Here is a 72,089-nt window from a genome sequence, read left to right on the forward strand (position 1 = left end):
CAGGCCCAAACTGAAAATAATCTAAATGTTTACCAATAGAAAACTGACCAACAATTTGAACTCCTTACATATGTGAATGAATTCACAGATGTGTTATTGAAAGAACCCAGACACAAAAGAAAACTAACTGTATGATTTCCTTTACGTGAAACTCAAAAATAGGCAAAGCTAACTGTAATGATAAGAGTTACCACATCTTAATCCTGGTGATAGTTACATGATATTTTACATCTGTAAAAATATCCAAATTGTATAATTAATATAGTACACTTTACATGCTTTAGCAAGATAATACATTTTACTAGATAGTGTAAAACTGTCCTTCAAAACACTGTACAAATACACAGCCCTGTCTAAAGAAGTGGATTCCTAGGTGGCTAAGTGGTGAGAATCTGCCTGTCAATGCAGGAGACAAGGGTTTGATTCCTTTCCTTCCTCTTCCTTCACCTTCTCCTCCTTCTTCCTTTTACTCTTCTCTGCAATATTAGGCTATTCTTTGACATTTCTTCTCTCAGATGAACTTTGGAATCAATTTTTCAAGTCAAGTCTTCCTATCCAGAATGTAACATACTTCTCTATTCATGACATATATTATGTCTTTCATAAAATTCTAGAGTTGACTCCAGAGAGGTGTTGGATTTTTCTTTTTAACTTTATCCTGAGCTATTTTTTAAACTTTTTCTTTAATGGGAGCATTTTCATGGCATTTTGAAAATGAACTTTGCTTGTATACAAGAAAAAGATCTCTTTCTCAATTTGTACCACAGATTTACTTATTTGGTCTAAAATTCGCAGTTGATTTTTTTTGAAGTTTCTAGGTAGACCATATGTTACCAGTATATAGAGATAAAAATTCCCTCACTTTGTAATATTTGATGCTATTCCTTTTTTCTATTTTATTGTATTTCCTAACATAGATAAATAATATTAACTACTAAAGACAATAGTGTTCCTATCTTAGATTCTTAGATTTTAATAGAATGTTTCTATATTTGAGAGAAATATATATATAAATATTATTAATATTTATGTAAGTATATGATTCCATTTATTCTTATTTTACTAGAAGTTTTCATCACAGTTGTTTAAAAATGTGCATCTGTACATTTCTATTCTAAAATTATTTTGGAGGTGACTGTTAAAATTTAGGTATAGTTGATGTACATTGTTATATAAGTTACAGGTGCAGAATATAGTGATTAACACGCTTTGAAGATTAAACTCCATGCATGTGTGTGTGCATTTTAGGTCGTTTCTGTTGTGTCCAATTCTTTGCGACTCTATGGCTAGGATCCCCTATGAGATTCTCCAGGCAAGAATACTGGAATGGGTCACTCTGCCCTCCTTCAGGGGATCTTCCTGATTCAGGGATCAAACCAAGTCTCTCATGTCTCCTGCACTGGCAGGTGGGTTCTTTACCACTAGCACTACCTGGGAAGCCCTAAACTCCATGTATAGTTATCATAAAATATTGGCTATATTTCCCATGTTGCACAATATATCATTGGAGCTTATTTTATACCTAATACTTTGTATCTCTTACTCCCTTCCCCTATAATGCCCCTCCCACATCCCTTCTCCTTAATGGTAACCACTAGTTTGTTCTCTGTATCTATGAATCTGATTCTTTGTTATATTCATAGTTTGTTATATTTTTTAGTTTCCACATATAAGTGATATCATACAGTATTTCTCTGTCTGGTTTATTTCACTAAGCATAATGCACTCCAGGTCTATCCATGTTGCTGCAAATGTAAAAATTTCATTCTTTTATGACTGAGTAGTAAGTATTCCACTGTGTGTGTGTGTGTGTGTGTGTGTATGTATATATATATATACATATATATGCCACATCTTCTTTATCCATTCATCTGTTGATGGACACATAGGTTGCTTCCACATCCCCAAGTGAAGTGAAAGTAGCTCAGTCATGTCCGACTCTTTGCAAACCCATGGACTGTAGCCTGCCAGGTTCCTCTGTTAATGGAATTATCCATTCTCCATGGAATGCTGGATTGGGTTGCCATTCACTTCTCCAGGGGATCTTCCTGACCCAGGGATAGAACTCAGGTCTCCTGCATTTCAGGCAGATTCTTTACCATCTGATCTCTGCTATGAACATTGGGGTGTATGTATCATTCAGTTCAGTTCAGTCTCTCAGTCGTGTCCGACTCTTTGCGACCCCATGAATCACAGCATGCCAGGCCACCCTGTCCATCACCAATTCCCGGAGTTCACTCAAACTCATGTCCACAGAGTCGGTGATGCCATCCAGCCATCTCATTCTCTGTCATCCCCTTCTCCTCCAGCCCCCAATCCCTCCCAGCATCAGAGTCTTTTCCAGTGAGTCAACTCGTCGCATGAGGTGGCCAAAGTATTGCAGTTTAGGCGTTAGCATCAGTCCTTCCAATGAACACCCAGGATCAATCTCCCTTAGAATGGACTGGTTGGGTCTCCTTGCAGTCCAAGGGACTCTCAAGAGTCTTCTTCAACATCACAGTTCAAAAGCATCAATTTTTCGGTGATCAACTTTTTTCACAGTCCAACTCTCACATCCATACATGACCACGGGAAAAACCATAGCCTTGACTAGACGGACCTTGGTTGGCAAAGTAATGTCTCTGCTTTTTAATATGCTATCTAGGTTGGTCATAACTTTCCTTCCAAGGAGTAAGCGTCTTTTAATTTCCTGGCTGCAATCAGCATCCACAGTGATTCTGGAGCCCCAAAAAATAAAGTCTGACACTGTTTCCCCATCTATTTCCCATGAAGTGATGGGACCAGATGCCATGATCTTTGTTTTCTGAATGTTGAGCTTCAAGCCAACCTTTTCACTCTCCTCTTTCACTTTCATCAAGAGGCTTTTGAGTTCCTCTTCACTTTCTGCCATAAGGGTAGTATCATCTGCATATCTGAGGTTATTGATATTTCTCCCGGCAATCTTGATTCCAGCTTGTGCTTCTTCTAGCCCAGCATTCCTCATGATGTATTCTGCATATAAGTTAAATAAGCAAGATGACAATATACAACCTTGACATACTCCTTTTCCTATTTGGAACCAGTCTGTTGTTCCATGTACAGTTCTGACTGTTGCTTCCTGACCTGCATACAGGTTTCTCAAGAGGCAGGTCAGGTGGTCTGGGATTCCCATCTCTTTCAGAATGTTCCACAGTTTATTGTGATCCACAGTCAAAGGCTTCGGCATAGTCAATGAAGCAGAAATAGATGTTTTTCTGGAACTCTCTTGCTTTCTCCATGATCCAGCGGTTGTTGGCAATTTGATCTCTGGTGCCTCTGCCTTTTCTAAAACCTGCTTGAACATCTGGGAGTTCACGGTTCACATATTGCTGAAGCCTGGCTTGGAGAATGTTGAGCATGAATTTACTAGCATGTGAGATGAGTGCAATTGTGTGGTAGTTTGAGCATTCTTTGGCATTGCCTTTCTTTGGGAGTGGAATGAAGACTGACCTTTTCCAGTCCTGTGGCCACTGCTGAGTTTTCCAAATTTGCTGGCATATTGAGTGCAGCACTTTCACAGCATCATCTTTCAAGATTTGAAATAGCTCAACTGGAATTCCATCACTTCCACTAGCTTTGTTCGTAGTGATGCTCTCTAAGGCCCACTTGACTTCACATTCCAAGATGTCTGGCTCCAGGTGAGTGATCACGCCATCGTGATTATCTTGGTCGTGAAGATCTTTTTTGTACAGTTCTTCTGTGTATTCTTGCCACCTCTTCTTTACACATTAGTATTTTTAGGTTTTCTTTATAGATATATACCCAGGAGTGGAATTGCTAGGTCATATGGTAGCTCTGTTTTTGGTTTTTTGAGAACCTTCATACTATATCGCACAGTAGCTGTTCCAATTTACATTCTCACCAACAGTGTATGAGGGTTCCTTTTTCTTCACATCCTGGTCAACATTTGTATTTGTGTTCTTTTTGATGATAGCCATTCTTACCAGTGTGAAGTGACATGTCATTATGGTGTTGATTTGCATTTTCTTGATGATAAGCAATGTTGAGCATCTTTTCATATGCCTATTGGCCATCTGAATTTACTCTTTGGAAAAATGTCTATTCAGTTATTTTGTCCATTTTAAAATCAGGTTGTCTTTTTGGTGTTGAGTTGGATGAGCTGCTCATAGAGGTATGTTGGATATTAATCCTTTATTGGTTATTTTTTGCACTTTCTCCCATTCAGTAGATTGTCTTTTTGTTTTGTTGATGGTTTCCTTTGCTGTGTAAAGACTTGTATGTTTACTTAGGTCTCATTTGTTTAATTTTGCTTTAGGAGACAGATCCAAAAAATTGACTTTAGACAAAGGAAAAAATGCATATACTTAGCCAATTTTCCTTATATTTATATGACTGCTGCCATTTAAAAAAACTCTCTATCAGTAATATTATCAAAGTACCTTACTATTTTAAAATCCAGAATTCTTGCATGCTAAGTCACTTCGGTCATGTCTGATTCTTTGCAATCCTATGGACTGTAGCCCACCAGGTTCCTCCGTACATGGGATTCTCTAGGCAAGAATACTGGAGTGGGTGGCCATGCTCTCCTCCAGGGGATCTTCCTGACAAAGGGATTGAACCAGTGTCTCTCATGAATCCTGCATTGGCAGGTGGGTTCTTTACCACTAGTGCCATCTGGGAAGCCCAAGTTTAGAATAAAACTGTATAATTAGTTATAGCTTTTGAATGTTGAGTAGAAAATATAAAGATGTGTAACATATGGTTAATAGTTTGTTTCAACTTACAAAATTTGAATAGAAATTGATTCTTAGTTTTAAAGTCTTAATTGAAGCCTCAGGTGGAATTTTTTACTTTGTATCTGTTTGATTCTCATCCCAGGCAGACATTTTTCCAAAAGAAGAGCATGGTGGTCGAATAATACATAGAACATAGTGCTAATGCCTTCAGTGAAAATCCACTGGTACTATACTATTTTTAATTCTGTAGGATTTTATAATGTACATATTTAATAAACTATGTATATAATATTTTAGGTTCTATTTATAAAATAGCTACTTATAAATAATTCTAAATATTTGAATTTGTCTTTCCTTTGAAAACTTGTGTGTGTTTTCACTGTAAAATATTTATAATGACTTTAAAAATAATCAAAATTACAAAAAAAGAAAGCAATCACCCCATAATATTGATCAAATATTATTTTTCTGATACAGTCTTTTCTGGTATTCTATTCATATACATGTGTTTACATAATTATAATCAGAGTAAGCATGTGATCTTTGTAAGTTGTGCATTTAACCTTATATCACTTATCATCTGGATTTTCCTTAAATGATACATAATTATCAACAATGGCTTCATAAAATTTTAGATGTATTATAATTTGCTCATTTTTCTTTTGTCAGAAATTTAGGCTATTCCTACTATTTTACTATGATTAAGTAATTTAATATTTTTTCCTCTGTGATCTAAATTTTTAAAAATTTTTTGAAAATATAGTTGTGTGTGATGTTAGTTTCAACTGTTCTACATAGTTATTTGACATTTACACACTCTGAAATGTTGATCCTTTCTTTAAAGGCTAGATTACTTAGCAGTGAATTTATTGAATAAAAGAATAATCAATTTTCTTATTTCTTTTGATGTATTTTTACAAATTGTTTCCAGAAGTTTTATGCCAATTTATACTCCAATCCATCCTTCCAGAAGCCTATGAGGGAGGGATTTTCGTGGTGGTCCAGTGGCTAAGACTCCATGCCCGCAATGTAGGGGGTCCCAGGTTTGACCCCTGGTCGGGGACCTAGATCTCAGCTGCTGCAATTAAGATTGAAAATCTTGCATGCCACAAGTAAGACCCAGAGCAGCCAAACAAATAAAATAAATAAATATTTTTTAAAAGAGAGGATTTTACAACATTCTTATCAACACTGAGCATTATCTTGTTATTAAAAGTTTTATTTTGTTATTTCATAAGATGAAATTTTCAGGCATTGGCACAGAAGATAAATATAACCATAAAATCTTAAGACCTGAAAAATAATAACTTTTGTTTGCTTCTCTCATTCAGTGCTGTGTGGTTCTTGTGTAGCAGCAGCTGCCTACATTCCTAGCTTAACCTGAAGAATATGTAATTGTAAACAAAATTGGGTCTGTGTTCCTAGCAGGTCCAGTTTAACAAAAGAAGATATTTCTGAAGAAGACTTGGGAGGAGCCATTCTGAATTCTTGTAGGATAACAGATGAATGAATTAGATGTTCTCAAAAAGTACTATTTAGAACACAGGTAAACTGAATGCTACTTTTATGCAGACTGAGTAATTATAATTAGAGCATTATAAAGAAGGATCAGTTCCTCTGACCAATCCATGCTGAACATTATGCAGTGACCAGTCATAACTAGGGGCTCACCCTGGTTTAGGAATCTGGCCTTGAACTTCTCAAAGAAAATCCAAAAGATTGAAATCATGCAAAGAATAGACCAACAATCTCAGTAATCATCCCAAAATGTTAAATAATAAAAGCAGAAAACATTGAAATGAAGAAAAATTATATAATAAAATCGACTGTTTGTCTCTTTGAAAAGACTAATAACACCGATAAGTTTAGATGAAAATTATGATGAGAAAAAGTGAGAAGTTAAAAAAAAGAGTGAGAAGGAATGACAAAGGGGACATCAAAAAGAACCATACCTAGAAGGGTGGGATGGTATGGGGGGGTGGAAGGGAGGTTCAAGAGGTAGGGGACATATGTATATTTATGGTTGATTAACACTGTTGTATGGCAGAAGCCAACACAACATTGTAAAGCAGTTATCAACCAATTATAAAGAAAAGAACCATAAGAGTGCATTATGAACAAATTAATGTCAGAGCCTTAGAAAATTTAAATGAAACAGACTAATTTCTAGGAAAATAAAACTTACCAAAAATGAGAGAAGAAGACAAACAAAATCAAGGAATTATACATAACTGCTAAAAAAGTTAATATATAATTAAACACTTTCCATAGAGAAAACTTTGAGTTCAAATCATTACCAATGAATTTTTCAAAATATATAAAGAAAGAAATAATGCATCTCACACAAGTTTTTCTAGAAAATAGGGGCAAAAAGAATACTTATCAACTTTTTTATGATACCTATATAACCTTAATAATTAAACCTGATGAGAACTTAAGAAAACTCAAGCCAGATTTTTAAAAATAAACCTAGATTCAAAAATCCTCAATAAAACAACGGGATACCAAATCCTAGAATTTATAAAAACAATAATAAAATATAACCAACTTGGGTTTATTTCTAATAATGAAAGTTTAGAAAATTTTGTCACATCAACAAAATATAGAAGGCACATCATATGTTGATAGACACCAAAAAATCACTTTAATAATCAACATCCATTCATAATAAAAAAATTCCTAGGAAATATGAAATAGAAGGAAACATTCTTAATCCAGGAAAGGGTATTTACAAAACACAAAAACCTGTTGAAAATCCTTTGCTTATATCAGGCAAATTCATTTTTTCCAGGGAAGCTCATTGTTTAGTGCCTGAGTTAAAATTTTCATGGTAGTTAAGAAGCAAATTATATAGATCATGTATCATCATCACAGATACTTAATGAATATTTACTGGACGTGTTTAGCAGTGCTGGGCACATTATGGGAATTTTAAGTTTCTAGAGAAGTGTGAGAACAACTCGTTTAATGCTTCCAGTTTTATTATCTAAATGTTTTATTAGTTTTATAATTTTGGAGTGACACTAGACAGTACTGAGATCAGGAATTAATAGTCTTCTTTGATCAAGCATTCTAGGAAATAATTGAGACAAATGCCCTTAAATATGTGCTTTCTAGGTAGCACTATTGGTAAAGAACCTGTCTTCCAATGCAGGAGACTTAAAAGACTCAGGTTTGGATTGGGAAGATCCCCTGGAGAAGGAAATAGCAACCCACTCCAGTATCTTCCCTGGGAAATCCCATGGACAGAGGAGCCTGGCAGGCTACAGTCCATGTGGTCACAAAGAGTCAGACAAGACTGAAGCAACTTGGCACAGATGAGGGGGCAAGCAGATCCACCTTGGGGTATGAAAGGGATGTTTCTTCAACTGGTTAGAATCAGCTGGTCATTCACATGGACAGTTATGAAACTTAGGGCAAGGTTTAGGCAAAGAGAGTGGCTTTGGGGTTGTGCTTTGATGTAAGAAGAAAAGAGTGGAGGTAGAAAGAGGAGAGATATTGGGAAAGCAACTAATTCACTTGTTGAGACTGGGATTTTTGCTTATAAAACACCAATGAAAAAATGCAGCTTCATTAAAAAAAAAAGTCAGTTCCTCACTCATGCTATCACCAGCAAAATCCACTAACAATGCCCAAGAATTAAAAATAGAATTATGGTAATAAAAAGTCTAACCTTTTTTCCTTTGTGTTTCATCTAGTTTTAAATTGCTCATAGGGTGCCACAGGCTTAAGTCTTTCCCCTGGTACTTCAGGCCAGCATTCTTAGTGCTAAATGGTTGTGCCAACAACACCTCAGCTCCAGCGTTGTGTAAAGAGACACTTTGGATGTAGTTCACTGAAATCCAACATGGCGGCAGAAGGCCGTGTGCAGAGACGTTGCACCAGGGACTGAGATCTGGAGAGTGCCCTGAGCAGCATAGCCTAGGAGACTCAGAAGAACTCCGCCCTGGCTCTGCTGAGGTAAAGCAGCCCCGCCCACTTCGTGTCCCGAGAGCATGTGTTCTAGAGTGTGAGCTCCTACCTTTCCATTCTTTGAAGAAAGAGGAAAATTTTCCTTTGCTTTTGAACCAAACTTGGTCTTGTTCTTTTGGCTCAAGCAACATGGGGCAGAATTCTTGTCAGGGCTCAACTTGGGAGGGTGGGTTTTAATGATGGCCAAATCTGAAATGATCAGCAGTCATATGTGGCCAGTGATTATAGCATCGGACAACACAATATAGAACATTTCCATCATTACGGGTCTAGACAGTACTTGGAACATAGTGGTTACTCAATAATATTAGCTGAATGAAAGAGCTGAATAAACAATATTTGCTTTGCCCACCTCACAAAGTTTTTGAGAATCAAAAGCTCTTTTCAGATGGTGAGGGATCTGGGCATGGTGAAGAACCTTATTTCCCTGATGCCTGCCAAACAACAAATACTTCAGTGGAGAACCTTTTGTTCTATTGTTACACAAAGAATTTTTACTGTTAGCTGTGTACGAATGGTGTTTCCTTGTGTTCCTGCAGTTAAATAAATCTTCCCTTTTGATTATGGGAAACAGGGTAAACTTGACATAACTGTGTGATGTCCTTAGTTCTTCCGTTTTTCTCTTCAACCATTTGACTCTTAAAAACCCCTTTGGGATTGCTCCTAGGAACATTTGGTGAAGTAGTCTAAGGGGAAAAAAGTGTGTGTATGTGTGTGTGTGGTGGTGGTTGTGAGCAGAGCTGGCAGTGAAGGGGTTTGTAATCTACTTGCAGTGGTTTCCCAGGCAACCTCTGTGGATGACAAAAAAAGCTGCTTTCAATAACAGAAGTAAAAGTGACTTGATTTCTTTGTGCTCTGGTTTTAATTTATTGTGTTTTAAAACTTCCTTGCTAATTGATCTATTTATTACTCTCAAAATGAACAGTTACATTATTTGAATCAGTGCCTTATACTTAAATCTGTCTCCTCAGTTTATTAAAATGTTTAAATGTCGTCTCACTTGTCTTAGAATGGTTTCAGAGGGTGGTTGGACAGATATAATTATTGTGGCAAACAGCATTTTGAGTGTTTTGCTTCAGGTTATGTAGCTTATGAAAAGCAAAATAGGGCTAGAATCCAGGGCTTCTGATACTTACTCCTTTACACTCTGCAGCCTAATTTATTTTGAAGGGGGATGAACTCAGAGGTAGGTAGTAGTATAGACACTAACTTGAGCCTATTTTAGTTTTCTGTAATATCCTTTAAACTGGGTTGTGTTTTGCTATTCTTTTATCTTTGCTTAAGTTAGATACAATGAAGAATGGTAGGATAGAATGGATTTTTAAGTCTGACAGGTCTGAGTTCTGATATCTCCTCTACTACTAACTAGATGAATACATTTGGGCAAGTTACTTACATTTTCTGAACTTTGGTTTACTCATTAAAAAGCAAACAATCAAGCAAATTAGCAAATCAGGAACACCAGCTTGCTTACAAGTATACTATGACTTAGTAAGCTTTTTATAAATACAGCATTCTCCCCCTTTTAGAACTGTCAGTGACAGATCTCAGATAAAGTTTAGGCAGTCCATGTGTTCTCAAAAGGCCTACTACTTATTTAAGTATCTACTATGTGCCTTTAAAATGTGCCATGCAAGGCTCATCAGAATGCACAATCCGTGTTCTTGTCCTTTGAGGCTCTTACACAGCCTATCGATTAGTGAACAAATACTGTTGGTGGCTCAGAGGTTAAAGCGTCTGCCTGCAATGCGTGAGACCTGGGTTTAATCCCTGGGTTGGGAAGATCCCCTGGAGAAGGAAATGGCAACCCACTCCAGTATTCTTGCCTGGAGAATCCCATGGATGGCGGAGCCTGGTGGGCTACAGTCCACGGGGTCGTAAAGGGTCGGACAGGACTGAGCGACTTCACTTCATTGTTTGTGGAAAACTTATGTATAGCGGAATGTCAAAAATGACATGAAAAATGGTAAGATGTAGCCTTACACATAAAATGAAATCTTAACCACTGGACCATGAGGGAAGTCCCTCCCATGTCCTATTCTTAATCTTGTCATACGCCTTACTGTAAACTCTCTACAATCTCAATTTCACACACTCTATTTTGCAACCATTACCGTCTATTTTTTTATATTACAAAATAGTTTGGCTGGACATGACCAGTGACCCTATCCTAATAATCTTTTATCTTCCTATTTCTTTCTCTGCTCAAATTCCATGTCTATTCATTATAACTTTTTTGCATGATACTACCTCAACCCATCCAAAATATACATGCCTCAGATTCCATTTTTTTCTTGTCTTTTCAAGGACATTGCCCTAGAAGTTTTCTTCTGTTTCTACTAACTCATCATGTTCTCCTCTTTACTAGATCATTCTTAATAGCGTAAAAATTAGCCATCATTTCTTCAATTAAAAAAAAGCTTTTTGGATTCCAATTTCTCCCAGTTACCCCCACTATCATTTCACGCACCTCTTTCCCTTTATGGAAAAGCCTGTTGAAGGTGTTTGCTATGCTTTATATATCTGTTTCCTCCTTTCACTTCTCTTGCACCTGGGTCGGTCAAGTATCTTTCCCCAGAACTCTGCAGAAACTGCTCTTAAAGTCAGCCAATGACTTCCACATTACTAAGCTAAATGAGCTGCTGCTGCTGCTGCTGCTAAGTCACTTCAGTCGTGTCCGACTCTGTGTGACCCCATAGACGGAAGCCCACCAGGCTCCCCCTTCCCTGGGATTCTCCAGGCAAGAACACTGGAGTGGGTTGCCATTTCCTTCTCCAATGTGTGAAAGTGGAAAGTGAAAAGTGAAAGTGAAGTCGCTCAGTCGTGTCCGACCCTTAGCGACCCCACGGACTGCAGCCTACCAGGCTCCTCCATCCATGGGATTTTCTAGGCAAGAGTACTGGAGTGGCTAGCTAAATGAGCAGATGAGGTTAATTCTCAATCCTTCTCTAACTTGACCTGTTGCAGCATTTAACACAGATAACCATCCACCTTTTCTTAAAACACTTTGCTTCCATAACATCCATTTTCATTATTTCTTGTATATTTCTGTCTACCCTTTAAAAAATTTCAATTAATTCCTTCTCATCCCCTTGACTTCTAAATGTTGGAGTGTTCCAGAGCTCATCTTTGAATCTCTTTATTTCACTTTTGCTATCTTTTCTTTTGTTGATTTTATTTCATTTCATGGCTTTAAGTACCTTGTGTGTGGTAACAACTCCCAAATATATGTCTGCAGACCTGATTTCTCCTCAACTCCAGAAACTTATAACCAGTAGCTTACTTGATATGTCAGGTGGATTGCTATAGACATATCAAAGTTAGCACGTCAAAAACAGTTCCTGATATTTGTCGCTAAACCAGCTCCTCACATTGACTTTTCTTTTCTTTTTTTTTTTTCCGATTTTATTTATTTATTTTTTTCAAGTTGAACAGACTAAATTTCTTTAAACAAACTTACTTATACTCCAGAGTCCTTTAAAAACTTAATAGCATTTATACATTGAAGGTATTTGATTTTCTTGTAACTAGCACTTCAAATGCAACAAGCATTTGAAGCAACAAGCATTTGACCCAACAAGTAAAACTTTCTACAGTTCATAACTTTTATAAATAAAATAAATTAAATGTACAGTGAATAAGTTCTCTGAAATATTTCAATATTTCTGCAGGTTTAGTCGGAGAAGGCAATGGCAAGCCACTCCAGTACTCTTGCCTAGAAAATCCCATGGATGGAGGAGCCTGGTCGGCTGCAGTCTGTGGGGTCGCTAAGGGTCAGACGTGACTGACTGACCTCACTTTCACTTTTCACTTTCACACATTGGAGAAGGAAATGGCAACCCACTCCAGTGTTCTTGCCTGGAGAACCCCAGAGACGGGGGAGCCTGTTGGGCTTCCGTCTATGGGGTCACACAGAGTCGGACACGACTGAAGTGACTTAGCAGCAGCAGCAGCAGCAGGTTTAGTAACATCGTAAAATACATTTCAACTAAAATTCACAAATCTAAAAACCTGTTAGGCATTTTTAGGCATTTTAAGATGGAAATGAAGACCAATGTTACATCGTAATATGCCAATTACAAATAGTACTTCAAATAGCAAATACTACAGTTTGTCCCAAACTTTAAAAACTATTCATGAACTCAACACTGAACTATTGATGGCTATGAGAATTGTTTCCTAGCCTTTTTGAAAATTTCAACCCATTTACGTTTAAGGTAATTATTGATAAGTACGATACCATAGCCATTTTCTTTATTGCTTTGGGTTCAAGTTTATACACTCTTTCTGTGTATCCTGTCTATAGAAGATCCTTTAGCATTTGTTGGAGAGCTGGTTTGGTGATGCTGAATTCCCTCAGCTTTTGCTTGTCTGTAAAGCTTTTGATTTCTCCTTCATATTTGAATGAGATCCTTGCTGGGTATAGTAATCTGGGCTGTAGGGTATTTTCTTTCATCACTTTAAGTATGTCTTGCCACTCCCTTCTGGCCTGAAGAGTTTCTGTTGAAAGATCAGCTGTTATCCTTATGGGAATCCCCTTATGTGTTATTTGCTGCTTTTCCCTTGCTGCTTTTAATATTTGTTCTTTGTGTTTGATCTTTGTTAATTTGATTAATATGTGTCTTGGAGTATTTTGCCTTGGGTTTATCCTGTTGGGGACTCTCTGGGTTTCTTGGACTTGGGTGATTATTTCTTTCCCCATTTTAGGGAAGTTTTCAACTATTATCTCCTCAAGTATTCTCTCATGGTCTTTCTTTTTGTCTTCTTCTTCTGGGACTCCTATGATTCGAATGTTGGAGCATTTAACATTGTCCCAGAGGTCTCTAATATTGTCCTCATTTCTTTTAATTCGTTTTTCTTTTTTCCTCTCTGTTTCATTTATTTCTACAATTCTATCTTCTAGCTCACTTATCCTGTCTTCTGCCTCTGTTATTCTACTGTTTGTTCCCTCCAGAGTGTTTCTGATCTCATCTATTGCATTATTCATTGTATATTGACTCTTTTTTATTTCTTCTAAGTCTTTATTAAATCTTTCTTCCATCTTCTCAATCCTTTTCTCCAGGTTATTTATCTGTAACTCCATTTTGCTTTCAAGATTTTGAATCATTTTCACCATCAAAATTTGAAATTCTTTGTCAGGTAAATTCCCTATATCTTCTTCTTTTGTTTGTGTTGGTGGGCAATTATCTTGTTCCTTTACTTGCTGGGTATTTCTCTGCCTCTTCATCTTGCTTATATTGCTTTGCTTGGGGTGGCCTTTCCCTCTTCTTGCAGTTTGTGGAGTTCTCTTTATTACGTAGTTTCTTCGCTGTGTGTGGGGTTGGACTGGTGACTTGTCCGGGTTCCCTGGTTAGGGAAGCATGTGTCGGTGTTCTGGTGGGTGGAGCTGGATTTCTTCTCTCTCCTTTAGAAGACAATGGGCTGCTTTTCTGGGAGCCTGATGTCTTCTGCCAGTATTCAGAAGTTGTTTTGTGGACTTTACTCCGCGTTCAAATGTTCTTTTGATGAATTTGTTGGGGAGAAAGTGGTCTTGCCATCTTATCCCTCCGCCATCTTGTTCCTTCCTCCCCAGAACACTGGATTCTTATATTCCACTTGGTCGTGGAGTATCTCTTCCCAGCTGCTCCAGCAAGGCGCAGCCGCTGTACCTTACCTTGGACGAGGGGTATCTCCTCAAGGCCGCGCCTCCTGCTTTGAATGTAGATCAGCTCCTCTCGGCCCTCCGGTGCCCAAGCAGCCACCGCCTCCTGAACGTGGTACAGCTCCTCTCGGCCACCGCCCTAACCCTGGGCGCGGGGTAGCTCATCTCAGCCACGATTCTGCACGTGGTCGGTTGCGCCGCAGCCGGGCGTCTCCCGCGTCTGCGCCTGCGCCGCCGGAGCCGGGCGTCTCCCGCGTCTGCCTGACTTTTCCATTAATGGTAATTCTATCTTTTCAGGTGCTCAGGACACAAATTCTGGTGTTACTATTTACTCTGTACTGTCTCCCCTCAACATAGTTTTTCAGCAAATTTTGTTGTCACTATCCTCACAGTATATCCAGAATTCTGCTTCTCATCACTTTCATCACCACTTTTTCAGTCCAGACTTTCTTCCTCTCTCACTTGGATTATTGCAGTAGCTTCTTAAAAGCCTTCTTATCTCTGGCTTGTTCCTTTGTAGTCTAGCCTCTGAATAGCTACTCCAAAGATGCCTTACACCTATTTAAAACAGATGACCTTAAACCTGTTTACCTCTCCAATGGCTTGAAATCTGAAAGCCCATGAGATCTCACCAGTCTCCCAGTTCCAAAGACCTGTCTGCCTACATACTTTGCTAGTTTATTCCATTGTAGATTCTTCCATCAGGAATGACTAAAATTTCACCTAATTAAGACTAGCCATCTCTCCTAAAATTTTCATCCCTTCCCAATATTTCATATACCTCCTTCTTCATTTAACACTAACCACTATTGAACACATGTATTTTTACTTACAGTGTTCATTTCTGCTCAGCTCACTAGAATATAAGCTCCATGAAGTCAGGGATTTGCCTATTTTGTTTCACCTTGTGCTTGGAACAGAGAGTCTGTCACACAGTTGATTATCAGTTGGTACTGAAGATATTATTTAATTGTAAATCAACATAGAACTAATAACCCCTATGCTCTCTTAATTTATGCATCCTATACAGAACTCTCAAAGCTAGAAGGAGCCATAAAGATAATATGGTCCAATATCTCTCACTTTGAGGACACTGGAGAACAGAGAGATAAGAAGACATTCACAATCCTATGGATAAAAATAGAGTCCTGCCAAAGCTTTTTCATTACATGTCTTATAGTAACCTTCATCTTCAACATTTACATTGTCAGGGCTTACTTATAATTTCATGTAAAACTCTAGCTATTTATTTTTCAGTCACTAAGTCATGTCAATCTCTTTGCAAAACCACAGACTGTAGTACACCAGGCTTCCTTGTCCTTCACTATCTCCCAGAGATTGCTCAAACTCATGTCCATTGAATCAATGATGTTATCCAACCATCTCATCCTCTGACACCCCCTTTTCCTCTTGTCCACAGTCTTTACCAGTATCAGGGTCTTTTCCAAAGGGTCGGCTCTTCGCTTCAGGTGGCCAAACTAGCTACTTATGCCATAATCTTAGTTTACTAATTTTTTTTTAAATGTTAAGTTTATTAGTTGCAAGTGAACTCCCCTGAAGTCAGGAAAAGCCATGTGACACATCTCACTTACATAACGCTAAACACATTTCTAGTTTGAGGGATTAAGGTTATACAACTTAATTTTTAAGATCACAAAATTTTAGTATCTTAGTGATTATTATTGTACTGTTTGTAATATTGTGATTTATATACTTTGAATATACCTATTATCTAAGGCTAACATAAAAAATATTCACAAGCACCACTTTCTTAGAACAAAGCAAGATTTTTCTGTTGTTCTTCTTGGTAAGAGAGTTATTGTTTATAATCTTAATGTAAGTAAGTTTTAGTAAAAATTAGGTTTCTCATAAATAGAGCTGTAAATTAGTGTATCTACTGATTCAGAAATAATGGGTTCCTATCACCATGGGATTGAAAAAGAGATTAGATAATCCCTTCCCCAAAATGTGAAAAAAGATTTATACCACATAGCTGACTTGGATGACCTTTCAGTTTTAAGATTCTCTTATTCCAAATGGATGTCAGGTATTATGAAATTTCTATTTTATAAAATTTATGGTGGGAAGTAGACACAAGTACACATATTATACAATTTTTAAATGAATGTAAAAGCTTTGTGAAAAGCGAGTTTTGAAATACCAGTAACAATTGTTAATAAATACTTCTAGGAATATTAGTATAATATATATAAATGTATTTATGTGTATATTATATATGTTTCTTGTCAGCTGTATCTTTTTGGAAATGTTTTCTCCTTTTCTGTAAGTTGTTTTTTCATTTTCTTGATGGTGTTCTTTGAAGCACCAATTTCAAAAATTTCCGTAGGGGACTTCCCTGTTGATACAGTGATTTAAGACTCCATGCTTCCACTGCAGGAGGGTGTGGGTTCAATCCCTGGTCAGGGAACTAAGATCCTGTATGCCTCCCTGTGTGGCAAAAATTCTTTTTCCCCTCAAGTCTAACTTATTTGTCTTTTTATTTTGTTATTTATTCATTTGGCATCACATCTAAGAAACCAGGGTTATGGAAATTTACCCTTAGGAATTCTGAAGTTTAAGCAGTTACATGTAATTCTGTAATTAATTTTGAGATAATTTATACATATTATGTGAGATAAAGGTCTAGCTTCATTCAATGGCATGAGGATATCCAGTTTTTTCCCAGCATCATTTGTTGAAAATACTATTCTTTCCCTATTGAATTATCTTGGTACCTTTGTTGAAAATGATTTGACAAAGATCTTCATAGCCAAGATAGTCAGGATAACGTGATCACTGACGTAGAGCCAGACATCTTGGAATGTGAAGTCAAGTGGGCCTTAGAAAGCATCACTACGAACAAAGCTAGTGGAGGTGATGGAATTCCAGTTGAGCTATTTCAAATCTTGAAAGATGATGCTGTGAAAGTGCTGCACTCAATATGCCAGCAAATTTGGAAAACTCAGCAGTGGCCACAGGACTGGAAAAGGTCAGTTTTTATTCCAATCCTAAAGAAAGGCAATGCCAAAGAATGCTCAAACTACCACAGAACTGCACTCATCTCACACATGAGCAAAGTAATGGTCAAAATTCTCCAAGCCAGGCTTCAGCAATATGTGAACTGTGAACTTCCAGATGTTCAAGTTGGATTTAGAAAAGACAGAGGAACCAGAGATCAAATTGCCAACATCTGCTGGATCATTGAAAAAGCAAGAGAGTTCCAGAAAAATATCTATTTCTACTTTATTGACTATGTCAAAGCCTTTGACTGTGTGGATCACAATAAACTGTGGAAAATTCTGAAAGAGATGGGAATACCAGACCACCTGACCTACCTCTTGAGAAATCTGTATGCAGGTCAGGAAGCAACAATTAGAACTGGACATGGAACAACAGACTGGTTCCAAATGGGAAAAGGAGTATGTCAAGGCTGTATATTGTCACCATGCTTATTTAACTTAAATGCATAGTACAACATGAGAAATGCTGGGCTGGATGAAGCACAAGCTGGAATCAAGATTGCCAGGAGAAATATCAATAACCTCAGATACGCAGATGACACCACCCTTATGGCAGAAAGCGAAGAAGAATTAAAGAACCTCTTGATGAAAGTGAAAGAGGAGAGTGAAAAATTGGTTTAAAGCTCAACATTCAAAAAACAAAGATCATGGCATCCAGGCCCATCACTTCATGGGAAATAGATGGAGAAACAATGGAAACAGTGGCAGATTTTATTTTTCTGGGCTCCAAAATCACTGCAGATGGTGATTGTAGCCATGAAATTAAAACACGCTTACTGTTTGGAAGGAAAGTTGTAACCAACCTAGACAGCGTATTAAAAAGCAGGGACATTACTTTGCCAACAAAGGTCCATCTGGTCAAGGTTATGGTTTTTCCAGTGGTCATGTATGGATGTGAGAGTTGAACTATAAAGAAAGCTGAGTACTGAAGAATTGATGCCTTTGAGCTGTGGTGTTGGAGAAGACTGTTGAGAGTCCCTTGGACTACAAGGAGATCCAATCAGTCCATCCTAAAGGAGATCAGTCCTGAATGTTCTTTGGAAGGACTGATGTTGAAACTCCAATACTTTGGCCACCTGATATGAAGAACTGACTCATTGGAAAGACCCTGATGTTGGGAAAGATTTAGGGCAGGAGAAGATGTTGACAGAGGATGAGTTGGTTGGAAGGCATCAGCAACTCGATGGATAAGAGTTTGAGTAAACCCTGGGAGTTGGTGATCGACAGGTAGTCCTGGTGTGCTGCAGTCTATGAGGTCACAAAGAGTCAGATACGACTGAGTGACTGAACTGACTGATGTTCTATGATTTTAGAATCAGCACATCAATTTATGTTTCAGTTCAGTTCAGTTCAGTCACTCAGTTGTGTCCGACTCTTTGCGACCCCATGAACCACAGCACGCCAGGCCTCTGTGTCCATCACCAACTTCCAGGGTCCACCAAAACCCATGGCCATCAAGTCGGTGATGCCATCCAACCATCTCATCCTCTGTTGTCCCCTTCTTCTCCTGTTCTCAATCTTTCCCAGCATCAGGGTCTTTTCAAGTCAGTCAGATCTTCGCATCAGGTGGCCAAAGTATTGGAGTTTCAGTTTCAACATCAGTCCTTCCAATGAATACTCAGGACTGATCTCCTTTAGGATGGACTGGTTGAATCTCCTTGCAGTCCAAGGGACTCTCAATAGTCTTCTCGAATGCCACAGTTCAAAGGCATCAATTCTTTGGCGTTCAGACTTCTTTGTAGTCCAACTCTCACATCCATACATGACCACTCGGAAAACCATAGCCCTGACTAGATGGACCTTAGTTGGCGAAGTAATGTCTCTGCTTTTCAATATGCTGTCCAGGTTGGTCATAACTTTCCTTCCAAGGAGTAAGCGTCTTTTAATTTCACGGCTGAAATCACCATCTGCGGTGATTTTGGAGCCCAGAAACATAAAGTCTGCCACTGTTTCCACATCTATTTGCCATAAAGTGATGGGATCAGATTCCATGATCTTAGCTTTCTGAATGTTGAGCTTTAAGCCAAATTTTCACTCTCCTCTTTCACTTTCATCAAGAGGCCCTTTAGTTCTTCACTTTCTACCATAAGGGTGATGTCATGTTTAAAGACAGTAAATTGCATTGAATCTGCAGGCCATTTTGGGTAGTAATGCTAACAACAATATTAAACCTTTCAATCCAAGAACATGGGATGTTTTTCCATTTAAGAATTCTTTAATTTCTTTCAACTGTGTGTTAACAGTTTCAGGATACAAGTCTTGAAGCATTTTCTTAAGTTTATTTCTAAATATTTTATTCTTTGATACTATTGTAAATGGACTTGCTATCTTAATTTTATTTTCAAATTGTTAATTGCTGGTACATAGAAATACAACTAATTTTTGTGTATTGATTTTGTATCCTGAAAGTTTGCTGAACTTACTAATTCCAGTACATTTTTTAAAAGATAATTCCTTAGAATTTTATACATACAAATTATGCCACCTGTAAAGTTTTCTTTCTTTTCCAATTGTATACATCTTATTTTCTTTGCCTAATTGCAAACTTCCAGTAAAATGTTGGATTGTAGTGGGAAGAGCCCACATCCTGTTCCTGATATTGGGGAGAAAATTCAATCTTTCCTCATAAAGTAGAATGTTAACTGTGGGTCTTTTAGAGATACTTTTTATCACGATGAAGAAGTTCCCTTCTATATGTGATATTTTTCATTTTTAAAATGAATGTTGAATATTTTCAAATGTGTTTGCATCACCTGAGATGATCATGTGACTTTATCTGCTGCTCTATGAATATGGTGAATTATACTGATTAATTTGTGGATATTAAGCCAACTTTGAATTTCTAGGAGAAATCCCACTTGGTCATGGTGTAGTTTTTTTTATACATTGCTGAATTTGGTTTGTTAGTGTTTTATTAAGGATTTTCATGTAAATTCTCAAGTGATATTGGTCTGTGGTTTTCTTTTCTTGTGATGTTTTTGTCTGATACTGTTATCAAGGTAAATCTTCCCTCATAGAATGAGTTGGGAAGTATTTCCTCTCGATCCACTTTTGGGAAAATTCTGCAAGTAATTGGTACTAATTCATCTTTAAATGTTTTGTACAATTCATGAGGGAAGCTGTGTGAGCCTGGATATTTCTTTGGGGAAAATTTTAAATTACTAATACAGTCTATTTATTTCTTATTGGTATATTCAGATTTTCTATTTGTTTTTCCGTCAATTTTTACTTTTATCATTTTTCCAGAAATGTGTCTATTCCATCTAGGTTGTTTAATTTGTTGGCATGGAGTTGTTCATACTATTCCCTTATGTGTTATTAAAATTTACCCTTTTATTATTACAAACTGTCTTTGTCTCTAGTAACAATTTTTGTCTTTTTAAGTCTATTTTATCTGATGTTAGTATAGCCATTTCAGTTCTCTTTTGGTTACCTTTTCCATTCTTTAAAAGAAAAATCTATTTGTGCCTTTGAATCAAAAGTGTTTGCTTGTACACAAGCTATCAGTAGATCATAAAAAACAAAATACATCTTGCCAATCTCTGCCTTATGATTGGAGTGCTTAATCCATTTTTATTTAATTGCTGATATGATTTTTGCATGACATTTTGCTATTTATTTTCTATATCTTTTGGTTTTTCTGTTTCTTTCTTCTTCCACGTTTGTGTGTTTTTTATAAATGTTTCTAGTGCATATTTCAATATTTAACACATTTTAAAAGTTAGCATATTAGTGGTTGCCCTGGTGATTACAATTAACATCTTTAAAATTTAAAAGCCCTGGATATTTATTAGGGTTCTAACTTTTTTTGAAACATATGTCTCATGATATGTGTCAATAAAAAATGTTCTACCCTCGTATAACGTTGAGAATAGTTTTATACTCTCTCCCATGTAGTTTATCATAAAATACTTTAAATATTAAGGACAAATCATGTAGTAAAGAAAGTTGTTAAGTCTGTTGAAACCCCAAGTTAAAAATATTAGCTACCATTTCTTGAGTAGCTTAGGGGCTTTACTGATAGCTCGTTTGGTAAAGAATCCACATGCAGCGATACACCACATTAACAATTGAAAGATAAAAACCATATGATTATCTCAATAGATGCAGAGAAAACCTTTGACAAAATTCAACATCCATTTATGATAAAAACCCTCCAGAAAGCAAGCATAGAAGGAACAAACCTCAACATAATAAAAGCCATATATAATAAACCCACAGCAAACATTATCCTCAATGGTGAATTGAAAGCATTTCCCCTAAAGTCAAGAACAAGACAAGGGTGCCCACTCTCACCTACTATTCGACATAGTTTTGGAAACTTTAGCCACAGAAATCAGAGAAGAAAAAGAAATAAAAGGAATCCAGATTGGAAAAGAAGAAGTAAAACTCTCACTGTTTGCAGATGACATGATCCTCTACATAGAAAACCCTAAAGACTCCACCAGAAAATTACTAGAGCTAATCAATGAATATAGTAAAGTTGCAAGATATAAAATTAATACATAGAAATCCCTTGCATTCCTGTACACTAACAATGAGAGAACAGAAAGAGCAATTAAGGAAACAATTCCATTCACCACTGCAACGAAAAAAATAAAATACTTAGGAATAAATCTACCTAAAGAAACAAAAGACCTATATATAGAAAACTATAAAACACTGATGAAAGAAATCAAAGATGAAACAATAGATGGAGAAATATACCATGTTCATGGATCGGAAGAATCAATATAGTGAAAATGAGTATAGTACCCAAAGCAATTTATAGATTCAATGCACTCCCTATGAAGCTACCAACGGTATTTTTCAGAGAACTAGAACAAACAATTTCACAATTTGTATGGAAATACAAAAAAACCGCGAATAGTCAAAGCAATCTTAGAAAGAAGAATGGAACTGGAGGAATCAACCTGCCTGACTTCAGAATATACTACAAAACTACAGTTACCAAGACAGTATGGTACTGTCACAAAGACAGAAATATAGATCAGTGGAACAAAATAGAAAGCCCAGAGATAAATCCACGCACCTATGGATCCACGCACCTTATCTTTGATAAAGGAGGCAAGAATATACAATGGAGAAAAGACAATCTCTTTAACAAGTGGTGCTGGGAAAACTGGTTAATCACTTGTAAAAGGATGAAACTAGAACACTTTCTAACACCATACACAAAAATAAACTAAAAATGGATTAAAGATCTAAATTTAAGACCAGAAACTATAAAACTCCTAGGGGAAAACATAGGTAAAACACTCTCTGACATAAATCACAGCAGGATCCTCTATGACCCACCTCCCAGAGTAATGGAAATAAAAGCAAAAATAAACAAATGGGACCTAATTAAACTTAAAAGTTTTAGCACAACAAAGGAAACTACAAGCTAGGTAAAAAAGACAGCCTTCAGAATGGGAGAAAAAAATAGCAAATGAAGCAATTGACAAAGAGTTAATCTCAAAAACATACAGGCAGCTCCTGCAGCTTAATTCCAGAAAAATAAAGGACCCAGTCAAAAAATAGGCCAAAGAACTAAACAGACATTTCTCCAAACAAGACATACAGATGGCTAATAAACACATGAAAAGACGCTAAACATCACTCATTATCAGAGAAATGCAAATCAAAACCACAATGAGGTACCATCTCATGCCGGTCAGAATGGCTGCTATCAAAAAGTCGACAAACAATAAATGCCAGAGAGGTGTGGAGAAAAGGGAACCCTCTTACACCATTAGTGGGAATGCAAACTAGTATAGCCACTATGGAGAATGGTGTGGAGATTCCCTAAAACTCTGGAAATAGAACTGCCATATGACCCAGTAATGCCACTGCTGGGCATACACACCAGGGATACCAGAATTGAAAGAGACACATGTACCCCAATGTTCATCGCAGCACTGTTTGTAACAGCCAGGACATGGAAGCAACCTAGATGTCCACTGGCAGACAAATGGATAAGAAAGCTGTGGGACATATACACAATGGAATATTACCCAGCTACTAAAAAGAATGCATTTGAGTCAGTTCTAATGAGGTGGATGAAACTGGAAGCCTATAATACAGAGTGCAGTAAGTCAGAAAGAAAAACACCAATAGAGTATACTAACGCATATATTTGGAATTTAGAAAGATAGTAACGATGACCCTATATGCGAGACAGCAAAAGAGATACAGATGTAAAGAACAGACTTTTGGACTCTGTGGGAGAAGGTGAGGGTGGGATGATTTGAGAGAATAGCATTGAAATATGTATATTATCATATGTGAGATAGATCGCCAGTCCACGTTTGGGGCATGAGACAGGGTGCTCTGGGCTGGTGCACTGGGATGACCCTGAGTGAGGGATGGGATGGGGAGGGAGGAGGGAGGGGGATTCAGAATGGGGAACACATGTACTTCCATGGCTGATTCATGTCAATGTATGGCAAAACCAATACAATATTGTAAGGTAATTAGCCTCCAATTAAATAAATTTAAAAAATTCTCTTAAAAAAAGAAAGAAGCCATGTGCAATGCAGGAGACCCTGGTTCGATTCCTCTTGGGTTGGGAAGATCCGCTGGAGAAGGGATAGGCTACCCACTCCAGTATTCTTGGGCTTCCTTTGTGACTCATCTGGTAAAGAATCCACCTGCAATGCGGGAGACCTGGGTTGATCCTTGGGTTAGGAAGATGCCCTGGAGAAGGGAAAGGTTATCCACTCCAGTATTCTGGCCTGGAGAATTCCATGGACTGTATAATCCATGGGGGTCACAAAAAGTCGGACACGACTGAGCGACTTTCACTTTCATTGCATGTTAGGCACTATGTTAGATACATAATACCTCCCCCAAACCATTCAAAGGCAGATGTAGTACTATTTAGTACTACTTCCTAGCATAGCACTGAAATAATAACTCATAACAACTTATCTTATAAAGAATATTCAAATCTCTTTTACATTTCACATCAGCTTAGTCATCACATCAAAGCTTTTACAACTCTCTTTATAATAGCTTCAGCCATAATGTATACTTTTTGCTTCTTGGATTAGTCATTCATTAATAGTTCCATTACTAATATACTATTATATAGTTCCCTAACAGTAATAATTCTTCTTTTAGTGTGGTAGATTGTTTGATCTTGAATTCTTAGTCCTATGTCTCAAGGCAAGGGTTGCTCTTATAAAGGGGGTGATACCCTTTTGCTTACTTTTTGGAAGGAGATTAAGATATATGTATATGTATATATACTTATATGTGTGTGTATGTGTGAGTATATATTAGATACGGAGATAAATCCAAGTTAAAAAAAACTTGAGAAACAGTGAGTTTTGAGATTATTGTTGGTAGTCTTAAACATTTTATCATCCATCTAGTATAATATTATCAACATATTAGAATATGAAATATCCAGACTAACCATATAAATATTGCATATTATCCTTTCATCTTTTTTTTTATAAGTAAAGCTTTTTAACACAAATTTAATGTAATAACTGATATAAAATGGCTTGTCTTGAGGATGAATTTATAAACATTTAAATCATAACCCTCTAGACCAGGTCCTATGAGGTTACAGCTTTACCTATTAAGTTAAAAACAAGATTCTTAAACAGAGATTTTCTAACTTTCTTGCTTCACAAAACCTTTACTGTCAGAATTACTTTTTATGGCACACTAAAAGAAATACACAAAACCTTTGCTTATTACATAGATAAGTCCAAGCGACATAATAGACATCTTTGTTCTAATAGCCTAGTAACTTTTGGACGTTGCAGAACTTCTCAAACTTTGGAATCAGATTGGACATGGTCATTATCACTTTGTATTCCACATTAATTTTTGCATGTAACATATTTTCACAGAAATCAATGGAAAGTGGTTTTTTAAAATGTCATCAAAAGGAATGTAGTGATCTAATGTTGAAATTGTGAACTACCTCAAGGTAGTAGTTCATGGTGCCCAACAGATACAGATAGTATTTGGAATCAGATTTTCATTCTGTGTGGAAAGTTGACCAAGTTATTCAACTTTATTGAGCTTTACTTCCTTCACCTGCAAAATAGGGTTTTCAAAATTATATATTTAAAAACTAATTAGTGGAATCCCTGGCATAATATATACTTGTTATTTGGTTACTATTATTCAAGGAGCATTTGACCCACTATCAATAGTAGGAGTTACTAAATTGTCAAAGATTTTATTTGCCCGCAGCTTTGATGACTGAGTAGTATGATAGTGGTTGTATTTGAAATAAATTTTAAATTAATAGAAATATTTTAGAAAGCATCAGAAACCAAATTTTTAATGGAAGGACTGATAGGCTTTGATTTCAGTTTAAGTTTTGTGACTATTAGAAAAGTTACTTGACCTCCTTTTCCTGATCTTTAAATCATCTTTAAAGTATCATGGTGTGTATATTATTTGGAGTAGTTTCCACCTTTCTGTAAAAGTAAAAGGCACTCAATAGGTATAAGTTTCCTTATCTCCTGTCTTTCAGAGATTGTTTTCCCATTGAGACTGATTTGGTATTCCCTAAGGAAACTCCAATACTTGGCCACCTCATGTGACAAGTTGACTCACTGGAAAAGAGTCTGATGCTGGGAGGGATTGGGGGTAGGAGGAGACCGGGACAACAGAGAATGAGATGGCTGGATGGCATCACCGACTCGATGGGCATGAGTTTGAGTGAACTCCGGGAGTTGGTGATGGACAGGGAGGCCTGGCGTGCTGTGGTTCATGGGGTCGCAAAGAGTCGGACATGGCTGAGCAACTGAACTGAACTGAAGGAATAGATAGAGTGCCTGATGAACTCTGGGTGGAGGTTCGTGACATTGTACAGGAGACAGGGACCAAGACCATCCCCATGGAAAAGAAATGCAAAAAAAAAAAAAAAAGGCTGTCTGAGGAGGCCTTACAAGCTGTGAAAAGAAGAGAAGCGTAAAGCAAAGGAGGAAAGGAAAGATATAAGCATCTGAATGCAGAGTTCCAAAGAATAGCAAGGAGAGATAAGAAAGCCTTCCTCAGCATTCAATGCAAAGAAATAGAGGAAAACAACAGACTAGAAAAGACTAGCGATCTCCTCCAGAGAACTAGACATATGAACAGAACATTTCATGCAAAGATGGGCTCGATAAAGGACAGAAATGGTATGGTCCTAACAGAAGCAGAAGATATTAAGAAGAGGTGGCAAGAATACACAGAAGAACTGTACAAAAAAGATCTTCATATGACCAAGATAGTCACGATAACGTGATCACTTACCTAGAGCCAGACATCTTGGAATGTGAAGTCAAGTGGGCCTTAGCATCACTACGAACAAAGCTAGCGGAGGTGATGGAATTCCAGTTGAGCTATTTCAAATCTTGAAAGATGATGCTGTGAAAGTGCTGCACTCAATATGCCAGCAAATTTGGAAAACTCAGCAGTGGCCACAGGACTGGAAAAGGTCAGTCTTCATTCCAATCCCAAAGAAAGGGAATGCCAAAGAATGCTCAAACTACCACAAAATTGCACTCATCTCACATGCTAGTAAAGACATGCTCAAAATTCTCCAAGCCAGGCTTCAGCAATATGTGAACCGTGAACTTCCAGATGTTCAAGCAGGTTTTAGAAAAGGCAGAGGCACCAGAGATCAAATTGCCAACATCTGCTGGATCATGGAGAAAGCAAGAGAGTTCCAGAAAAACATCTATTTCTGCTTCATTGACTATGCCGAAGCCTTTGACTGTGTGGATCACAATAAACTGTGGAACATTCTTAAAGAGATGGGAATCCCAGACCACCTGACCTGCCTCTTGAGAAACCTGTATGCAGGTCAGGAAGCAACAGTCAGAACTGTACATGGAACAACAGACTGGTTCCAAATAGGAAAAGGAGTATGTCAAGGCTGTATATTGTCACCCTGCTTATTTAATTTATATGCAGAGTACATCATGAGGAATGGTGGGCTGGAAGAAGCACCATCTGGAATCAAGATTGCTGGGAGAAATATCAGTCACCTCAGATATGCAGATGACACCACCCTTATGGCAGAAAGTGAAGAGGAACTCAAAAGCCTCTTGATGAAAGTGAAAGAGGAGAGTGAAAAGGTTGGCTTGAAGCTCAACATTCAGAAAACAAAGATCATGGCATCTGGTCCCATCACTTCATGGGAAATAGATGGAAAAACAGTGGAAACAGTGTCAGACTTTATTTTTTGGGGCTCCAAAATCACTGCAGATGCAGATTGCAGCCATGAAATTAAAAGATGCTTACTCCTTGGAAGGAAAGTTATGACCACCTTGATAGTATATTAAAAAGCAGAGACATTACTTTGCCAACCAAGGTCCATCTAGTCAAGGCTATGGTTTTTCCCGTGGTCATGTATGGATGTGAGAGTTGGACTGTGAAGAAAGCTGATCGCCGAAGAATTGATGCTGTGGTGTTGGAGAAGACTCTTGAGAGTCCCTTGTACTGCAAGGAGATCCAACTAGTCCATTCTAAGGGAGATCGATCCTGGGTGTTCATTGGAAGGACTGATGCCAAAGCTGAAACTGCAATGCTTTGGCCACCTCATGTGACGAGTTGACTCACTGGAAAAGACTCTGATGCTGGGAGGGATTGGGGGCAGGAGGAGAAGGGGACGACAGAGAATGAAATGGCTGGATGGCATCACCGACTCTATGGACATGAGTTTGAGTGAACTCCGGGAGTTGGTGATGGACAGGGAGGCCTGGTGTGCTGTGATTCATGGGGTCGCGGAAAGTCGGACATGACTGAGCGACTGAACTGAAGTGAACTGAAGGAATCCTTTAGGAGACATTTTCTCTTAATCCTAATCATTGATCATTCTTATATGTTTATAGAAGAAAGCACTGCGTTTTATTCTTCAGCCAGATTGTAGATGATAGAATAAAACTGCCACAGGATTTTTGGAAGGTAGGCTGGCTTTGCTGCCTGTTGATCTTTTTTGGTTTAGAATATAGTATAGGAAGTCTAAAAAGCAGAGGCATTACTTTACCAACAAAGGTCCATATAGTCAAAGCCATGGTTTTTCCAGTAGTCATGTGTGGAGATGAGAGTTGGACCATAAAGAAAGCTGAGCACCAAAGAAGTGATGCTTTTGAACTGTGGTGTTGGAGAAGACTCTTAAGAGTCCCTTGAGGAAAACAAGGAGATCAAGCCAGTCAGTCCTAAAGGAAATCAGTCCTGAATGTCCATTGGAAGGACTGATGCTAAAGCTGAAACTCCAATACTTTGGCCACCTGATGCAAAGAACTGATTCATTGGAAACAACCCTGATTCTGGGAAAGATTGAAGGTGAGAGAATGGGATGACAGAGGATGAGATGGTTGGATAACATCACTGACTCGATGGACATAAGTTTGAGCAAGCTCCTGGAGTTGGTGATGAACAGGGATGCCTGGCATGCTGCAATCTGTGGGGTCACAAAGAGTCAGACATGAGTGAGTGACTGAACTGAATTGACTGATAGGAACTCTGTCTAGATTGTCATGAGGCAATTATCAGCTACTAATTACTTTTTTATAGTCTCAAAGATGTTATTATTTCTCCTTGGCTATGACAAATAGGGTCCTGAAACTGAAAAAAGCTGACTTCAAACAACTTATTTTAAAAGTAGCTACTTACTAATAGGTTTATTTATCTTAATTCAATTTGAATTTTCCCCTTAAAACAGATTTATTTGTTTATGGATGGGACATGATTCTCTAGATTCCTCCAGATGAATACCTTTGATTCTTAGAAATCAGGTTACTTAATTTTTTCAGTCTGAATTTCTGAGTTAATCCTTCCTGCTTGATGTAAATCTCCCTTATCCTAATTTAAGTTTTTAAAACTCATGTTCTTTCTTTGCACTTCTTAAGCAGCTCCTAAGCCTTTTTGGTATAATATCAGCAATGATTATATAAACAATCCAGTTGGTGAAAAGGTATTGACAGAATGTTCCTTTAGTCATATGTGTCTCTCTCCTTCTTAACACTGTGGATATCTCCACAGAGCCCAGAGGTCAAAGTGGGATCTTCCAACTGGAGAAGCGGGCACAAAGAACTGCCAGACTTTCCTGTGGGAAAGGAATGGGAAGAAGGCAGGGGCTGACTGGGAAGTGTGGGAAGTGACAGTATTAGGAATTCTCTTAAATTTAGAGATTTAAATAAGCACAAAACTTGGTATTTATTCAGTAATTTATTTTTTGCATTTTAAAAATAAATGTATGGATATCTTTGTTTGTGGAATTAAGTTCATGTGCCATATCTAGAGGCAAAATCCAGCAGATTGATGTTTATCTACAGTCACATATTCCATGTTATTTTATGGCATTTTTCTTTTTATTTTTTTGATATATCTAGGTTTACCTAGGGATTACTCCCAAAGAAGTAATGATTACATTAAAAAGCCATACATGGGAAATGATGGAAAAGACCAGTAGTTGTGCTTAGGAGAGCTCTGTATGATTTTACTTTATAATTTCTGCTTTATTGTAATTTTAGATTTTCTTTGAAAAGTATATTTTAATGAGTACTTATAATCTTAAAAAAAGAGTTTGCATTTTATTTAAATAAAGAAATCAAATGGATGCATCAAGTACCCTAGTCAGTCTGTTCCTTCAAGCTGTTTTTACTTAGTCAAACAGGATTAAGATATAGAATAAAAATTTTTGTCAATCTTCATTTTTTTTTGCAACATGTATCTCAGGAAAGAATAATTTTAAAAACAAAAGTGCTTAAACTATATTCATATCTGAATGTTAATGACAGTATTTTCTCTTTTTTCACTTTTCTCTTCAGTCAGGTGTACAGTGCTTAAATATAATTAAGCAGAAGAGGCAACAAAGCATACCACCCCCCCCCCCACATTATTATCCCCATAATCTGATTTTAAACAGCAATTACGTTTGTAAGTATTTTATCAAAAAAATTACAGTCACTGCTATATGTAATTGCTTTGATGTTATATAAGTTTTTAATAGATAGCATAATCTCTGAGAAGTTACTTGGTTGAGAGCCCTCAGTGAATTCGAGACAGGCTTCCTTACTGTGAAATCAGAAATTGCCTATATTAAATGGAAATATTAAAGTTTAAACCATGAGAATCTTTGAACAATAATACATATGTGCATACAGTTACAGTGATTATCTTAGATCAAAGTCCCTGGTTTGAGAAGAAGTTTGATTTGACATTTAGTAACTAAACCTTTTTCCAAGATGCTGCCTTGACACAGCAAAGCCACATACATATCAGCTGTAGAGGACTTTGGCTTTTAAATGTTAAAAAGTAATAGGAGCAGATAGGTGCCTAAAATACACTTTCATAATAGGAATGAAAAACAGTTTACTAAATCCATGTTCATTTTATATTTGCTTGTTAATATATAAAGAGTTTTTAGTTATGATGTGCCTGTCTCACAAAGTACAATTATCTAAATAAGCACTTTTTAAAAATGAATTCCTTACTCAACTCTGTGCTTACTGTAAAATACTGCAAAACTGTGTGCATCTGCAAGTTTAAACCCTTGTATACAGCAGGCTAAAGCTAAACAGAATTTGATTGAACACCTGACTGTGTTTTTCTGTGTTTTGTTACCAGAAACATGTCATGCTAGAATGTGCTCAGGATTTTTTGAACAGTCCATGAAAGGTGACAGGGATGTTAATCTCCACTTCAGCCCTGGCAACTTCACTCAAGTCCTTGGCATTCAGAATCAGAAGATAAGCAGGCTTTTGTCCTGCCCCAGGGCTCACCACCACACTCAGAACTATACCTGTTAATGAGAAGTTAATAAGGCAGTGTTGAATTAAAAAAAAAAGAAGCCCAGAGTCATAGATTAAATATCATTGAAATAATACAGGAGACATTACACTCACAAATAAAGAAAACCAGATGACCTGATAGCTTGTTCTGACTCTTTTGCCACCTGGCCATGTGGCAACCATGAAAGTGAAAGTGTTAGTTGCTCAGTCGTGTCTGACTCTTTGCGACCCCATGGACTGTGGGCTGCTAGGTTCCTCTGTCCATGGAATTCTCCAAGCAAGAGTACTCTCTTGCATTGCAGGCAGATTCTTTACTGCCTGAGTCACCAGCAAAGCCCATGGCAACCATGAGAGGGATGTTAAATTTTTCAAGTCCCCTAGACTATAAGCTCCAGGAAGGGAGTGACAGTGTCCTTGCCCACCATTATATCCGAATAGCCTACCACAATGGTTAGAACACAGTAAATATTCATTGAATTCTTATTTAACGAATGTTTCTGTGTTTTTATTTGTGTTGTAAGATTTAACACCTGCTCTACTTACTGCAAAAAATGTTGTGACAATCAAATGAAACATATATTAAAGACTTTGAAAACAGTAAGGTACATCATTTCTACAATTTCCAAGACCTAGCTTGGATGCTTACTTCCATCAAACAAAATAGGAACAAACTTTTTGCAGTTTTGACTGGATGCACTGCAAATGTAAAATCACTTAGTGTAAAACGGCTCTACAACTCTTTATTCTATTCATTTCTCTGTGGTCTCCCATATTTTAATCCCAGAGAGTATCACCTACCCCGCTGTCCCAGCTTTGTAGTTGAGTGTATCTGAATTGCTGTTTTATAGACTGTTGCTCTGGATCTCCTTCTAGCCTCAACTTACTAAAAAGAAAAACCAGAACCAGAATCTCAAAGCCTCACTCTCTTGGATCAGTTAGAATATTCAGTTTCCCTCCTTAGAACCCTATTTCTTTTCAGAAATGTATCTAGGTCAGGAAAGGCAAAACCTAGATAGCATGCTGTTCCTTCTTCCTTCTCTCCTCCATCTAGAGCAGATACTAATATTCCATCATGACACCCGATGGTGCTCTAAGCATTTTTCCAACAGTACCTAATGAAACCTGACCATAAGATAAAACTTATTTTCAAACACATTTACATTCTTTAGTGCTGTTCTATTCAATAGCAGGAAGGATTATTTCTGAACATATGGAAATAATCAACATAACTCCTCTCCTAGTGAATTAACTATATGAACTCCAATGAGAAGAGAGGGTTCAGACATATCTATTACTCTCATTACCGTCATCTTCCTCCAAGGCATCTGGGTGAGAAACAAAGATAGGTTCTGAGGGGTATGAATCAGGCTCTTGCCATACCCAGGTTTCTTTAGTTTTGACGTTCAGCTTACAGAGCTGCTTATGAGAAAGAAAAATTAGTCAATAAATTAGTCAGTCAATATGCTTTACTTGACTTACATATGATTCAAAGTACTGTTTGAATATTAGGAAGAGGGATTAATTACCCTGTCTGGAACAAAGTGATTCAAGCCAAGTCCATATGCATATGTGTAAGGTTTCCCACCATACTTCTGGTAATTGATTTGAGGAAACTCAAATGCTACAAAATAAAATACACGCTTAGGAAAACTCAGTTACTCTCTTCGAGTGGAACATTTTGTTCTCTCACGTGTGAAGATTTTCCTATACCATCTCACCTTGGCGAGGCCCTGAAAAGAGAACCTCAGGTTCCAGCCAGATGGTCTCGTCACTGCACAGAATTGCAGTGGCAGTTGTGTTGGGGAGTGTGACTAAATTCTTGCCTGTGTCAGCCTAAGAAAGAGGATAACAGAAACCTCAGTGAGCAAGGAATAAAAATCAAGCAGCCGTGAGAACAGTTTCCAAGTTTAGTTTCCTGAGTTCTTCATTTCTTAAGTCAACATGTAGAAGAGACAGTGCAGAAAACTCTAGAAGGGAGAGCCCAAGAACACGACTGGGAAAGCTGCCCATGTCCATGTCAGTCACTGACCGTGTATCACTAGGAAAGTCAGTGATACATTAAAAAAACAACAACCTCGTAGGCCCTTTGTCTTCTCATCTATGAAATGAGACCTACCTCAAAGAGCATATAGGGCCCTGAGGATGTGGTTCTGGAAAAAGAAGTATTTTCCTTCACAGTAACAAAGACTTCAACCTCTAGGTATCCATACAATGTTTATCTCCTTTAAAGTTAGCTATATTTTGATTTTATTGGAAAAATATCATATCCTTCTGTTGTCAAAAAAGAAAACAAATGAAAAAACTACTGGACCTGGTGTTTTCTAAGATCTCTTGATACCGAAATTGCCCCCACGTCATTTTTCAGATTATCTTATGAAAGGAATGAATATCATGAGCTCTTCAAAGAACATATGCATTTAGTTTTGCATTAAATACCTGAATACATGGTTTGTACTAGACTCCATTCTAGGCATTTGTGATATTTCATAGAAGAGAGTTTTGTTATGAAGTTACGTTGTTATGAAGTTTACATTCTAATTTGGAAAGCTATAAATATAGATATAGTGTTTAGTATATCATGAATGTGGAGAGAAAAAGAGAGCAGAGTATGGAGGATCAGAAGTGTGAAGGGTAAGTGATTTATAATTTTAGTAGGTAGTCAGGGTGGGCTTCATTGATAAGGTAATATTTGGGGTAAAACTTGTAGGAGGTGAAGGAAGCAATGTAGATATCTGAGAAAGAGCATTTAAGCAGAGAGAACAAATTGCAAAGGCGTGAGGCAGGAGTACTGTCAAGGGTGATTGAAGAGCATTAAGGAGACCAGGTTGGCTGCTCTGACTGAGCTGGGGGGTGGGGGTGGGGAACACAGAGAGGAGGGTAGAGGGATAAAATGGGGCCAGACTGGGTAGAGCCTGATGGGTCATTGTAAGGACTTGGGTTTTTCCTGTGAGCAAGAGATGAGCAGAAGAGTTTGCAAGGCTATGATTTATTTTTAAAAGAATCACTCTGGCTGCTCTGTCAAGATCCCTTTAAGAATAGGGGATATGCAGGTGTGAAATCAGGGAAGCCAGTCTTTCTTGTAGTAGTCTAGTCAAAAGAAAACAATGGTTTAGACTGGGCTAGTAGCGCTGAAGTTAGTGAGGAATGGAAGGCAGAGCAGAGGATTTCCTGATAGTTAAGATACTGGATAGGGAACAGGCATGAGATTAAGTGAGAAGTCAAGGATGGCTCCAAGGTTTTGGGCCCAAATAGTTAAAAGTTGGAGTTGTCACAATAAAGATGGGGATTACTGAAGGTGGGATAAATTTTTTTGGTAGGGGAAGAGGAGAAGTTTTAGTTTTGTCTTATTAAACTTGAGATGTTTACTGAATATCAAACTAAAGACTTAGCATTGGCAATAGCATACAAGGATCTTGAGTTAAGAGGAAAGTTGAAAGTGGAAGTGCAGGCTGCTTTAAGTCTTCACAAAGGAGTGAAAGTACAAATAGAAGCAGGACAAAGAGATGAGTCCTGGTGCCCTCCAACACCGGAGAAGGCAATGGCAAGCCACTCCAGTACTCTTGCCTAGAAAATCCCATGGATGGAGGAGCCTGGTAGGCTGCAGTCCGTGGGGTCGCTAAGGGTCGGACATGACTGAGCGACTTCACTTTCACTTTCCACTTTCACACTTTGGAGAAGGAAATGGCAACCCACTCCAGTGTTCTTGCCTGGAGAATCCCAGGGTCAGGGGAGCCTGGTGGGTTTCCGTCTATGGGATCACACAGGGTCGGACACGACTGAAGTGACTTAGCAGCAGCAGCAGTAGCAGCAGCCCTCCAACACTAAAGGGGCCACAAGACAGGAAAGAAGGGATAAATGAAGGGGCAAGAAGAGTCAAGAGAAGGATTTTATAAGAAGGCAAAATAACAGCATGATATGCATGAGTTAACGGAAACAGGAGAGTGAGATACACGATAGAGTGGGAGAGTTGTAGAATAATGTCCTGGAGTCGGTGAGGAAGGATGGGAAAGACTAGTTCTGAATAAGACGGTGGATAATTCAGTATGAGTACAGATGCTGGTGGGTGGGTAGATGTAGTGGCAGGAGTCTACATTCTTTTCTGATTTCTTTCATTTGTTTCAGTAAAAGAGGAAACAGAGCCATTAGTTGAGTATGAGTGTGGATGTGTTAGAAGTTTGAAAGAGGAGGGTGTGAAATACTTAACTAGGAAAATGAAGTTGGGAAATGTTGCAGTAAGGTTTGTGGTCATATATTTTAAACTGAGCCAATTAACAGAATTGTGTATTTTTAGCACTTAATTTGAGCCTTAGAGGTACAAGCATGGAGTGGGTAGAGAGTTGAATTTAACTAGAATTTATGACTTTGACAAATTCTATAAAGTAAGAAAGTGGCAAGAGAAATGAGGTTCTACTCAAGGGGGTGATTACAATGATCATGAAATTTTAATCGAATAAGGAGGGAAGATAAGTCTTCAGGGGAGTGAGAGATGGTGAGCAGGTTCAATAGATTGGAGGTTCTGGTGGGAATTGTAATATAGGGTTGGTAATCTTGAAAGGTAAGTCAGAATGTATCCTGTATGAACCAAGGTTATGATAGAAGTACAATCAAAGGTAATAGCAAAGTCAGTTGTATGACTTGGGAAGTGAGTGGCTGAGTCAGAATGGAAGACAGGATCAGTGGAAGATGTCAAGGAACTGAGGCCAGGGTGTTGGAAGAATCATCTATGATGTGTATACTGAAATCACGGAGAGTCAGAAGTAGATCAGGGAGGGGAGAGTGACACTGAGCCAAAAGAAGAGGGAGTGGTGATTAGTATGTGAAAACAATAGTGAAGGGTTCAGTTCAGTTCAGTTCAGTTCAGTCGCTCAGTCGTGTCCGACTCTCCGCGACCCCATGAATCACAGCACGCCAGGCCTCCCTGTCCATCACCAACTCCCGGAGTACACTCAAACTCATGTCCACAGAGTCGGTGATGCCATCCAGCCATCTCATTCTCCGTCGTCCCCTTCTCCTCCCGCCCCCAACCTTTCCCAGCATCAGAGTCTTTTCCAGTGAGTCAACTCGTCTCATGAGGTGGCCAAAGTATTGGAGTTTCAGCTTTAGCATCAGTCCCTCCAATGAACATCCAGGATTGATCTCCTTTAGAATGGACTGGTTGGATCTCCTTGCAGTATATATATATAAATGTATACATACCACTTGGGTATATAATTAGTTGAAGTGAGATTTGAAATTGAAAGATTTTAAGGGTGGGCAGAAGGAACAATGGTTTGGAAGCAGCAAATTGGAACAAGTGTTCCAACCACAGGCCCAGTGGTACAAGGGCTGGAGGAGAAACTGCTACCCTTGGAAACTGCTGCTGAAGAGACCAGTGTCCTAGAGTGTCAGATTTTTTTGGTAAAAGAGATAAGATGGAAGGAACCTTCTGAGCAGAGGAGAGGTGGAAGTTTTCTGGTGATGTACAATGAACTAAAAGGAAATAGTGAAAGATTTTCAGAGTTGGAAAGAGATAGGTGAGGAATGGATCTTGTAAGATTCCATGAAATGTGACCTCAAGGCTCTTTGTGGTGATGTTGGGAAGCAGAGAGCAGCATGTATGTATATATACATATTGATATATGACTACCTAAAGGTGGAAAAATAAAGAAAAGTTTATATATGTCTCTCTCTCTCTCTCCATACAGAAGACCTGAAAATAACAATTGATCCAACATAGAGAGTCCTTATGGTTTGTGGCATTGTATGAATCAATAAAATAAATACAATTAGTTCAAATGTTGATATTGAACACATTACTTCTGGGACTGTAACTTTAATGATTTTACTCTGTTGTATCTTATTTTTTTCTATTATTAAATTCAGGCTTTTTAATGTAAGAGATCTGTAACGTCATCTTTGCTTTCCAAACCAGCACCTCCTTTTCACTCTCCCTCTCACTATTTTTTTAAAAACAGATGTGTTTATCCTCTGATACAGCAAACTCACTTCTGAGAGTCTATCCTATTGCTATATCTGCATATAGATAAAAGAACATACATACAAAGTTATTCCTTGTGACATTATCTGTAACAGTCAAAAAATGGAAAATGACTCTGTTGCTCAGCAGTGAGGGACTGCAGCATATTGGTAAAAAAGAACACTGTGCGGTTGAAGAAAGTAAGATCTTCAATATATATTTTAAAATGAATATAAGCAAGGAATAAAAATGTGGATATAGCAAATTACTTTTTGTGTAAAAAGTGGGAATAATAATTATATTTGTTTTTTTTAAATATTTTCATAAACAAATGCAAAGGAAAGACATTAAAAGTTACACGTAGAAGTGAAGAGGAATGGTATGGAATGGATGCAGATAGAGGTTGGAGTGACACTTTCAGTGCAAACCTTTTTAGATCATTTTGATTTTCTGACCAATTAAATGCACTGCCTATTCAGAAATAAGAAAGATATATTTAAAACTATCACCATTATTTCAATCACTAAACCTGAAGCTTTAGTCATCTTATACTCTTTCTCTTCCTTAGCCCTTCCTTCAATTTGTTTATCTCTTCTTTCCCTAATTTATGATCTAGTCTCTTCATTGACAAATTTTAAAAGTACAGGCTATAGTAATTGCTACCACATTGTCACTGTGGCTTGAAACCTGATTTCTGCCTCTCTCCCTATTCTCCTTGAGTTCACTAAATCTGGTTTTTGGCTCATATTTTTCAGCTTAATTTTTTTTTTCAGCTTGCCTATACAGTGGACATCAACGTAGCAGTGGACATCAATGAAACCCTCTCTTGCTTTGATAATGTGGCATTTTCCTCTCTTAGTTGTAACTAGGACCCTTTACTGATTTTTTTCTTTCTTTTTCTGACTCCTCTTTTCCTACCACTTTCTGCATATGGGTGTTTCCCCAACTTATGTGCTTGGCTATTTTTTCTTTCAACATTTTCTGGTTATCAAGTTCCTCATTTTTTAAAATCAACAAATTTGTAAGTTTCTTTTAGAATGCTTACTCTGAAGTATGAACTTTTGCTGCTAGCAATGTCTATCCTCATATATTCGATCATCATTTCAACGCCAATAACTATTAGCTCTTTTCTTCTAACCCTGCTTTGTGTCACAAGGACCTGCACTTCCACATGAAAGCCTACCAGATATCTTCATGAAGATGTTGTTGATGCTGATCTTGTAATTCTCATCAACAACAATAAGATCAGCATCAACAACAGTTTCATGAAGATATCTGGTAGACTTTCATGTGGAAGTGCAGGTCCTTGTGACACAAAGCAGGGTTAGAAGAAAAGAGCTAATAGTTATTGGCGTTGAAATGATGATCGAATATATGAGGATAGACTTTGCTAGCAAGAGAAGTTCATACTTCTTTGTTGTTGATGAGAATTATAATGAATATTATTTAACAGTTTATGTGGGGGACTATATTCAGAGATTGATATATATCACCTCATTTATTGATCACAAAAATCCTGTATGGTGGATATAGATAAAGAAAATGAAATGAAAGTGTTAGTTACTCAGTTGTGTACAACTCTTTTGTGACCTCATGAACTGTAGCCTGTTGGGCTTCTCTGTCCATGGGATTCTCCAGGCAAGAATAATGGAGTGGGTAGCCATTTCCTTCTCCAGGGGATTTTTCCCAATCCAGGGATTGAACCTGGGTCTCCTCCATTGCAGGCAGATTCTTTACTGTCTGAGCCACCAGGAAAACCCAGTTAAAGAAAAGGGGATGTGAAAAGATTGAATGTCTTGCCCCAAATCACACACTAGAAAGCTGGAAGCCCTGGTCAACCTGGGTTTGTTTTCAAGTCAGTCTTTTTACTCATTATTACCCTTTCCTCCTAGTTCTACAGTTCATGTTTATCTCCAAATCTGCTCTGCCTATTGCATTTCCTATTTCCAAACGTATCAACACTCTAGACACATAGGGTTTTGCATGTCTAAGACTTAATTCATTCTGCCATCCAGTCAAATGTAGGATCCTTTTAATTCTATCTGTAGAAATGCTCACTTTTGTCTTTCTGTCTCTACTACCACTACATTTTTCTGGCACCTTAGTAATTTAAATTGTCTCCAATCTTAGGTCCCTATCTTTCTTCCAATACTTCTTACACTTCCAATACTACTTACACATGACACAGCCTTATTTTAAAAAATCAAAACAGCAAATGACCTAGTTATTATTTAGTCCACTTTATTTAGGTTACAGAGCGGGCAACTGAACTTTGGGGTAACTTGCTCATCGAGAGACTTGCTCAGGGAAGCTGGACATTTAGCAGGAGAAACACCTAGAACAGTCAGTACACTTGATACCCAGTCCACCAACTCTGAATATGACTTTCTTCTATTCAAAATCCTTAATGCTCTACCACCTGTCAAATAAAATGTAAACCTTTTAGCCTAGCCTAAAAGCCTTCAAAGATTACCAACCTATTGTTTTTTTAAGTTATTTTTGCCCACTTATCCCACTGTTTTTGTTTATGTTCTAACCAGTTGCGTTGCAATCAATTTTTTGTTGTTTGTTTTTTAGCAATCAGTTTTAAAAGGATTTTGTTAAAAAAAAAGAAAAACAGGTTCAGAGGGAAAACTGGTTTTCACTTTGATTCTGTCACAACTGGATTTTGCTAAGTCATGAGATTCAGTTTTATTTATAAAATGAGGGGAATTGAATTTGCTAATTTTTAAAGTCCCTTCCAGTTCAGAAATTTTGAGCCTTTATGTATAAACACACAGCAGGAGAAAAAATCCTGAGAAAGATGAAACATTCTCGTTATATCTGAAATCTATGTAGAGGGTGGTTACCTTGTCAATATTCAAAGGAAGTACGTATCTCCTAACTTCAGGCTGAGGAGCCTTTCTGGCATTTTTCTTCACCTCTTCCCAGTTCTCACGTAAATTGGCTAAATATAAATAATTATAAACAAATTCAAATCTGCAAAAATAAGAAGTCAAGCATGAGGACAGACAATTACAAATAATTTTAGACATGATGCATGTCCTTTAAAAGCACAAGTGCCTGTCTCTTCTTTAGTCTCCAATCTAGAAACTCCTAAAGACTCAGGTATACTGGAGCCACTTCTCCTGCCCACTCTGGCTAGAGAAAAGAGTCCTGCTTCATGGATATGTTTAAATAACAGCAGCCTTTGAAACTTTCTGCTCTGTTTCTCTATCACCATTCTGTCTGTGTCTTCAGGGGCTACTGTCTTTTTTAGTGACTTGCTGTTCTGAAGAAATCATGTGTCTTTTTTTTTAAAAAATCAAACCCAGAGTAGATGCAGTTTAAGGTTTCTCAAAGGACCTTGTTAAATTTGAGGGAAATTAAGTTTAAGTTCATTCATCAAGTCATAGAATCTTTTATTTTCAGGTCTGTTTCATGGACCTGAGTAATTTTCAATCATTAACCATGGTTTTGAGGTTCAGTTTGTGTTTCTGATTACCTAAACTCCCTACAGCTTTTTCAATCATATTTTGTGACTTAAGCATACTTTTAAAAGATATAATTCAGATTAAATATTGAAAGCAATATCTCTGAAAAAAAAAACCTGATTTCCAGGAGCAACTGGAGATGTAACATTTATCCATTCAATGTGCTCTCTTACCCTTTCCAGCAACAGAGATCCACAATCAGAAACTCATGGTCTTCATAGGTATTGATGTGATGAAAGAGGTTAAAAGGAGAGGTCCTATATTTATTATTAATATACTTTTTTCTTTTTTTGTCAGCAATATGAAGCCAGACCTAAAAGTGAGAATACTTTTATGCATTTGAAAAGAAAAAAGTGTGCATTATGAAACATATATTCTTTGGAATCATAAACCTGACAAATAAATGTAAGACTTACCCCCATGGTTTCATTGGACTCAAAACAATCCATGTAGTTGGCTCCCCAAAGACTCCATGAAGAAAGAAACTTGAACAGATTAATTTTGACTGGTGTCTCCACAAAAACAATATAGTTGGGAGTCAAACCAAAACTGTTCAGAAACAGAAATAAACTTGTGAGTGGGAAGGGTTGATGCTCAAACCACAAGGAAATATGTACACATGAGGTATGCTCAGTTATATGAATCAACAGTGCCTACATGAAATTAATTACACTTAAATTTAGGTTTCTGCAAGAAAATGTCATGATCAGGACTGGTATCAAAGGTAGGCAAAGCAGATCTTTAAACTTGAGTTTTCCTGAAGATTCATAGCAGGCCTTCGAGTTACCTATGGACGTAAGATGGCTTGAATCGGTCACTGCAGGGGAATTGTACAACGATCTCTGACTTGCTTATTGGATCTTCCTTGTCTGAAATAAAGTGGTTTTAAAAGGCTGTGGAACAGCCTCTTTTTTTAAATACAAAGCATTTAGAACAGCTTATGCGAGCAAAGAAATACATTTTCAGATCTTGATTTTTTTAGAGTTTATTTCCATTTTCTCAGTCACTGGCATTTCTGAGGGAAATTTCATGTGGAGCTGCAATCACCCAGGAAAATCCAAATAGCAGCAGATTTGGAAAGTGCACTCAGTGTGTGGTAGAATATAGTGGAGGTGGGTTCTAAGTCAAGGGAGTAAGGCAAAACTTTAGTACGGTCAAAGTGACTTTTACAATCTCTTAAATTAGCTGTAAAGTTATAGAATATGTGGTTTTGTTGTCTGTGGGTGCTAAGTCCCTTCAGTCATGTCCGATTCTGTGCGGCCCTATGTACTGTAGCCCATAAGGCTCCTCTGTCCATGGGATTATCCAGGCAAGAATATTGGAGTGGGTTGCCAGATCCAGGGATCAAACCCCCGTCTCTTATGTCTTCTGCATTGGCATATACCACTAGCGCCACCTGAGAAGCCCTTTTTGTGTCAATAGCCTTTTACAATAATTCTTAAGCACATTAAAGTTTATTTGCTACTAAGGCAGTGTCTTTAAACCTTAGCGTACACCAGAAATACATAAAGAGCTTCTGAAAATACTGACTATGGGCCCACCCTCAGAGTTACTCATTCAGTCTACCTCAGGTGGGACTTGAGATTTGCATTTCTAACAGGTTTCCAGGTGATGCTGCTGGTCCAGGATCTAAACTTCACAAATTATACTAAGCAAAAACTAAATAAAAATCCATATATACTCAAATAATTCTATTAAAAAGATCAGTATCAAATTTCTGACAATGAATGGAGGATGAATATAGAATTCTAAAGAGTACTCTCTTCTGTTTTAGCATTCTTTATCTATAGTCTATATATGAGTTAAAAGGTTTTGTTTGTAGTTTTGGGAATTAAATACATATAAAATACTAAGTACACTTTCATATACATACATATATATTTGTTTAAAATTTTAATTTTGTCTGGCACATAGATAAGTGCTCAATAACTATTTGCTTGATTTAAATCTAAATTTTATATGATCAAAGTCACATATACACTACATCTTTGAAACACTGTAGAACAGAACATGGCCACATGCTTTTTGTATTTTCAATTTGTCATTTCCTACTATGGTGCTATTGGGTATTTGTCCCCTGGTAGGGTGAGGATGAGGATAGTTTTCTGAAAATCTGAAAGTAATTTAACAGTCCATATAGTGCAATCCTCAAATTTCTGATCTGACATCTTGCATTTCCAGTAACTTTCTTACATAATAGATACTTGTTTTAAGAAGAGTCAAAATGGTAAACTGACCTGCTTGTAGTGGTGGGATCTTTACAATATTGTAGGCAATTGAAAAATTTTTCCCAAAGCAATTACCAATGTTGTAAACAGTCCCATCATTTTCAATGTGGGGGTGAGCAGTGGCTCCATTGACTGAGACATAGTTACAAAGGTCAACCTATGGAAGGAAAAGAGATGTCACCCATGTTAAGAGAAAGACTGTATTGCATCTTTGGTCCCTCAGTCTGACCTCACCACTACCATTTGCACCTTCACCCTAAGGGCACTTTCTCTTTCCTTCCATCTCTCTGGGGTCCTACTTTCTTTCAAACCTGTGGAAGTTCCAACTTTAGTGCAGAGCTCTTCTCTGACCCCCACGTTGACCCTTCATGCCTTTGAAATCTTGAAGTTCTCTCTGATTGTGTTCTTCTGTTGATGTAGACCATGCATTGCTCTGGTTGGTTATTTTCCTTTTGTATATACACGCTGTCCTCAAACAGTGATACATTTTAATCCTGAAACTTCTTTACATTTTCCTTATTGAATTACATTGAACTTCATGTTGATAGCTATTAATTTTCATTTTACAAAAACACAAATTTTGTATGATACAACTTAAATACCAAATCCAGTGTCTTACATGTAGATGAATTTGGAACTGAAAGAAACCTCAGAATTAGTATAGAAAGTCTTAACCTAAATAGACTTCAGGGGAGCCATGGATTCCTGGAATTAATGGAAACTTCTGAAGACAGAATTCAGTACTTCAATTGACTTTGAATTCTCATAAAAAATTCAAACCCATAAATCTATCACAAACCTCTCAGTTTATATAAGGAGAACTTGAGGAGTCAGAGAGGTCAAGTGACTTGTCAAAAGATGCAGAGCACTAGAATTTCTGCTTGGGACCTTCTAGGTAAAGATTTATTGAATAAATAATCCATGATTATATATTTGTCTAACCAAAGTTCTTTCTGTTTGATTAAGAGAATATGTTTTAAAGTTTAGGGAGTTTTTGGCACTCTCATTTAAATATTAGGCAAGACATTCATTCATTCAGTCATTTGTCAAGTACTTATTGGGCTTCTATTATATGCCAGATGCTGTGTCAGTGTCTAGGAAAACAGAGATAGTCCTTACTTTTGAAAATTTCAGTATTGATTGGCAGTATCCAATACTGTAGCCACATGTAGCAATTTAAATGTAAGTTAATCATAATTAGATAGAACTTCAAATTCAGTTCCTCAGTCACATTAGCCACATCCATGTATTCAACAGCACTTGGACAATGCAGATATAGAAATGTTGTAGAAAGTTCCATTGACAGCACTGTACTAGACAACTGATTGGTTCAAGACTGAGAAAGGAGTACAGCAGGACTGTCTGCTGTCGCCCTATATGCTGAGCATATCGTGAGAAATACCAGGCTGATAAGTTACAAGCCAGAATTAAGATAGGTGGGAAAAACATCAACAACCTCAGATATGTGGATGATACCACTATCATGGCAGAAAGTAAAGAGGGACTAAAAAGCCTGTTCATGAGGGTGAAGGAGGAGAGTGAAAGAGCCAACTTAAGACTAAATATTAAAAAACTAAGATCATGGCATCTGGTCCCATTACTGCATGGCAAATAGAAGGGGAAAAGGTGGAAGTAGTGATGGATTTCCTCTTCTTGGGCTCCAAAATCACTGCAGACCGTGACTACAGCCATGAAATCAGAAGACAATTGTTTCATGGCAGGAAAGCGATGGCAGACCTAGACAGTGTGTTGAAAGGCAGAAATGTGATTCTGCTGACAAGGTCCATGTAGTCAAGGCTATGGTCTTCCCAGTGGTCACATACGGTTGTGAGAGCTGGGCCATAAAGAAGGCAGAATGCCAAAGAATTGATGCCTTCAAACTGTGGTGCTGGAGAAGACTCCTGAAAGTCCTTTGGACAGCAAGATCAAACCAGTCAATCTTAAGGGAGATCAACCCTGAATACTCACTGGAAGGACTGATGCTGAAGCTGAAGCTCCAGTATTTCGCTTATCTGACATGAACAGATGACTCATTGGACAAGTCCCTGTTGCTGGGAAAGATTGAGGGCAGAAGAAGAGGGTGTCAGAGGATGAGATGGCTGGACAGCATCACTGAACTTGGGCAAACTCCGGAGATGGTGATGACAGGGAGGCCTGGCATGCTGCAGTCCATGGGGTCGTAAAGAGCCAGACACGGCTGGGTGACTGAACAACAACACTAGAACAATAAGCTGGATTAAGTGTAGTAAGTGCAAAACCTTATGTGTAAAGAAAGCCATTTAACCCAAACTGGGAGATTAGGCAGGGCTTCCCAAGGGCGATGACTCCAACTCATGTTGAAAGATGAGTAAAAGTCAGTCAGATGCAGAAGGATAACAATGTGTTCTAGGAAGCAGGAACCTTACTGTAAAGGCATAGAGTTGTAAACAGTGAATGCTGCTTGGGGAATTCTAGTCATTCAGTATGACTGTGATGAAGAGCACACATGGAGAAGGAGAAAAAAAAAATGGGCCAGCCACAGAGGTCTGTGTTTTAACTTTATCTTGGAAACTGTAGGTGCACTAGATGGAACAGCACATTTATACTTGCATTTTAGAAAAAAAAATGCTTCTATTGAATTAAGGAAGCTGTATTTAAGGGAATCAGTCTGGAGGCAAAGGTACTTGTTAGCAGGCTATTTCAGTCATGGTAAACAAACAAACAAACAAAAAACTCTCAAATTTTTAAAATGACATTTTTATATGAAGTTAGGGTATAGGGCTGCTCACAATGAAACCTGACTCCTAATAAAGTCTATTCTGGAGCTATACCATTAACTTCACACTTCCAATTAAATTACCATGGTGATCTGATACACTGTCAAAGTCAAATGAGTAGTTTAGAAACTTAGTTTCAGAACTTCTCTAAATGATCTACACACACACTCATGTGATTACAAACATACATCTAAACCAAGAAAAGCTGTTGAGAATATGTCAAACCTTAGTAAACAGCCTGTGGGATTATAAATCAGCCTATAGTATTGAGACCCAGTGTTGCGACTACTTTCCTTTCTATTCCTATTACACTGAGTTTCTCCTTCTGGTCTTCAGTTCCACTAACTGGTCTCCTAGTTCTTTTGCCCTCCCATACAGCTTATGCATAGTTTCCAGATTAAATAACCTAAAGCTTTGCTTATACCACATCTCTGAACAAAAACTTTCAGTAGTTTACCATCAACCAAACAACTTATTCCAAATTTTTGTCCATTATTCAAACTTCTAGTTTCACTCTACCCTTGACATGGCATGCTCTGATCACTAGATTGCACCTAGGAGTGCCATTGTCCCCTAGTGGGGAAGTTGGAAATCTTGGGGAGCATTTGGGGTTTGTGCAATGATTGAGGACATGTCTGGTGTTTAGTGGGTGAGACCAGGGATGTCAGACCTCTGCAATAGGTGAGACAGTCCTCACAATGATGAAGTTCCACCTGCCCAATGCCAATGCCACCTCCATTGAGAAATACTGCAATTCTAGCAAAAAAAAAAAATATTCTTTATTCTCTAGTTTCCCACCTCTATACGTTTGGTCATGGTACTTCCTATATCTGAAATATTCTTTTCCCAAATTCAATGAAGTTTTGCCTTCCCTCTAATTTCTCACTCAAATGCAATACTTTTAAATCTTCCTTGATCTGCCCTACTTTATACCCCTCAACACTACTAGACGTAATCTTTATACGCACTTCCATAGAAGGTTTCCTTCTGTGATAGGACTTACTATATTCTGTGTCCTATTATAGCTAAGTAATATATTAATTGATTTCTCCACCTAGATGTTAAGTGTTCTGAAAGCAAGAATGATGCCTTGAAAACAGCTGCAACTTAATAAACGTTGGTGGAAAATGTAGATCTGTCTGACTGAATGCTGCACTGAGACTGCCTCATATCTCAGCAAAATTTATCACTTTCTAATATTGCTCACTGGAAAAGAGTCTGATGCTAGGAGGGATTGGGGGCGGGAGGAGACGGGGACGACAGAGAATGAGATGGCTGGATGGCATCACCGACTCGATGGACATGAGTTTGAGTGAACTCCGGGAGTTGGTGATGGACAGAGAGGCCTGGCGTGCTGTGATTCATGGGGTCGCAAAGAGTCGGACACAACCAAGCAACTGAACTGAACTGAACTGAAAGGGTCGGACACGACTGATCGACTGAACTGAAATGAACTGAACTGAACTGAATATTGCTCATGTATTTCTTTATGCTTTTTCATTTAAGGTATGGCTTTATTTCTAACAAGAAGTTCTATAAGAAGGAGTAAAATTGGTGCAACATACTTTCCTAGAACCATGAATTTAATTTTTTCAGTATTAAATGTGCCAGTTCCATGCTAGCGTATAAAAACCATGAAGAGCAGGGACCATGTTGTCTTACTCATTGGTGTATCTTTTGCATCTAACATATATTTTGGTACATGGAAAGGACTTAATACTTGTGTCACAAATAAATATGTTAGGCATTTTATACAGTTTTCCTCTAATTCACACAATAAATGTTTAAAATTTCACAGATGAGAAGAAAAGTCTGCCTTATGTCACACAGCTAGTAGTTGATGACAAAGCAGGGATTTGAAACTTAATTTATCTGGCTCTCATATTCTTCCAAACAAAATGTACAGTGGACTTAATTCTAAGGTGCAAATTCTAAATTCCTAAGCACTATCTTCTGAGCACTGTGTCCTACCTGCTTAATTGTTTCCAAGGTCTCAGGATTAATCTTTGTAATGAAGTTGGTCTCTGTGCAGGCATAGTAATCTTCCCCCACTGGGTAGATATTAACAAGGGCATTGTCAGTAACCTCCACTCCTCGAAAGTAAGAAAAAAACCTGTAGAAGCAAATGGATTTTTTAGTCCAGTAACTTTCAAGCCATGAGAGAAAAAGGGCTAATGTAAAATGTCTTTAATAACATGCAGTTGGGTTTCAGAAACCTGGAAAATATATTCTTGCAGGGATCTGGGAAAGCACAGGTGCCAAATTCTGTTATGACGATCCTTTTCTCAGTCATTGCCCGTACGTAAGCATCAGTGCGGATGAACCTGAAGGACATTGAGACATGGGAAAGGTCACAGAGAAGGAGAATTAGTGTAGTCCCTGGGGAGCACAGAAGGTCATTCCATGTGCCCTTATCAAGAATCATAAATTCACAACGTGAAGAATGAAGAGTCAGGTCACTTTCTTGGGGTGACTGAAGGAAAAGGAGACAATATGCCATGAGCGTCACTTATAAACTTCACAGTGACAGATGAGGAAATCAAGGCTCAGAGAAGCTAATGATTGGCATATATGGCCTGAGCCAGAAAACATGACTTTTCCATATCATACCATGCAGTCCCATGGATAGTTCAAATTGGGCCTCTGACTTCCTGTAGTCTATGACTCACCAGCTTACACTGAGCTGGGAGGTGTGCTGAATTAGATTTCCTTCAATCTTCCTCATATTCCTCTAGTGTTTTTCTTTAATTTAAAATTTTATTTTGCTACTTTTAAAAGTAGATATTCTTGAATCCAGTCTCTTACACAGGCAGACTTCCTCAACCATATCCCAGACTAGACAGCATATGTTGCCTAGGGTTTCTCATGTGGAGAGCCAATTAAAATTTGATTTTGTACTTTTGTGAAGAGGAAAAAGTACCAAGGTCTTTAGAAGGCATATAAAGGCTTTCTCTGACCTCCAAAATAAGCTTTCATAGCTAAATTTTTGCTTGACCTGATCTGTTTCTCTTCTAAAACAGTCCAAGTTATCCCAACTACTTCAAGACTCCATTTATTCTTGCTTTTGATGTCTCTTCAGAATGCCTGAAATCTGTGGTGATCAACAAAGCCACTAACAGGCCTGAATATTAAAACATAAAACAAAGTATTTATTGTGGTGCTAATGAGTCTTTGTAATGAAGTTGGAGTGATGGCTTAGGGCCTCAAGCCTTTTAGCAACCATCTCCTGTTTTTAGAAAACTTATTCTTGGTATTATTATGACATATTTTGTCCTTGCCTGCTCTGTGACACCCCCTCCCTCCTTCCCACTGGCCTTTCTGATTTTAAAAAAGGAAAGAAATCAAATGATCCATGGTCTAATAATAATAAAATGACTATTATTATTATTAAATGCTTCTGATGGACTAAGCACTGTGTCCTCATTTTATCCTTGTAATAAACTCTGAAGTAAATTCTTTTACTTCTCCATTTTTATAGATGACAAAACAAAGAAGTAGAAGTTAACAACTTGCTAAAGGGCACCCACCTAGGCAAATGGCATCTAGGGCATATAAGATTTGATGCCAGGCATGTCAGACCCCAAAGCCCTAGTTCTTTGCTGTTTCTTTATCCTGTCCTATAGCTCCCAGGTGTCCATGCAGACTCATGGCCCAGGGGGATTCTGAGTGGAGGTGAGTATAAAGTCCCCTCTTGGGTTCAGGAGGTTAAAAAGCACATGCAAGGAGGAGCTGAGCTAGGCCCCAAACCCTAGGAAGGGGAGTGGAACCTAGTGTTCTTTACCTTCTGTGGTATGTGACATGTCCTTCTTTAAAGTCAAACTTGTGCAGGAGGGCTTGCCCATCAAACAGGTGGTAAAATGGTTCCGATCCAACTTCAAAGAGTCCTGGCCCACATCGAAGGAGACTACCTGTCAGCCAGAGGGGGATCCTGCCTGTGAGGAAAGCGAGACACAGAATCTTGTTTCTTATACCTACTCTTCTCACTCCTGGTAAGGAGCAGTGATTATATAAGCCATCTGGATGGGCAGCCTTTACTTCTAAAGCTGGAAGTGATTTCCATTCCCAGTTCTCATGCAGGGTAGCTCTCAGGAAATGCCTGCTGGCTGACTCTCCTTTTTCTAGGGGACCAAGGGTGGGAAATGTGGCAGCATCTCTGAGTTTAAACAAAAGGTTGGAAGGAGACAGGGCAGAACATCTGAAATGGAATGGGATTCTCCATCTAACAGATTTTCCCAGCTACCAATACATTTGCCTTTTTACCATCTTATTTTAGGAAAAAATCTCAAATTTCTTGATACAGGAGGGATGGATTAGAAGTAGAGATAAAAATACTAAAAAAAAGATGTGTTGATAGAACAAACCATTTCTGTGAAACAATAGGATACTGGCTTTTTAAAATATAGAGCTAAATTCCTTTGAGAATATGGACTATTGTCCAGATAAAGGTCACCTTCTTGTAGCAGAAAGTACACAAGTCTGTCAGAGACCTGAATTCCGGTTCAGGATTTGCTGTGTGCTATCTCTGGGCCTCAGTGTCCTTCTCTGCAAAATGAGGGACACACAATAAATGTTTTAAGGCCATTCAGTCTAAACAGGTTGTGCCCTTTGGTCCTTTGAAAGTGCAGCATATGGCAGAATTTGTTTAATCCTTGTCAACTCTCCAACCCAAAATGTATTATTTCATACAGCTCAGTTTCAGCAGTCCACTTTATACAGATTTATATTTCTGATAAAAATTTGAAAAGAAGACATGGCTCACCTAAAAGACACACCACTAATTTGATTGCTAACATCTAGACTGTTGACATCAGAATCTACTTGAGAAAGAGTATTGGCTTCATCTTTTCTATTTTCCAGAAGAGGCAATTGTGAGGAAAGAGTTTAAAGATGACAAAGGTATAGTCCCAATAGTTAAGGAATTCCAGTTAGGTAGCATTTTTAAAATATATATTTTTAAAAAGTAAAGAAAAGAGGAAATGGGTTCTTGGTATAAAAAGCCCAAACCTGCAGATTCCTCTCTTTGTAGCCCATAGGGGAACCTGTGCTGAGAGATGCCAATGAATAAGGAGATAGCAAAGAGAGATCTCAACAAAAAAGAGAAGATGGCTTCAAGAAAGCTGAGACCAACCTGTAACATGGGCTGTGAGCGGTGAGGATAGTTCCTCCACAGTTTCAAACAGTTTCTTGTAACCACCAGCTGGATGTTCAACTCTGAAATGGTGGAATAATGAGGAAGAAGTTCATGTGGAATCTCAGGGAGTCCATGGAGACAGAGGCAGAGCTCCAGGTGAAAAGATGTCCTCTACTCAATGCTGGTGTGTACTGCCAGTTTAGCCGGGGCTGGGAGTACAGTGTTTTGGGAGGAGATACGGTGTTGGTGGTAGAAACCGGGGAAGGATGGCAGAAATGTATCACGTTGGCAAAGGGGCCAAGGTTGGTTTTTCTCCTTTGATGACAAGGAAAATGACCTCCCTTTTAATATTACAGTGGACTTTCCTTCCACGGTTTTCCCATATTTCTGAGGACAAGTCAACAAATTCCATTATCATTGTCACTTCTCTTTCTGACCAAGTCCTTCCCACAGAATTATCCTACTGTGTCAGTACCCTCAGCTTACTGCATCATTCATTCTCTTGACTCCCAGACAGTCTCATTCCTCTCCCTCTTATGAACTGGGAGACCACAGGTTTTGGGGTCAATATGTTATCCTTTGCTATTGATGCATATTATACCATCATCTCTTCCCACTGTCTTATTTCATCACCAATCTCCAAGAGCTTCCCTACATTTTAAAAGTAGTCAGACATGAATATTTAGGTCATGTATACATACATATATATGTATATATATATATTAATGTTCTTCCTTCTCACTTTGGCTCATTATATAACTTCTTAGAGTGAAAACTCTAACAAGACTGCCTAATTTAGACAGTTATCTTTTATTAAGCATTTACTATGTGCCTGCTACATACCATCAAAAGGAATTTATATGCTCTTCATGCATTTAAATATCACAGCACCAAAATGAGGCAAGTACTACTTATCCTATATATGGAAAAGCCTAGACTTTAAAAAGTAATTTGCCTAAGATAACACAGTTAGGAAATGACTGGGCAAGAAGTGGAACCCAGGTCTGCTTCATTTAATCTTCATGCTCATTACTGCTTCCAAGGCCCATTCCAAGCCACAAAATCCCACTGTAACTTAGACCTGACTTCTAGATATTTGCTTCAATATGTATATAGGAAGAAACAAACTCTCCCACTAAGACCCACGGCTTTCCCTAAATGGATCATCAGTTGTCTTCAGGAGCTCTTGAAATAGCTCATTTACCATCAACGCACTAAGGCATTAATAAAAATCTCCCAGAGATACTTACTGGATGGACATTTTCTCTCAGTAGAGGATTGAGAGTTCTGGCACCAACTGTGGAGTGAGGAAGCAAGTCCTCAGCCAGGGGCCTTTATATGCCTTCTAAATCCCTCTGAAAGGAGCAATGGCTTTGGGAATCCGTTCCCACCCCCTCAGCTGAGAGAGGGAAAACACAAGTGGCTTTCAGCACTCAGATACTCCTGATACTTGAGCATTAATTTGGGCTGGCTGCTCTCTTAATTGTTTTTTGGCCATCTTCCAGAGACCTCAATCCTTTCCAAAGAGAAGAAGAAGTGGCTTAGAAAGAAAGGAGTTGTGTGGGAGTGGCTAGCATCAGGACTGAGCTGGTCCGTGTCACCCCACGGGAACCTGGCATCTTCCTCTGGTGCCCACCTCCCTCTTCTTCTGTACCCTCATCTTTGCCCTCACTCACTATTCTTTCACTTACTTATTTTTGAAAATACCTGCTACTCATTGTCTATGGAGCAGGCATTGATAAGCTATCTCTGTCTTCACAGATCTTGTAACTCTGCAAGAATGACAAGAAACTAACAAGCTCTTCTATAAAATTTTATCAGTGCTATGATTGGAGAAGTATGGAGTGTTATAGAAGCACACTGCAGTACCTCTCACCCACTCTGGCCACCTTTTTAACTCCTTTCAGGGCCCATTTCTGACCAGGCTGAGGACTTCAGCTGGGTTCTTTTGATGTGCTACAGATGAACCCCTTTTGATCTCCTTGCTTGTCACTAAAGTTTGCCTGAACTCTACGTCACCTTCCTATTCCTTGGTATATGTGCTGCACTTAGAAAGTAAGTAGCAACATTCCATTCATATTTCCACACTCTTTTATTAAGTCTCAATAGTTTGTCAGCACAAACGTGGTACTATCCAAAGGGGTCCCCAGGAACATTCAAGATATATGCTATACCAGCTGACAACTTTAACATTTTTAAGAAACTCATTAACCTATTAATCTGTTAAACTCATTAAACTATTTAACTCATTTAAATATTAATAAGTGGTTAGGCTACTCATCCTCAAGATCTTCAACAAACCTATAAAGCAATATATCTGAGCACTCCCCAAGATAGGTGACAAAACCTTACTTCCTGAGCATGTTTCGCAGTGAAGATTCAGGCATGTGACCTGGACTCCATCAATCAGAGGCAAGGGCAGAAGTCTTAGTGGTAGCACCCAGTGCCCAAGATCAGGGGTATCTCTATTCATCCAAGGCAGTCATGGTGTGGAACCATTCTACAGTGGGGCCTGGAGCATTATCACTGGCCTGGTAGTCTCCAAGTCTCATTTTTTAGTTATCCCGTAGATTCTATTCAGTTCAGTTCAGTCGCTCAGTCGTGTCCGACTCTTTGCGACCCCATGAATCACAGCACGCCAGGCCTCCCTGTCCATCACCAATTCCCGGAGTTCACTAAAACTCATGTCCATCGAGTTGGTGATGCCATCCAGCCATCTCATTCTCTCTCATCCCCTTCTCCTCCCACCCCCAATCCTTCCTAGCATCAGACTCTTTTCCAGTGAGTCAACTCGACGCATGAGATTCTATTAGCCATCTAATATTCAAAATTTGTGTGTGCAGCTTTGATTAACTAGAGGTAGTTTTACTATTTATAACTAAGAGCTCTGTATCTAGAAAATGATGGTAATATAGGATACTGTAGTATCAAATAGAATGAACATCTGTATTGATGTATGGAGGATTTTTGAGAATGTATCTAAGATGAGATAGGAAGAATATATAAACATTAGCCAGTTAAAGCGCAGGGAGAAGAGAGTTTAGGCACAGCTTGGAGGAATTTACAAAAGTCTGTAAATGAGCAAGATTTGGGAAAATGGCAAGAGATGAAGTTAGACTAGAGATAATCATAGGCCAGATTTTGCAGAGCCCTGTGAACTATGAAAAGAAATTGATACCCATATCATGAGAACAGAGGGAATCACTGAAATATTTTACCCAGGAGAGTGATATGATCTGATCTGCCTTTTATTAAGACTGCTCTCACTACATTGTGGACAATATGTTGGAATGGGAGACTTGGGCAATATAAACTAGAAAGTGACCAATAAGTGAAGGTAGTTGATGAAGGGGAATGGGTTGGGGGGGAGTGGATATGAATAGTCAGATTCAAGAACTATTTCAGAGGAAGACTGATAAAACTCTGTGCTAGGTGAATGTATGGAGAAATAAAAGGCAGGACAAGGTTTGCCAGAAGGTTTCTGACTTGAAATATGGTACAGTTCAACAAGATATTTTAGTGATGCAGAAATAGAAAAGCCTGATTTAAATATATTTATTAAAAGAAAGACATCATTGGGAGTTGTGATAGTTTGAAAGCTTTATAGGGAAGTGAAATGAGTTGGAATCTGAAGGACAGCCTAGGTATGGAGAAGGCAGAGAAGATGGAGAGGTCACTTCTGGTGAAGGGAGAGAGTGAAGGCAGTAGGAGAGGCACATGTTAGAAGGATTTTCTGACTTCTACACCATTTCTGCTGGACTTCATTTTCTCAGGGGAAACCTCATTTCCTTGAGTAGAGCCATGTGCCGCATTGTGATACCTGTACACTGGCAGTCCACTGAAGAGAAATCTCAGGAATGCCAGGACCCAGGTGCTCTTCTTCATGTTCACCTCTCATTACAAGGAGCCAAAAAAGAAGGCTTTGTAGCAGCCAGGTGCCAGAAAACTACACTACACTGTACTACTACACATTGACTGAGTGACGGGGCATTAACAAACTGTATTTTATATCGAATATCACTTCCAGGGAAAACCAATCTTACTGGTGACCACAACTGCACCAAACACCTTTCTTAGGTATTCCTATGCTGCTTTGGGCATTCTGCTGGTGTAGTCATGTTGTTTAAAAACACAACTGATTCTAGTGGTTTTTGTATTTTGCTTTTCATCTTTGGTAGCCTTTATTTTTCAGCCTATTTTAATATGAGAAACCAGCTAGCTGCTTGAGTGCTAATTGTTTGAAAAATACAAATAATGGCAATTCTGGGAAGGCTTACAGACTCATGGATTGTATGAAATGTCAAGTTACCATGTGTGATTAAAGTCACAATGAAAACTAATTACTATGTACTGAACCTCACCGGGTTCTAAGTTCTTCAGGTATAAAGCAATAAAAATAGGTATAAGCGTTTTTTAAGCTAAGTACTCTGTATAAATATTAAACAATACCAAAACTGATTCTCAGGGAGTTTGATTTCATGTCTAATTGTTCAGCTAATACCTTCTACCTCAGGTAGCTTATTTCCTCTGTCCTGTCTCTGTGAAGTTAGAGAAGAGCTGGGTTATATCCTTTCTAAAGCCCCAAATGTAGACCTCTCTTTCAGGTCTGAAAGCATTAGTAGCTCAGTTATATCTGACTCTTTGCAACTCCATGGACTGTAGCCCACCAGGCTCCTCTGTCCATGGAATTCTCCAGGCAAGAATACTGGAGAGGGTTGCCATTCCCTTCTCCAGGGGATCTTCTGGGCAGAGGCTTTATGTTTGAGCCACCAGAGAAGTCCCCTTCTAGGTCTAACTGTATCCTTCTGTCATTTCAGTGTGATACACTGGAACTCTAATGGAGTGTTACTTTTTCTTTCATCCTCTCCTCTTATTCTCTCCCTAATTTTTTTTTTGTTGTTGTTATTTGGTAAAATCAAATCATTACGTTTGATGTCTGTGTTTTCCAAAGAAACTGTTTCATTGTGATACATTTCCGTGGTGTTGTTGTCATTCAGTCACTAACTTATGTCCTACTCTTTGTGACCCCATGGACTGCAGCACGCCAGCCTCCTCTGTCCTACCATTTCTCCCAAAGTTTGCTCAAATTTGTGTCCATTTAGTCTGTGCTGCTATTTAACCATTTCATCCTCCGCTGCCCCCTTCTCCTTTTGTCTTCAATCTTTTTCAGCATCAGGGTCTTTTCCAATGAGTCAACTTTTCAGACCAGGTAGCCAAAGTATTGAAACTTCAGCATCGGTCCTTCCAGTGAATATTCAGGGTTGATTTCCTTTAAGATTGACTGGTTTGATCTCCTTGCAGTCCTAGGAGTGAAGGACAGGGAAGTCTGGTATGTTGGAGTGTATGGGGTTGCAGAGTCAGACATGACTTAGTGACTAAACAACAAAATTGGATTTCTAGGTTTTTGCTTGAGCATTTAAATGAATATTATACTCTTCCTTAAGACTAAAAGAGGAGTAGTTGAGTAGGACTGGATATATCAAGAGTTCACAGTGAAATCTGAGATACTATAAGATCTTCGTCTTCTCCATAGGGGTTAGTTGTTTATCCTTCCCTCCTGTAGCACCTCCTTACCCTGAAGGAACTTGTTCAGTAGAAACAGAATTTTAACCAAAGCAGTCATATTCCAGGGTCTATGTTCTTATAAATACTACTTTCATCCACAAATGGAAGTTCTGGTAAATGTTATTTTCTTGATTTCGTTACATGCCCAATGATATTTTAGTGCTCTGTGTAGATAGATGGTCCTGAAAGCTTCTTAGCTAACTTGCCTTCAACCATTCCCTAACCATACTGTCAGAGTCATTCCTCTTAAAGGAAAATCAGATCATGTCCCTTCTATACTTAGGACCTTTCAAGAGGTCTGCATTACCACTGGATAAAGTCCAAGTGCTTTAGCACAGCAATAAGATCCCACACACCTGCCCCTGCCTACTTCTGTGTCAACATCTGCCACTCTGCCCTTTCATCTGTGCTCTAGCAGTAGCAAGCTGTTTACTTATTGCTTCTTGTCAATTGTGTACTGTTTCATGCTTCCTTTCTTCACACAGGCTAACTCCTTTACTTGGAGCTCCCTTTCTTCTTTTGTCTGGTAAATTCCCAGTTTCCACCACAACCCTGATAGAGCATTGCTTTCTTGTGATGCCTCAGACAGGATATTCTCTTTTGTACTTTTTTTGAAATTCATGTATAAGTTAAAAATTTTTGTATATATCACATCATGTTGTTCATTTGTTAGCATGTCTGTCTTCCACTTTTGATTGCATGCGTCTTGCTTATTGTGTGCTCAGTCACTTCAGTTGCCTCCAACCCTGTGACCCCATGGACTAAAGCTTGCCAGACTCCTCTATGGGATTCTCCAGGCAAGAATACTGGAGTGGGTTGCCATGCCCTCCTTCAGGGGATTTTCCTGAGCTAGGAATTGAACTGGCATCTCCTGCATCACAGGCTGATTCTTTACCCACTGAGCCACCTGGGAGAGCTATTGCTTATTGTAGAGAAAGAATTAACTCACCCTAGCACAATGACATTTGGCTGAGTCATTCGACATCTGTCAGGATGGAAACTGGCAGCCACCTACCTGTTCCCCCAGGGTGAAAACCAAAAGACGGTCAAAAGTTCTGCACTTACTTCTGCTGCCCCCCTCTCCCCTCATAAATCACATATAAGGCAACCCACACCGCCCTTCTTCTCTCCCCTGCCACCACCAGAACTTAGTCTGCCCTGGTACCACTTAAAAAGATAATAGGGAAAGAAGGATATGTATAGATATCCTTATGATCATGCACACTCTACCTCTCTCTTTCCTCCAGGAATGTTAAGAGTGCCCACTTGCTGGTGGATCTTGCCCCTCACTAATGGAATCCCCCTTGCTTTGTATATGCCTGTTTCAGTAATAATTTGAATAGTTTGTGGTCTCTGGTTTGAGTGTGGTGTATTTTGATATCTGATATCTTGAAAACTTAGAGCTCAGAAGCAGCCTGAAGTAACATTTATGTACTGTTATGCTCAGTGCATCAGTGTAAGAAGGAAATAAAGCTTGTCTGCTCAATCAGGTTAATAGAGGCCACTAGAAGAGCTGCCTTAATGAAATGAACACAAGAATAATTTAAAAATTGAATTTATAAATGAGCTATTAAGGATTTGGGGTTTTTATTGAAAGAATTTGAAATATTTTACTTTTTCTTAAAATCTTGATTATACTCATTTTAATTAATCAGCTTTTGATTCACAGAAAAAAAGGCACAATAAAAGAAAGTTCTGGGCCAGCCCCATTGGATTATGATACCTCAGCTACTGAAGACCTCAGTATGCTTTTAAGTTCTCAGGTTCTGCCAGTTGGTATAAATGCAAAAAAAAAAGGGGGGGTTGGTTACTGAATCTTTTAGAACAGACTCCCCCCACCCTCTGGGCCAGAGAACTGGTTTATTAGACAAAAGAACCTTACATGTGGATTAGAAAACTTATCCTCTTTACTTCAGGCACATGAACATCAGAAAAAGAGTTGTTCTAATAGCATTAGGAAATCTGGTTGCACTGATTCAGTTTATGGAATTACTGGATTGCTTATGAGTCATTCTCAGACAATGGAAGAATAGGTTTCCTAACAAGAAGAAGTTGTTAGGAATATTTAACCTTATGTTCACTCTTAATTGTATTCCTTATCAGAATGTTATATCTGTTTTTATGTTTGTTTACCCACTTAGTGTCTTGAGGACAGTGCCCTTATTTATTTGTTACTGTATTGTAAACCTCAGCATTTACTAAGTAATTGTTAAACATTATATGCTATTGTAAATGGCATTGTTTTATTAATATGAATTTATTCTTCTTGCTGATGCTAGTGTATAGAGATAAATTTGATTTTTGCATATTGACCTCGTATCCTGAAATTCTCCTAAACTCATTAAGAGTCCTAGTAGTTTTTTAAAAATAAATCATCATGTTTTCAACATAAAGATTATGTTGCTATGAACAAAGACTGTCTTACTTCTTCCTTTCCAATCTAGGTGCATTTTACTTCTTTTATTTTCTTGCCTTATTACACTGCTAGAACTTCAGGACAACGCTGAATAGAAGTAGTGAGAAATGACAGCCTCATCTTGTCCTTATCTTAAGGAGAAAGTATTGAGTCTTTCCGGAGAAGGCAATGGCAATCCACTCCAGTACTCTTGCCTGGAATATCCCATCGGCGGAGGAGCCTGGTAGGCTGCAGTCCATGGGATCGCGAAGAGTCGGACGCGACTGAGCGAATTCACTTTCATTTTTCCCTTTCATGCATTGGAGAAGGAAATGGCAACCCACTCCAGTGTTCTTGCCTGGAGAATTCCAGGGATGGGGGAGCCTGGTGGGCTTCCGTCTATGGGGGTCACACAGAGTCGGACACGACTGAAGTGACTTAGCAGCAGCAGCAGCAGCATGGCATTAGCTGTAGGCTCTTTCAAACATCCTTCATCAGGTTGAGAAAATTTCCTACTTGTTGAGGGCTTTAAATCAAGAATGGAGGTTAGATTATGTCAAATGCTTTTTCTGTATGTTAATATGATCATATGAAAATTGTTTATTAGCTTCTTAATATGGTGAATTACATTGACTATAATAGAATATTAAACCAATTTTGCATTTTTGGGATAAACCAGAAAAATATAGTATCATTTTACCAACTTTTAGATTCTATTTGCTAAAATTTTGAGAGTTCTGCACTGTGTTCATGGGGGAATTGGTGTATAGTGTTTTATTTCTTTTTCTGGTATTGATATCAAGGTAATGATGGAGTCAGAGAATAAACTGGAAATTTCTATCAGCTCTTAAGTTTATTGGAAAATTCTGTACAGATTTACTGTTATTTCTTCCTTAATTAAATGTTTGGTAGATTTTATCAGTGAAGCAATTTGAGCCAGAGCTTTGTTTTTTGAAAGGGCTTTAACTATAAAATTCTTTTTCTTTAATAGGATCAAAGATATATGACTCTAGGTTATTTATTTGAGACGTTTATTTCATGATATCTGTGTTTTTTAAAGAATTTGTCTATTTCACCTAGGTTAGTGAATTCAGTGGCATACAGTTGCTCATAATAATTACATTTTGTCTCTGTAGAATCTATAGTTATATTGCATCTCCCATTTCTAATATTGTGCAACTGCACCTTTTTTCATTTTTTTTAACTGGTAAGTCTGGTTAGAGGTTTATCAGATTTATTGGTCTTCTCAAAGAACCATCTTTTCTGTCTTCAACCTATTTGTGTCTGTATCTACTTGCTTTAGGCTGACAGTCACATTGACTCAAATATATTAAAAAAAAATCTACATTTTCTTACTTTCTTCCTCCTCATTTTATACTTTTGATGTTCTGTACTACATCTTAATGTTTATCCTTTTGCTGTTCATTTTGGTTATCATCATTTTCACAGAATTAAAAAAAAAATCTGTACACTGGCTTATTTAAGTGATTTACTTTCCAATTGTGATTTTTCTCTTTCCTATAGAGTTTTATTTCTTTTCTATTTAAAGAAGGCTTTTCAATATTTCCTTTCTGTCTGTCCGTTCCGTTGCTCAGTTGTGTCCGACTCTATGCGACCCTGTGGACTGTAGCCTACCAGGCTTCTCCGTCCATGGGATTCTCCAGGCAAGAATACTGTTGTGGGTTACCATTTCCTTCTCCAGGGGATCTTCCCGACCCAGGGATCGAACCCGGGTCTCCCTCATTGGAGGCAGACGCTTTAACCTCTGAGGATAGATTTATTATTGCCATCATCTTTTAGCTTTTGCTTGTCTGAGAAATTCTTTCTCTCTCCTGTTCTAAATGATAATCTTGCTGGGTAGAATATACTAGGTTGAAGAGTTTTCCTTTTCAGGACTTTGAATATATCTTTCCATTCCCTTCTGTGGATGCCACACATTTTAAATTTTACTCCATTGGTTGTTAAGTTTATTTGTATTCTTTTAAATATTATTGAACTTCATTCTGTGACTCACTGTTTTTGGAAACAGTTTTGCCTTTATTTTGTGTTTAAGAATTTTTAGGTCAGATTGAAGCTCAACATTCAGAAAACAAAGATCATGGCATCTGGTCCCATCCCTTCATGGGAAATAGATGGGGAAACAGTGGAAGCAGTGTCAGACTTTATTTTTTTGGGTTCCAAAATCACTGCAGATGCTGATTGCAGCCATGAAATTAAAAGACGCTTACTCCTTGGAAGGGAAGTTATGACCAACCTAGATAGCATATTAAAAAGCAGAGACATTACTTTGCCAACCAAGGTCCGTCTAGTCAAGGCCATGGTTTTTCCGGTGGTCATGTATGGATGTGAGAGTTGGACTGTGAAGAAGGCTGATCGCCGAAGAATTGATGCTTTTGAACTGTGGTGCTGGAGAAGACTCTTGAGAGTCCCTTGGACTGCAAGGAGATCCAACCAGTCCATTCTACGGGAGATCAATCCTGGGTGTTCATTGGAAGGACTGAAGTTAAAGCTGAAACTCCAATACTTTGGCCACCTTATGCGACGAATTGACTCACTGAAAAAGACTCTGATGCTGTGAGGGATTGGGGGCAGGAGGAGACAGGGACGACAAAGAATGAGATGGATGGATGGCATCACCAACTCGATGGACATGAGTTTGAGTGAACTCTGGGAGTTGGTGATGGACAGGGAGGCCTGGCGTGCTGTGACTCATGGGGTCGCAAAGAGTCGGACACGACTGAACGAATGAACTGAACTGAACTGAACTGAACTGAAGCAGTGCTAAGACCAATTTTCCTTAATACTGTATTATACAATATTACTATCCAATACTGAGTCAAGAGTCTTCTGAGAATTCTATCAAATTCTTCATGAATAATGAGGCTTTCTAATCTGTGTGGTGGGAACAGGTACTATATATTCAATTTTGTGTGGGTGAGTAGCACTGTGACCTCTAAACCACTCAGGTGATTCTCTTGGTCTTGGGTAATTTCCTAATATAGTAGTGCTAATAAGTATTTCAGCTGAACACTCAAGGAGAATACTTCACAGAGCTTCAGAATTCTTTGTAGATTTCCCCTTTTATGACTCTTTCCTGTGAATGCTAGACCTCTTGTTTCCCACAATTCTCAACTCCATCTCCTCAATTTGGAATTTTCTAGGCTGGATGGGCATGACAGCCTAGAATCATTTCATAGCATTAAGCTGGTACAGTTAGGTGCCTAATCTTGTCTAGTGGTCATTGTTTTTTTAAATTATAGCTTCCAGTATTTTGAATAGCATTGCTTTTTAAACAAATTATTTCATTAGTCTGGTCCTAGTACTTAATTTTGGTTGGGAACTAAATTCCACTGATTGGTAAGTATATATTTTTGTCAAATAAATTTCAGAGAATTGCCTGAACTTCATATAGAACAGTGTAAGGAGCTTCTGTTATACATTTTTAGAAGTGGGAAAATGAGATTAAGGAGCTTCATGACTGAAGGCATTAGGTATTACACGGTGGTACTGGAAGTAAGACAGTGCAAGAGGTAAGAAATTTAAGAAAGACTTTTCTATTAAGACTTGTAAGATACAAATGTGTCAAACACTATGTATATATGACAGTGCATAAAAAGACCAAGTCTCTTTTTTTCATTAAACTTCATCCCAGTATGCATGAAATCAAGTTTTGAGTACCTATTATTTTTGTATTCAGTAATTGAGATGTTTTATTTAATTAGGGTAGACGGTGTAATACAAAAATACACAACATGTGATATGTGTTACCTCATAGCCTTATACTTCATTATAGCACTTGTTACATTATAATTGGCAATTTATTCATCTCTTCCTCTAACCAGCCTGTGAACCTCTCTATATCAGGACTAGGGTTTCTTATTTAGTCTTTTAACTCCATTGTCTGGCACAATGCAGTGGACACAGCAGGTATTAGTGAGTGAATGCACGAGTGGATGAATGGAAGAATGAATGGTACAACTTTTCTGTACCACAGTTGATTGTCAAGGGAGTTGTTTTGAATAAATGGGCCTTCTGCCCACTGTCCTATCATCCATCAGTCAAAGTGGCTAACACATTTATTCTCAAGCACAACTGAGGTTGGTGTGTAATAATAGGTTAAGTGTTCAGTACATGTTTTCTAAAGTTTTAATACTAAACTTCTATGACAACTTCAAGCTTTTTGCCTTTAAAAATTTAAATGAGCAGCAGTAATTCTTAAATTCAAAGAAGTGAGAAGCTAATTATGTATCCACTTGAGTGTTACTCAGTACTTACTTCACAATATGACAAAGGCAGTTCTGTGATCTTTAATGTAAGAGAAAAAAAATGAGGCAACAGAGAATTGTGGCCCATGTCCATGGCAGCAGGATCTTTTTGTCTCTAGGATCTAGAACAATGCCTAGAAATGAAGAGATGAACACCACCTCATCCTTCTCAAGACTAATTCACCATCAGCAAAATGATTCAGTGCATAGCTGAAAAAAAGAAGCAAGTGACCTCATTTTTGATAATATCAATTTGTGATGAGGATGCTATTATTATAGTTTATAAAGAGAATTCTAATTTATCAAAGGGTTTCTTCTAAAGCTGCTTCTTCAAAAAAGCAGAGATTTTCTAATCAAATGGGTAAGCAGATTGCTTTTTAGAATATCTGTGGAATATAAGGCTTCTGCTCAAGCCAAGCTATTCAAGCCATGATTCAATATCCTGAATTCCAATCAGGTTTGTAAAATAAGACGTCAGATTGAAAACCTCAGTCGTTCTTAACTTGCTTCTCAGAAGATCCTTCTATGTAATCAGCAGAATAGTACAAGGGCACACAGGAGAAGAAAAACAAGCCACACTCAGACAGAATGTGGTAAAGTTGGGCATAAGTTACAGGACTTTAAGCCTACTTTATAATTAAAAATTTGGTCAAACATTTGTTAAGATATCAAATATAGTTATGAAAAGGTGAAATATCAGAAAAGAATTCACTGAAAATGCCCAAATCAGACTTGTTGAATTATTTATTTCCAGACTTTGCTTATCTTGCATATGAAAAAAAAAAGCTGAGTGGGAGAAAAAGCAGATTAGTAGATTCTAATAGCTTACCATGCAAGCTTTGTCAATTAGTTTGCAACTGCTGATAAAAGCACAAAAATGTGTACTAGAGCTGTGAGATATTCCATGAGACTGCTACAGTTTCTTTTCCTGGTATTAATTGCAAATGTAAAAATTGACATTCAGTAAGATTTGCTAGTAATTTCTTTCCACATAAATCCCTCATAATCTTTCTTTAGCCAAGTTAATCATGTTTGTTCAGGTTGTGTGCAATTGCTTCAATTTTTCAAAGAATCTTGGTCTCAGAAAATCACTTTGATCTGTAATAGTCATATTTCTGAATGAATGCTTTCAAGTTTTATCTGAATTATCTACTGTTGAGTCAAATTCCTGTTTTATTCTTTTGCATGAGGATACATTTTGAGTGTCCTGGTAGCTCAGCTGGTAAAGAATCCAAATGCAATGCAGGAGACCCTGGTTTGATTCCTGGGTTGGGAAGATCCCCTGGAGAAGGGATTAGGCTATCCACTCCAGTATTCTTGGGTTTCCCTGGTGGTTCAGATAGTAAAGAATCCACCTGCAATGTGGGAGACCTAGGTTCAATCCCTGGGTTAGGAAGATCCCCTGGAGGAGGGCATGGCAACCCACACCAGTATTTTTGCTTGGAGAATCACCATGGCCAGAGAAGCCTGGCAGGCTACAGTCCCTTGGATCATAAAGAGTTGGACATCACTGAGTGACTAAGCACAGCAATTTATTGTTTTTTTGTATTCATTAGAGATGTTTTACTTAATTAGGAATTTCTTTTAACAACTGGATTTAGAAAGGTTCTAACTGCACTGAAATTAAATTTTATCTTAGGATTTATCTTAGATAGAAGCATTGTGCAACTCTTCTCTGTGTCTTGGATCTTTACTCAGCCATGAGAAAAAGCCCAGGCTAGACTGCTGGAAAGTGAGAGGCATGAAATGGACATAAGCCATCTTAGCCAAGGCCCATTCTAAATCAGGTAAGATCAGAAAAACTATCTTTCTGAACACAGTTAAAACTACTGAATTGCAGAATTGTGAGCTATATAAATGATCATTGTTTTAAGCTTTTAAATCTTGAGGGATGGTTGTTTAATACAAAAATAGCTATTTGATATCTTGCAACTAAAGATGAGGGACAGATATCAACTGGTGAATATTTGCTTATTTGCTGTTCTAAGCCAACTACTAGCATTTGGCTAATACCATAAAACATATTATCAAAGAATTTTAAACATGATATAAACTTTAAAGATATCTTGATAGAAGCTCCTTAGTTTTCCAATGAAGAAACTGAGACTCAAAGAGATTAAGTGATTTGTAAAAGGTCATATAGGTAACTAGTGCTAGATTTTATGGCAACCACTCCAGTACTCTTGCCTGGAAAATTCCATGGATGGAGGAGCCTGGTGGGCTACAGTCCATGGGGTTGACTGAGCAACTTCACTTTCACTTTTCACTTTCAGTGCTAGATTTTTTTAAAAAATTTATTTATTTTAATTGGAGGCTAATTACTTTACATTATTGTATTGGTTTTGCCATACACTGATGTGAATCTGCCCCGGGTGTACATGTGTTCCCTATCTTGAACCCCCCTCCCACCTCCATCCCCATCTCTTCCCTCTGATTCATCCCAGTGCACCAGCCCCGAGCATCCTGTATCATGCATCGAACCCGTACTGGCGATTCATTTCACATATGATAATATACATGTTTCAATGCCATTCTCCCAAATTATCCCACCCTCGCCCTCTCCCACAGAGTCCAAAAGACTGTTCTATACATCTTTGTCTCTTTTGCTATCTTGTATACAGGGTTATCGTTATCATCTTTTTAAATTCCATATATATTAAAAACAGCAAGGGAAAAGCAACAAGTAACACACAAGGGGATCCCCATAAGGATAACAGCTGATCTTCCAATAGAAACTCTTCAGGCCAGGAGGGAATGGCAGGGCATACTTAAAGTGTTGAAAGAAAATAACCTACAGCCCAGATTACTGTACCCAGCAAAGATCTCATTCAAATATGAAGGAGAAATCAAAAGCTTTTCAGAGCTAGATCTTAAGAATGCTGCTGCTGCTGCTGCTGCTAAGTCACTTCAGTTGTGTCTGAGTCTGTGTGACCCCATAGATGGAAGCCCACCAGGCTCCCTCATCCCTGGGATTCTCCAGGCAAGAACACTGGAGTGGGTTGCCATTTCCTTCTCCAATGTGTGAAAGTGAAAAGTGAAAGTGAAGTCGCTCAGTCGTGTCTGACCCTTAGCGACCCCATGGACTGCAGCCTACCAGGCTCCTCCATCCTTGGGATTTTCTAGGCAATAGTACTGGAGTGGCTTGCCATTGCCTTCTCTGTTAAGAATGCTAGGAGAATAATAAAAAAGATAGATGACAAATGCATATCAATTTTGGAAGCAAAGTAAAGTGCTCAGGAACTTCTTTAGAAAGAGAAGAGAATGTGACCATGGAAAGCTTAGGAAAGGAGTTCCACATGACTGAGATGTTTTCCATCATTACCAGTAGACATGTGTCTCTCAAATCTTGTCACCCAAATAGTCGGAATGTTGGATGAGAATAAACTCAACCTCAAGGATTTTGTTGGCATACCTAGAGGCTACTGACTTGTAGGATCAAATTTCCTTGAAGTCTGTAAAACACTTTTGTAACCTATCACATAGTATAGATTGTTTACATAAATAAGGGTTTTTTAATCTCCAAAATTTCATGACAAACTGACTCTGAAGAAAAATGAATCCTATTTGTCTTAAGTTTTGAGTTATGCCCTGAACATAACCTTGAATCCTGTTGGAGAAGCACATTAGATTAAAGTGGTCAAGCAATAAAACCATATTCTATACACTGCTGCTGCTGCTGCTGCTGCTAAGTCGCTTCAGTCGTGTCCGACTCTGTGCGACCCCATAGACGACAGCCGACCAGGCTCCGCCGTCCCTGGGATTCTCCAGGCAAGAACACTGGAGTGGGTTGCCATTTCCTTCTCCAATGCATGAAAGTGAAAAGTGAAAGTGAAGTAGCTCAGTCGTGTCGGACTAGTAGCCACCCCATGGACTGCAGCATTCACAAGGCCTTTGGTTGTCTCATTTGGGATACCTCATTGTAAGTCCTCTCTATTTTACCCCCTCTATACAACCAGTCCATTCTAAAGGAGATCAATCCTGCATGTTCATTGGAGGGACTGATGCTAAAGCTGAAACTGCAATACTTTGGCCACCTCATTAGACGAGTTGACTCACTGGAAAAGACTCTGATGCTGGAAAAGGTTGGGGGCGGGAGGAGAAGGGGACGACGGAGAATGAGATGGCTGGATGGCATCACCGACTCTGTGGACATGAGTTTGAGTGTACTCCGGGAGTTGGTGATGGACAGGGAGGCCTGGCGTGCTGTGATTCATGGGGTCGCGGAGAGTCGGATACGACTGAGCGACTGAACTGAACTGAACTGAACTGAACTGATACATATTTATTGAGCACCTTATATGTTCCAGATACTGTTCAAGGTCTTGAAGATTTTTTAAAGCAAAGATGTACTATTCCAATTGTGACTCAAACCAAAAACAATAGCTTTCTTATAGTGTAACCACGGATACAAGTGTTATCCCGACAGAAAGTGCAGAAGAATCATCTCTAACAACCCAGATCACTTTCAAAGGTAGTCAAAAGCAAGAAAAACTTAAACAAACCGTGAAAAGTGGCAGTGATTGGTAAGACACCTGCTGCGAATAGGGTGCAACCTACATTTCTGCCTTGTTATCTAGATACCCTTGGCTCCCACCCTACCTCCCTGGCAGCTGGCCACTTGCAGATGCAGGTATGACAACCTGTATGCTCTGGTAGGAGGGAAGCCAAACCTTCAGCACACAGAACCAGACAGACAAGAAAGCAATAGCTGTCTCTGGGAGGGAAAGGATCAATAATCAGTCTTTCAAAATCAAATTCACATGAGTAACAATCCAAATAACTAAGTTTTACAAAAGTTTTTCTCTTGTTAATCTAAATTTGGAAAAGATAAGACAAAAAGACTTTGACCACCCTGAAGATAGAAATCCAAGAGGCTGACTTTGAGAGGAATTTTTACTTTAGGTCACCTTTGTCAGGGGTCCCGGATTTCAGTTGCAGCATCCAGAGGAAGTAAGTGTCCTAGCTAGCCTATTCTTATTGCCAGAAGTCTAGGAGAGAAAAAAATCTTTTCCTCTACCCATTTTAAGTTCCTTAGCTGGGGTCCTGATAATCTGGCCAAAGGCAGATTGTTGTTTTTATTGTTCACTTGCTAAGTCGTGTCCAACTCTTTGTGACATTATGGATGGCTGCATGCCAGGCTTCCCTGTCCTTCCTTCACTATCTCCTGGAGTTTGCTCAGATTCTTGTCCATTGAGTTGGTGATGCCATCCAACCATCTCATCCTTTGCTGCCCTTTTCTCCTTTTGTCTTCAATCTTTCCCAGCATCAGATTCTCTTCTGATGAGTCAGCTCTTTGCATCAGGTAGTCAAAGTATTGGAGCTTCTGCTTCAGCATCAGTCTTTTCAATGAATAATAGGGGTTGATTTCCTTTAGGATTGGCTGGTTTGATCTCCTTGAAGTTCAAGGAACTCTCAAAAGTCTTATCCAGTACCACAATTCAAAGGCATCAATTGTTCAGTGCTCAGTCTTTTTTTATGGCCCAACTCTCACATCTATACATAACTACTGGAAAAACCATAGCTTTGACTATAAGGATCTTTGTCAGCAAAGTGATGTCTTTGCTTTTTTTTTTAAATTTATTTATTTTAATTGGAGGCTAATTACTTTACAATATTGTATTAGTTTTGCCATACATTGACATGAATCTGCCATGGGTGTACATGTGTTGCCATCCTGAACTCCCTCCCACCTCCCTCCCCATCCCATCCCTCTGGGTCATCCCAGTGCACCGGCCCCGAGCACCCTGAATCATGCATCAAAACTGGACTGGCGATTCGTTTCACATATGATAATATACATGTTTCAATGCCATTCTCCAAAATCATCCCACCCGTGCCCTCTCCCACAGAGTCCAAAAGACTGTTCAATACATCTGTGTCTCTTTTGCTGTCTCACATACAGGGTTATCATTACCATCTTTCTAAATACCATATATATGCGTTAGTATACTGTATTGGTGTTTTTCATTCTGGCTTACTTCACTCCGTATAATGGGCTCCACCTCATCCACCTCAAGAACTGATTCAAATGTATTTTTTAATGGCTGAGTAATACTCCATTGTGTATATGTACCATAGCTTTCTTATCCATTCGTCTGTTGATGGATATCTAGGTTGCTTCCATGCCCTGGCTATTATAAACAGTGCTGCGATGAATACTGGGGTACACGTGTCTCTTTCAGTTCTGGTTTCCTCGGTGTGTATGCCCAGCAGTGGCATTGCTGGGTCATATGGCAGTTCTATTTCTGGTTGTTTAAGGAATCTCCACACTGTTCTCCATAGTGGCTGTACTAGTTTGCATTCCCACCAGCAGTGTAAGAGGGTTCCCTTTTCTCTGCAACCTCTCCAGCATTTACTGCATGTAGACTTTTGGATAGCAGCCATTCTGACTGGCATGAAATGGTACCTCATTGTGGTTTTGATTTGCATTTCTCTAATAATGAGTGATGTTGAGCATCTTTCCATGTGTTTGTTAGCCATCTGTATGTCTTCTTTGGAGAAATGTCTGTTTAGTTCTTTGGCCCATTTTTTGATTGGGTCATTTATTTTTCCGGAATTGAGCTGCAGGAGTTGCTTGTATATTTTTGAGATTAATTCTTTGTCAGTTGCTTCATTTGCTATTATTTTCTCCCATTCTGAAGGCTGTCTTTTCACCTTGCTTATAGTTTCCTTTGTTGTGCTAAAGCTTTTAATTTTAATTAGGTCCCATTTGTTTATTTTTGCTTTTATTTCCAATATTTATGGGAGGTGGGTCATGGAGGATCCTGCTGTGATTTATGTCAGAGAGTGTTTTGCCTATGTTTTCCTCTAGGAGTTTAATAGTTTCTGGTTTTACGTTTAAATCTTTAATCCATTTTGAGTTTACTTTTGTGTATGGTGTTAGAAAGTGTTCTAGTTTCATCCTTTTACAAGTGGTTGACCAGTTTTCCCAGCACCACTTGTTAAAGAGATTATCTTTTCTCCATTGTATATTCTTGCCTCCTTTGTCGAAGATAAGGTGTCCATAGGTGCATGGATTTATCTCTGGGCTTTCTATTTTTGTTCCATTGATCTATATTTCTGTCTTTGTGCCAGTACCATACTGTCTTGATGACTGTGGTTTTGTAGTAGAGCCTGAAGTCAGGCAGGTTGATTCTTCAGTTCCATTCTTCTTTCTCAAGATTGCTTTGGCTATTGGAAGTTTTGTGTATTTCCATACAAATTGTGAAATTATTTGTTCTAGTTCTCTGAAAAATACCATTGGTAGCTTGATAGGGATTGCATTGAATCTATAGATTGCTTTGGGTACTATACTCATTTTCACTATATTGGTTCTTCCGATCCAAGAACACGGTGTAAAATTTCTCCATCTATTTGTGTCCTCTTTGATTTCTTTCACCAGTGTTTTATAGTTTTCTATATATAGGTCTTTTGTTTCTTTAGGTAGATATATTCCTAAGTATTTTACTTTTTTCATTGCAATGGTGAATGGAATTGTTTCCTTAATTTCTCTTTCTGTTTTCTCATTATTAGTGTATAGGAATGCAAGGGATTTCTGTGTGTTGATTTTATATCCTGCAACTTTACTATATTCATTGATTAGATCTACAAATTTTCTGGTGGAGTCTTTAGGGTTTTCTATGTAGAGGATCATGTCATCTGCAAACAGTGAGAGTTTTACTTCTTCTTTTCCAATCTGGACTCTTTTTATTTCTTTTTCTTCTCTGATTGCTGTGGCCAAAACTTCCAAAACTATGTTGAATAGTAGTGTTGAGAAGTGGACACCCTTGTCTTGTTCCTGATTTTAGGGGAAATGCTTTCAGTTTTTCACCATTGAGGATAATGTTTGCTGTGTGTTTATCATATATAGCTTTTATTATGTTGAGGTTTGTTCCTTCTTTGCCTGCTTTCTGGAGGGTTTTTATCATAAATGGATATTGAATTTTGTCAAAGGCTTTCTCTGCATCTGTTGAGATAATCATATGGTTTTAATTTTTCAATTTGTTAATGTGGTATATTATGTTGATTTATTGGTGGATATTGAAGAATCCTTGCATCCCTGGGATAAAGCCCACTTGGTCATGATGTATGATTTTTTAAATATGTTGTTGGATTCTGTTTGCTAGAATTTTGTTAAGGATTTTTGCTTCTATGTTCATCAGTGATAATGACCTGTAGTTTTCTTATTTTGTGGCATCTTTGTCAGGTTTTGGTATTAGGGTGATGGTGGCCTCATAGAATGAGTTAGGAAGTTTACCTTTCTCTGCAATTTTCTGGAAGAGTTTGAGTAGGATAGGTGTTAGCTCTTCTCTAAATTTTTGGTAGAATTCAGCTGTGAAGCCGTCTGGTTCTTGGCTTTTGTTTGCTGGGAGATTTCTAATTACAGTTTCAATTTCTGTGCTTGTGATCGGTCTATTAAGATTTTCCATTTCTTCCTGGTTCAGTTTTGGAAAGTTGTACTTTTCTAAGAATTTATCCATTTCTTCCAAGTTGTCCCTTTTATTGGCATATAGTTGCTGATAGTAGTCTCTTATGATCCTTTGTATTTCTGTGTTGTCTGTTGTGATCTCTCCATTTTCATTTCTAATTTTGTGGATTTGATTTTTCTCCCTTTGTTTCTTGATGAGTCTGGCTAATGGTTTGTCAATTTTATTTATCTTCTCAAAGAAACAGTTTTGGCTTTGTTGATTTTTGCTATGGTCTCTTTTGTTCTTTTGCATTTATTTCTGCCCTAATTTTTAAGATCTCTTTCCTCCTACTAACCCTGGGTTTCTTCATTTCTTCCTTTTCAAGTTGCTTTAGGAGTAGAGTTAGGTTAGTTTGACTTTTTTCTTGAGGCAAGCCTGTATTGCTATGAACCTTCCCCTTAGCACTGCTTTTACAGTGTCCCATAAGTTTTGGATTGTTGTGTTTTCATTTTCATTCCTTTCTATTCATATTTTGATTTCTTTTTTGATTTCTTCAGTGATTTGTTGGTTATTCAGCAGTGTGTTTTTCAGCCTCCATATGTTGGAATTTTTAATAGTTTTTCTCCTGTAATTGACATCTAATCTTGCTGCATTGTGGTCAGAAAAGATGCTTGGAATGATTTCAATTTTTTTGAGTTTACCAAGGCTAGATTTATGGCCCAGGATGTGATCTATCCTGGAAAAGGTTCTGTATGTGCTTGATAAAAAGGTGAAATTCATTGTTTTGGGATGAAATGTCCTATAGATGTTAATTAGGTCTAACTGCTCTAGTGTATCATTTAAAGTTTGTGT

The 72,089-nt window shown here is 38.2% G+C and overlaps 1 protein-coding gene across 3 annotated transcripts; it reads right to left on the reverse strand.

Annotated features, from left to right (window-relative positions):
• Positions 1-30,940: 30,940 nt before the first annotated feature.
• On the reverse strand, positions 30,941-52,343 carry RPE65 (retinoid isomerohydrolase RPE65). Of its 3 annotated transcripts, none has more exons than XM_055402874.2 (14): positions 52,333-52,343; positions 50,623-50,705; positions 49,276-49,426; positions 47,711-47,818; positions 47,466-47,607; positions 42,748-42,895; positions 41,298-41,379; positions 40,927-41,059; positions 40,684-40,823; positions 39,887-40,016; positions 32,800-32,914; positions 32,608-32,702; positions 32,386-32,497; positions 30,941-31,092 (listed from the first exon to the last, which is right to left on the reverse strand). In XM_055402874.2, exons 1-14 carry the CDS (start codon positions 52,341-52,343, stop codon positions 30,941-30,943), a joined length of 1,602 nt encoding a protein of 533 aa, XP_055258849.2. The 3 variants fall into 3 exon arrangements, with proteins under 3 accessions (XP_055258849.2, XP_088690985.1, XP_088690986.1); XM_088834859.1 differs by lacking the exon at positions 52,333-52,343 and adding an exon at positions 51,876-51,886; XM_088834860.1 differs by lacking the exons at positions 47,711-47,818; positions 52,333-52,343 and adding an exon at positions 51,876-51,886.
• Between the last annotated feature and the right edge of the window lie 19,746 nt (positions 52,344-72,089).

The sequence above is a fragment of the Moschus berezovskii genome, chromosome 4 (genome assembly GCF_049115385.1).
Source record: "Moschus berezovskii isolate FMDL1 chromosome 4, NW_MosBer_1.0, whole genome shotgun sequence".
NCBI lineage: Eukaryota > Metazoa > Chordata > Mammalia > Artiodactyla > Moschidae > Moschus > Moschus berezovskii.

What these genes read in the sequence shown, in the direction of transcription:
- RPE65 (XM_055402874.2), bottom strand. An exon ending in GCTCACAGCCCATGTTACAG is followed by an intron (nt 49,427 to 50,622) that starts GTTGGTCTCAGC and finishes CTTTCCTCACAG; the next exon opens with GCAGGATCCCCCTCTGGCTG. An exon ending in TTCCTTTGAATATTGACAAG is followed by an intron (nt 32,915 to 39,886) that starts GTAACCACCCTC and finishes CCTCTTTCTTAG; the next exon opens with GCTGACACAGGCAAGAATTT.